At 43.5% G+C, this 72,089-nt stretch overlaps 1 protein-coding gene and 1 non-coding gene across 5 annotated transcripts; both read right to left on the bottom strand.

The window, feature by feature from the left end:
- Positions 1-20,076: 20,076 nt before the first annotated feature.
- On the bottom strand, positions 20,077-62,901 carry RCAN3 (RCAN family member 3). 4 transcript variants are annotated; one of them, XM_032300829.1, is made up of 5 exons: positions 62,202-62,901; positions 49,862-50,116; positions 25,479-25,652; positions 23,893-24,064; positions 20,077-21,971 (listed from the first exon to the last, which is right to left on the bottom strand). In XM_032300829.1, the coding sequence occupies exons 2-5, from the start codon at positions 50,054-50,056 to the stop codon at positions 21,787-21,789; spliced, it is 726 nt and encodes a 241-aa protein (XP_032156720.1). In that variant the 5' UTR covers positions 50,057-50,116; positions 62,202-62,901; the 3' UTR covers positions 20,077-21,786. The 4 variants fall into 4 exon arrangements, with proteins under 4 accessions (XP_032156720.1, XP_032156719.1, XP_032156721.1 ...); XM_032300828.1 differs by lacking the exon at positions 62,202-62,901 and adding an exon at positions 61,524-61,661; XM_032300831.1 differs by lacking the exon at positions 62,202-62,901 and adding an exon at positions 61,491-61,781 and having other exon boundaries at positions 20,079-21,971.
- Positions 53,425-53,588, bottom strand: LOC116566675. The gene has a single exon (XR_004275959.1). It is a non-coding gene; the product is annotated as a U1 spliceosomal RNA (small nuclear RNA).
- Positions 62,902-72,089: the final 9,188 nt, after the last annotated feature.

Raw genomic sequence — 72,089 nt, 5'->3', positions numbered from 1 at the left:
TATGCCATGGAATCTGCAGTAGGGAATAGGGCAATTCTATCAGAAACCAATAACAGCAATGGAGAGGTGACTGTAAGTCAGGGTTGCAGATTGCTTGAGAAACAAAGCAGGCCAGGCATGGTGGCTCATGTCTGTCATCCCAACACTTTGGGAGGCTGAGGCAGGAGGATTGCTTGAGGCCAGGAGTTTGAGACCAGCCTGAGCAACATAGCGAGAGGCCTTCTCTACAAAAAATAAATTAGCTGGCCATGGTGGTGCATGCCTGTGTGGTCCCAGCTACTGAAGAGGCTGAGGTGGGAGGATCACTTGGGCAGGGAGGTCAAGACTGCAGTGAACTGTGATCACAGGGTTGCACTCCAGCCTGGGTGACAGAGCAAAAACCTGTCTCAAAAAAAAAAAAAGGAAAAAAAGAAGAAGAAAAAGATAAAGAAAAACAAAGCAAAACATCCTTTGGAGCTCTTTTAATACAACTGATCGTGGAATGGCATTTTGAAATCAGAAACTCTTCCTAGAAGCAACCTTTGGAAGATTTCTCAAGGTTTTACGTCTCGTCTGTAAAACTTGGTGATTCTTTGTTTAGATTTCAACCAAAGATATCATTTTCCTCATGGGTGCCCTCAATGTTTCTCTATTGTGAGGAAATATAAACCCATCATGGAAAAGCCATTTATTTACTTATTTATCTATTTTTTGAGACAGAGTTTCACTCTTGTTACCCAGGCTGGAGTGCAATGGCGCGATCTCAGCTCACCGCAACCTCCGCCTCCTGGGTTCAAGCAATTCTTCTGCCTCAGCCTCCTGAGTAGCTGGGACTACAGGTGTGGGCCACCATGTCCAGCTAATTTGTGTATTTTTAGTAGAGACGGGGTTTCATCATGTTGACCAAGACGGTCTCGATCTCTTGACCTCGTGATCCACCCGCCTTGGCCTCCCAAAGTGCTGGGATTATAGGCGTGAGCCATCGAGCCAGCCGGAAAAGCCATTTGTTTCCATTTTAAGGGACAGAGAGAGTAATCCTCCCTAAGCAGTACATAAAAATGTTGGTCTGGACCGGTGTGGTGGCTCATGCTGTAATCCCAGGACTTTGGGAGGCTGAGGTGGGTGGATCACCTGAGGTCAGGAATTCAAGACTAGCCTGACAAATATGGTGAAACTCCATCTTTACTAAAAATGCAAAAATTAGCTGGGTGTGGTGGCACATGCCTGTAATACCAGCTACTGGGGAGGCTGAGGCCAGAGAATCACTTGAGCCTGGGAGGCGGAGGTTGTGGTGAGCCAAGATGACGCCACTGCACTCCAGCCTGGGCATGGGCAACAGAGCAAGACTCTGACTCAAAAAAACAAAAACAAAAAATGTTGGTCTGTTTTTTTGCTTCCCACCAAATCAGCCACAAAATATTCATCATAATAATAATGTTATTGTTTATTTAGAGCATATGACTGAACTCTGCTATGTGACTTATAAATGTTATCACTAACCCTTACTGCAAGGTGTTTTATTTCCATTTTACAGATGAAGACGCTGAGGTTCACAGAGGTTAGATTTAGAAATATTGTCCCAAGTCACACAGTGGTGAGTCAGCATCTGACCCTGGGTCTGTCTGACTTCAAAACCTGGGTTCTATCGTCAGAGGCATTTGAACAAGAGTGACTCCATCTTGAATAGGGGCTGGGTAAAATAAGACTGAGATCTGCTGGGCTGCATTCCCAGGAGGTTAGGCATTCTTAGTCACAGGGTGAGAGAGGAGGTTGGCAGGACTGGTATCACAAGATACAGATCATAAAGACCCTACTGATAAAACAGGATGTAATAAAGAAGCCAGCCAAACCCCACCAAAACCAAGATGGTGGTGAAAGTGACCTCTGAACACCCTCACTGCTCATTATACACAAATTATAATTCATTAACATACTAAAAGACACTCCCACCAGCACCATGACAGTTTACAAATACCGTGACAATGCCCAGAAGTTACCTTACATAGTCTGAAAAGGGGAGGAACTCTCAGTTCTGGGAATTCCCCACCCCTTTCCTAGAAAACTCATGAATAATTCACCCCTTGTTTAGCATATAATCAAGAAATCATCATAAAAATAGCCAACCAGCAACTCTTGGGACTGCTCTGTCTATGGAGCAGCCTTTCTTTACTTTCTTAATAAACTTGCTTTTACTTTACTCTATGGACTTGCCTAGAATTCTTTCTTGCTCCAGATCCAAGAACCCTCTCCTGGGATCTGGAACGGGACTCTTTTCCAGTGACACTTTTGACCTCCTGCAGAGCTCTTCACCACCTGCAATCCATGAGAAGTCTGCGACCTGGGCTTCTGGCCTCCCCCTCTCCCTGCTGCAAGGCATCCCACCCACTTCTGCCAGATCAATTGTCCTGAGGCCCCACCTGCTCAATCCACTTTCACTTTCACCCTTCCTGCCAACTACAGGCATTCACAGGATAAAGTCCAAATTCCCCTGCCTTGCCTGTCCTTCATAAACACCCTGTCTCCAGCCTCATTTCCTACTGATTAATTGTGCACACTCTACACTGGGCCAATCCAATGGCTGTTCTTTGCTGCTCCTTGGCTCAGGCTCTTCATCTTCTCTGCAAGCCCTTTCCCCTTTATCTCTGCTTCCCTGCGGCTTACTCTTTCCTTACAGCCCATTTCACTCCTTCTCTTTCATGAGGACCTTCTTGCTGATTTCATCTCTAAGTGATTACTGTACCTTCAGAATATCTATGACATCCATCCATCCATGATCCATCTGTCCATTCGTCTGTCCATCTATCCATTCATCCATCCATCACTGATCTGTCTATCCATCCATCCATGATCTATCTGTCTGTTCATCTTTCCATCCATCCATCATCCACTTGTCTGTTCATCTGTCCATCCATCCATCCATCCATCCATCCATCCATTCATTCATCATCCAGAGCTGATCTTTACCAGGCACAGTGCAGAATCTGGGGATATAGGCAGAGTTCTAATTCCATAATTATGAACAGATAACTTACAATCCAACTCAACAGCCGTGGGCCATTTCAAGAGATGACAGTGTGCCCAGCACCATGGGAATATGGCAATAAACAACAGAAACATGATCACTGGTCTGGGGAGCTCATGGCCTGGTGGGGAAGTGGAGTGCTCCAGTACCTTTGGTGGCAAGGTAGAAGAGGCACAGGGGTAGAGAGTGAAAGAGAACGTGTGAAGTCATGAAGGCTGCACTGGAAGCCCAGGCAGTGACTAGAAAGGAGAGACCAGAGATGGTACAGACATCAGGAGATCTTCATATGGAGTGAGAAGTATGACTGGCTGACTTCTGCATCTTCCAGACTGTCAATGCGTGCCGTTGACTATACTAGGGCTACTGTAACAAAGTCACATGACCTGGGTGGCTCAAACAATAGAAATGTATTGTCTCATAGTTCTGGAGGCCTAAAGTTTGAGACCGAGGTGTTAGCAGAGCTGGATCCTCCAGAGGGCTGAGAGAAAGATCTGTCTCATGCCTCTGATCTGTACCAGCTTCTAGTGGTTTGCTAGCAATCTTTAGTGCTCCTTGGCCTGTAGAAACATCACCTTTATCTCTGTCTTTATCTTTACATGGCATTCTCTCTTCCTCCCTCCCTCTCTCTTTATCGTGTGTGTGTGTGTGTTTGTGTGTGTGTGTGTGTGTGTTGGTGTCCAAAGTTCTCCTTTTGGACACCAGTCATACTATATTGAAGCCCACCCTAATGAGCTCATCTTAACTAATGACATCTCCAGTGACCTTATTTCCAATGACTCTGCATTGGTTGTTGTGGTTGATGCAGGGCAGGCAAGCCGTGGGTTGGGGCTTAGCCCAGGAGGGTTCTTGACTTTGCCTGGGAACGAATTTAAGGGCTAGCCAGTGGCAGAAGAAAGCATATTTACTGAAGTGGGAGTGTCACAGTTCCAGCGGTGTTACAGCTCTTCCTGCAGAACAAGGCTCCCCCACAAGGCAGCCACTGAGAGTAGCAGCTTGGGGCATTCTGCAGTCGTGTTTATACCTACTTTGTTGTTGGTTTTTTTTTTTTTTTTTTTTTTTTTTGAGATGGGGTCTCCCTCTGTCACCCAGGCTGGAGTGCAGTGGTGTGATCTTGGCTCACTCCAACCTCTGCCCCCTGGGTTCAAATGATTCTCCTGCCTCAGCCTCCCGAGTAGCTGAGATTTCAGTGCATGCTACCATGCCCAGCTAATTTTGTATTTTTAGTAGAGATGGAGTTTCACCATGTTGGCCAGACTGGTCTCAAACTCCCGACCTCAGGTGATCCGCCCTCCTCTCGGCCTCCCAAAGTACTGGGATTACAGGCATGAGCCACTGCGCCCACCCATTTACACCTACTTTTAATTGCATGCAGATTAAGGGATGGTATATGCAGAAGTTTCTAGGAAAAGATTAGTAACTTCTGGGTCATTGCCATGGATAGGGGAGGTAACCCTATGTGTTGCGTAAGCTGACATGGAACACTGGTGGGTGTGTCTCAGGGAAAGCTGCTTCTGCCCTGTCCTTATTTTAATGACTCCTCAGTTTGGTCTGGTGTCCAAGCCCCACCTCCAGAGTCTAGTCCCACCTCCTACCTCATGGCCACTGTTAATGATCCAAAAGAATCTCAGTTATGAAAGATAATCATATGTCAAAGTGATGCAAATCCAGTTAACCTCATCCTCTGCTCTGGCCATTTGCCTTAGGAAGTAGATTCCTCATCTCAGTTGATTTCAGGAGAACAACAGGGGCTTTGAGACTAGTTTAAGACAAAAAAAAGAAAAAAGAAAAAAACCACAAGGAGCCAGTGGGCCATCTCTGGCAATTAAAAATCTCTGATCACATGGCCAGGTACAGTGGCTCACACCTGTAATCCCAGCACTTTTGGACACTGACTGGGAGGATCGCTTAATACCAGGAGTTTGAGATCAGCCTGGCCAACATGGTGAAACCCCATCTCTACTAAAAATACAGATTAGCTGGGCATGGTGACATATGCCTGTAATCCAGCTACTTGGGAGGAACCAGGAGACAGAGGTTGCTGTGAGCCGAGTCACACCACTGCATTCCATCCAGCCTGGGTGACAGAGCAAGACCCTGTCTCAAAAAAAAAAAAAAAAAAACCAATCTGATTAGGTTTTTCCAACAAATGATTACAATTCTAAAAAGTAAAACACAATTTCTGTGAAAATATCTGGCATTTGGAAAACCACCATCCTGCTTTTAGAAAGTTCTTCCTGAGCTGTAGGATTGACTTTTATTAAACTTATTCTATGGGGACTGGAAGTTACCTTTTCTCTGGCACATACAGGTGCTCCCTCAGTTAGCCATGTATGAGTTCATTTGAGTAAACACTTCCTGAGAGCTTAAGTGGGCAAGGTGCTGAGCTGGGCTCTGTGAGAGGCACAGAGGCTGCATTCTCTGCTTTTTCTTAGGTGTTTGCTCCCTTACCAGCCCTCTCTCCTCATCCTGTCAGGTTCCACATTCTTCCGTGTGTTTTATCCACTGTGAGATTTCCACTGTATGTTTTCTATTTTCTAAACTATGTGAAAATTACATTTTTAAACACAGAATTCCTTCCACTGATTTTTGTTTGTTTTCTTGAGATGGTTTTGCTCTGTCACCCAAGCTGGAGTGCAATGGCGTGATCTCGACTCACTGCAACGTCTGCTTCCTGAGTTCAAGCAATTCTTATGCCTCAACCATCCAAGTAGCTGGGATTACTAGCACCCGCCACCATGCCTGGCTAATTTTTGTATTTTTAGTAGAGACAATGTTTCGCCATGTTGGCCAGGCTGGTCTCAAACTCCTGGCCTCAAGTGATCGGCGCTCCCTTGGCTTCACAAAGTGCTGGGATTACAGGCATGAACCAGTGTGCCCACTGTGAAAACTCTTTTAGTTTAGATTGGTTTGTATTTTTACTTCTTGATTCTATATTTTCTGTCTTATGGCCAAAATATAATCAGAAAATATATAATGGTAAAAAGCAAGGTTCCAATTGGCGAGCCTGTTGCATGTAGTTGGGATATTTGTCGCTGCCCAAGCCTCATGTTGAATTGCCATCCCAATTATTGGAGGTGGGGCCTGGCAGGAGGTGACTGGGCCTTGGAGGTGGATTTCTCACGAATTGTTTAGCGCCTTCGTCTTGGTGCTGTCCTCCATAGTGAGTGAGTTCTCGAGGTATTTGCTCGTTTGAAGTGTGTGGCAGCCTCCTCATCTCTCTCTTGCTCCTGCTCTCACCGTGTGCAAGATCCTGCTTCACCTTCTTCCATAAGTAAAAGCTCCCTGAGGCTTCCCCAGAAACTGAGCAGATGCCAGCACCGCACTTCCCATAAAGCCTGCAGAACCCTGAGCCAATCAAACCTCTTTTCTTTATAAATTACCCAGTCTTAGGTATTTCTTTCTAGCAAGGCAAGAATGGCCTAAGTATTATAATACGCTGTCTTTTAACCTGCTCGGATCCCATAAACCGCTACATTTCCCACACTTGCACTAAAGAACCTGCAAGCGCGGGAGCACCTGCTGACCAGAGCTGGCTGACACTAAAGTCAGGGTCCCCGCAAGGTGCCTGACAACAAAAGAACAATGGACTATTTCTGTTTGGAAGACATTCTTATCCAGGAAAAATGATATTTTGCATTTTGATTTGGCAATAGTTAAGGTAGTTCCTTAATTTTTTTTTTTATTTTATAATTTGAAATTTTAGGTTAGATTCAGGGGGGACATGTGCAGGTTTGTCACATGGGTATATTGTGTGATGGTGAGGTTTAGGGCATAATTGATACCCTCACCCACGTAATGAGCATTGAACCCAATAGTTAGTTGCCTCTCTCCCTGCCTCCCCCTTCTAGCAGTCCCCAGTGTCTGTTGTAATGCGCATTTACTTACAGGTCAGGCTTTACTACTGGATGGCAAACCTTTTAGAAGACACTAGTGGCCAGGCGTGGTGCCTCACACCTGTAATCCTAGCACTTTGGGAAGCTGAGGCAGGTGGATCACTTGGGGTCAGGAGTTTGAGACCAACCTGGCCAACATGGTGAAACCCCACGTCTACTAAAAATACAGAAAAATTAGCCAATGTAGTGGTGCATACCTGTAATCCCAGCTACTCGGGAGGCTGAGGCACAAGACTTGCTTGAATCCGGAAGGCAGAGGTTGCAGTGAGCTGAGACTGTGCCACTGCCTGCCAACCTGGGTGACAGAGCGAGACTCTGTCTGAAAGAAATACAAGACATGAGAGATTAGAATTCCAGTAATAAAGAGAAAAACACCGAACAGTGCAATAGAAATAGCTTTAAGTGACAAGATTATATGAAGGTATGATTTCATTTTTATAAAAGAAACCAGCCATATTTACACAGAGAGCAAAGATTGGAAGGGCATACATATATTAAGAGGCTCTTAGTAGTTATATATGAATTTGAGAATTATGAATATCTTTATGTTTATTTTGTAGAATAGACATGTAGGTAAATAAGATTGTTAAAGAAACAATAATAAGGGAAACTGGGGGAAAGGGGAAGAGAATATATGAAAACTCCTTACTTTCTGCTGATTTTTTCTATAAACCTAAAACTGCTCTAAAAAGAATGTTTATCAGTTTTTTAAAAGACTATTAAGATAACTATACTTGCTTTAAAGCTTAGCGCGGGCTGGGCGCGGCGGCTCACGCCTGCAATCCCAGCAATTTGGGAAGCCGAGGTGGGAGGATCACCTGAGGTCAGGAGTTTGCGACCAGCCTGATCAACATGGAAAAACACCCTCTCTATAAAAAATACAAAAATTAGCCAGGCATGGCGATGTGTGCCCGGAGTCCCAGCTGCTCGGGAGGCTGAGGCAGGAGAATCGCTGGAACCCAGGAGGAGGAGATAGCAGTGAGCCGAGAGTGTGCCACGGCACTCCAGCCTTCATCTGGAGTGAGTGAGACTTCATCTCAAAACAACAACAAACAAACAAAAAGCTTAGTGGAGATCTTAATGCATTAGTGTTAGTAAAGAGACCTAAAAAAGCGGGGGAGTAACTTAGTCTGAGAATAACAGTGAAACGTCTGTTTGCAGGTCTTGCTTCCTCCACTAGAATTCATGCTCAAGGGCAGAGTCCATGCCAAGGAGAAGGCACATAAGACACTTGTTATACGAATGAACAAATGAATGACAGTAAGACAGGAACAGGGTAAGGCATTTATTGAAAGGAGCTCAGCCACTTGCATCTTCTATCTCTTTGCCCACACCTTCCCTTACAAATTGTATGGCTTTTCCTAATAAATATAATAATGTGTGTTTAAAATCATTCCAAGGATAGGAGGACAAGTGTTTAAAACAATCATAACGAAATATAGGCTGGGACCAGCATGGTGGTTCACGCCTGTAATCCCAGCACTTTGGGAGACGGAGGTAGGTGGATCACCTGAGGTCAGGAGTTTGAGACCAGCCTTGCCAATGTGGCGGAAACCCCGTCTCTTACAAAAATTAGCCAGGCATGGTGGCAAACACCTGTAGTCCCAGGTACTTGGGAGGCTGAAGCAGGAGAATCGTTTGAATGGGAGAGGCGAGATCGGGCACCACTGCATTCCAGCCTGGGTAATGAGAGCGAAACTCTGTATCAAAAAAAAAAAAAAAAAAAGTCTTCTTCTTCCTCTGGCCTCACTATCTCCCTCTCCCGGCCCTTATTAGGAGAGTCAAACACAGAGCCTGTCAAAGCAAAAATGTGATTTTCAAAGCCCCAGCTCCAGTACCACATTGTAGAGAACATGTGGGTGACTTTGGAGCTGAGAGACAATAACTTAATAACCAGCACTGTTGTATTTATAAAGTATTCCAAGAAAGAAGTGAGTTTCACTTCTTTCAAGCGATCCACCTGCCTCAGCTTCCCAAAGTGCTAGGATTACAGGCGTGAGGCACCGCGCCTGGCCACTAATGTCTTTTAAAAGTTTTGCCATCCAGTAGTAAAGCCTGACCTGTAAGTAAGTGAGCATTACAACAGACACTGGGGACTGCTAGAAGGGGGAGGCAGGGAGAGAGGCAACTAACTATTGGGTTCAATGCTCATTACCTGGGTGGGGGGATCAATTGTGCCCCAAACCTCACCGTCACACAATATACCCATGTGACAAACCTGCACATGTCCCCCCTGAATCTAATCTAAAAGTTCAAATTATAAAATAAAAAAAATTTAAGGAACTACCTTGACTTAACTATTACCAATCTGGCCAATGAGAATCCTACTGTAGTATGGAATCATAGAAAGAAGCTCTCCTTCCTGGGCCGGGCGGGGTGGCTCATTCCAGTAATCCCAACATTCTGGGAGGCCGAGGCGGGTGGATCACCTGAGATGGGGAGTTCAAGACCAGCCTGACCAACATAGTGAAACCCTGTCTTTCAAAAAAAAAAAAAAAAAAGCAGCTCTCCTTCCACCTGAGTTGTTGGCTACCATGTCCTCTGCTGTGAGGGGACATCCTCTTTGCATTGAGAAGGAATTTGGTGGACATGCAAAGAGAGGTAGAGACAAAAAGACAACTGAGAGATGAGGAAAGAGTTCTTACCCCATGCCCTTCTGAGCTCTTAATATAGGCATTTAGAGCTATACATTTTCCTTTCTGCTGTAGCGCCTTTTTCTCCTCCCACATTGTACCAGGTTGGTCTATGACAAATACCATGTGACAGAAGTGATGGTATGTCATTTCTGAGATTAGGTTATAAACATACTTCATCTTGGGCTCTCTCTCTTTCTGTCTCTCTGATCACTTGCTCGGGGGAAGCCAGCATCCATGTCCTCTGAGCAGGCTTCTGGAGAGGCCCCTGTGGTGAGGAACTGAAGCCTCCTGCCAACAGCCATGTATGTGAGTGAGCAGGGAAGCAGATTGTCCAACTGAAACAGGAAATTTCCCTTGACCCCTTCGTGGGCCTTGTGACAGGGGTGCCTCACTTACTCAACCTGCAGCTCTCAACCTCTTGTGGGAGGGGGAGCACAGGTGAGCAGGGGCAGGAGCTGGGGTGTGTGATTTCGGGCAGTGGTAGGAGAAAAACTCCTATGGCAGCATCTAGAGGGGAGTACCTGCGATCCCCCAAGAGACTGGAGGTGTGTTACAGTGAACATTCTGTTAGCTTTTGCTATCCACCTACAACTTAAGTGTTAAGCAGTTCAGTGGGCCCTTTGCCTTTTCACGTGAGGTGGTTGCTTTCCACCAGCAAGGGCAGAGGGTCAGTGTGACAACCTTCTGTATCCCAAGCTCTTGTCTGGCATCTAGAAAAATCAAGTTGCATGAATGAATTGAAGGATAGTAAATGTGGGGGATTTTATTGCTGATGGAAGTGGCTCTCAGAGGGAAGGAAAGCTGGAAAGGGGATGGAGTGGGAAAGCGGTCTTCCCCTGAAGTCCGACCATCTCCAACTGGATTTTTCTCCAAAGTCCTACTGTCAAGCTGCCCCTCTGAAGTCAAGTTGCTTCTCTCTGTCATCCAGCTGCTTTTTCTCTTCTCCCCTTCTCTGCTCTCTGCCAAGGGAGCCTGGGGTTTTTATGGGTACAGGATGTGGGGTGGGGTGAGCCAGGGTTGGTTTTGGAAAAGGCAACATTTGAATGGGAAAACGGGGATGCTCTCACTTTGGGCTGTGGTTCCAGGCTTGAGGGTGAGGCTTTGCCAGGGTCCCTGTCCTTTTCTGCCTAGAATTTCTCTGCCTCCTGTCCTGATCACAACCTTGCTAATAACTTGATGGCAACCTCTGAGAGACCCTGAGCCACCACTGTCCAACTTAGCCACTTCCAGATTCCTGACCCTCAGAAACTGTGAGATAATAAATGTTTTGTTGTTTTAGGCTGCTAAATTTTGAAATAAGATAACTAATACACCCCTCAATGGATTTGTATTAAACCTGTGGTTTAATTGTCTCCTTTTTCTCTAGCATGAACAATTAGTAAACTTCTCTCCAGGAAAATACATCTTAAAGAGTTCAACTTATACAATTGGAGACGTCTGGAGACAGGAGCTGAGCTGGAGGACAGCTCTGTGCCCTCTCACAGAAGTCATTAGTATATGGCATCTAGAATGAGCAGGATGCCCAGGGCTGCTTCTCATTTGCAAAGGAGACAAATCTCCATTCCAGACTTTCCAACAGTTGTTAGAGATGTCTAATGGGTTAGAATAAACAGCCTGCCAAGTGACTAAAGTTATCAAGGAAATAAGTCAGAGGAGACGAGTCCATTTGGTCCATAAAAGTCCTTTCATTCACATGGGCTCACTCAAGCAATTTCTGAGAAATCATTTTCTGTTTAATTTCCTCCTTTAGAGGAAGGGGCCTAGTCAAATCTCTCAGGACAGAAGACTGTGTAATTTCCCATTAAAGATCTCAATTATTCAAAAGATATTGAAGAAAGATAGCACTAGGCCATGAATTAATCTCATTACTTGTTTGAACTGAAAGGAAATGGTGAATCTAGCGTCAAACCACATACAACGCTTCTTCATTTGTAGTTCAGAGAAGAATGAATAATACAGTATATTTTTTTCCATCCATATGGGAATACATTTAATATAGAATCTTTATCTATATATTGTAATAAGATAAAAAAGAAAGAATCTATGCAACTTTTTAAACTCTATCAAAAGGTGATATAAAGTCTCATAGGAAATCAGACTGCTCAATTCGTGGCACATTATCCTTGATCTGTGCAAGAAGCCTCTTATGGCTCGAGGTATATGTCTAACGTGTATCTTTTTATTTGTATGTATTCTTGCAAACTGCACTACTATCTTTGTGTGTTACTTTACATAATGCAAATGTTAGGTACATCTTACTCCTTTTGCCACTCAGCTGTTTTCAAGATATATCCATGTGGCTGCGTATATTCCAGTTGCAAACACCAGCTTGTCTCCATAAATTATGGTGCAATGAACATCCTCAGTAGATCTCGCTATGACCCTCTGTGAGAATTCCTTTGGGATATTCTTGGAACATCTCTCTCTCTCTGTCTCATCTATCTCCAGGAGCAGAACTGCAGAGTCAGAGATTTTGTTCTTATTTATATGACCAAGGACTGCCAGTTTGTTGTTCAGGATGACTAAACTAGTCTATACTTCTACCAGTTGTATATCAGATTTTCTCTATTCCTGCCCTCTGGCTATTCTTGGCATTAATTGCTTTTACATTTTCAAGACTCCAATAGGTGTAAATGGCATCTTGTCATTTTAATTTGCACTTTATCTGATTACTGGTTTTTAGTATTTCTTCACGGCCTCATTTTTTCCTTTTCTGTCAATTATTGTTCATATCATTTAGCCTATTTTTCTATTGGTCTGCTTTTCCTTGTCAATGGCAAAATCTCTTTGCATTTTATAGTTATTTACCCTCTATTAGCGTCAAACCAGAATGACTCCATCTTGAATAGGGGCTGGGTAAAATGAGGCTGAGACCTACCAGGCTGCATTCCTAGGAGGTTAGGCGTCCTTAGTCACAGGATATTTACAGTTAAGGGAACAAGTTAATAATGTTAATGTTAGTAATGGGAAATAATAGACCCAGGAAATGTCCTGATGTCCCAATATCTTAAGAAGAAAAGCATTTTTAGTTTAAGAATATGTTTCACTTTAAAGATAATGATATAGATACTTTTGGAAGACAGTAGTTACACAAAGATTAACAATCTTTTGTCACAAACCTTTGTAGTAGAGCACATCTCCGCCACGATTTTTGCTTTATCTTCTATGTAAACAGGCATCGTACCTTAGGCAGGCACGTTCCCCCTTGTGCTTTTGGAAATACCCTACTCTATGGAATATCTATTCTTTGATTCCTTTACTTTCTTTTTTTTTTTTTTTCTTAAAACACAGTTTCACTCTGTTACCCAGGCTGGAGTATAGTGGCACAATCTCGGCTGACCTGCAGCCTCCGCCTCCTGGGTTCATGCAATTCTCCTGCTTCAGCCTCCCGAGTAGCTAAGACCGCAAGTGCACACTACCATGCCTGACTCATTTTTGTATTTTTTAGTAGAGATGAGGTTTCACCGTGTTGGCCAGATTGGTCTCGAACTCTTGACCTCAAATGATCCACCCCATGTAGCCTCCCAAAGTGCTGGAATTACAGGTGTAAGCCACTGTGACCAGCTCATTTTTTTTACTTTCTTAATAAACTTGCTTTCACTCTACTCTGTGGGCTCATCCCAAATTCTTTCTTGCGTGAGATCTAAAAGCACTCTGTAGGGGTCTGAATCAGGGCCCCTTCGTGGTAACATCAGGACTGCAAATATTTCTCCCGTTGTCAACATTTTCATGGCATTCTTCATTGAGCATTAATCATTACTTTTTATGTGACCAATTAGAATTTTTACTTTATAGCTTATGCTTTTAAAGTTTTATGAAGTCTTTCCCTGTCTCTAGGTCACAATAATATTCTCCTACAATTTATTCTATTAGTAATTTTACATTCTAGATTTAGGTCTTTAACTTTTAACATTTCACTTTCCCAAACATTTTGGATCACAAACTTTTCCAAAGTAATGTACTTTGAAATACCTTACTGAAATATCTATCTAATCTACAAATCACTTATAATTTATTCCTTCTATGTCTCAGAAGAACCAGAGAAGCTTGCAAGATGGGATCTTTCCTATGTGTGTAAGAATTTTAATATTTTCTTTTTCCAGATTAGAACCACATTTTAATTTGCTCATTGAGGGCAGGAATATAGTGGTTGCTCGCTCTTGCCTTTTTAACATACTTCTCAGTGATAACAGAACTCGGACACATCTGATACATACATTGCATGCATTTAGCTTTAAGCCAGTCTTTTATGTGAATTACTTAAGTCTTGATTCTCGTATTTTCTATTCTGCATTAAAAATTTTGCTTTTTGGCTGGGCACAGTGGCTCACGCCTGTAATCTCAGCCCTTTGGGAGGCCAAGGTGGGCAGATCATCTGAGGTCAGGAGTTCAAGACCAGCCTGGCAAACATGGTGGCAACCCGTCTCTACTAAAAGTACAAAAATTAGCCGGACATGGTGGCCTGCGCCTGTGGTCCCAGCTACTTGGGAAGCTGAGGCAGGAGAATCGCTTGAACTCGGGAGGCGGAGGCTGCAGTGAGGCAAGATTACTGCACTCCAGCCTGGGCAACAGAGTGAAACTTGGTCTCAAAAAAAATTTTTTTTTTTTTTTTGCCTTAAATTATTTGCGGTGGTTTTCCAATTTTCTGTTTTAACCAAGAAATCCTTAGCTCAATTGAAACCTGATGCTAGGAACTTTAGGTACAGCAAATAATAGGGGAGCTGAAGCAGGAGGGCAAGGACCCGGGAACCTGGATGCATGGCGCCCCCTGGAGGGAACCCTATAGAACACAGCTTGGAAAAGCATTTATTAAAGTGGAAATGTCCCCAGAGACTCCACTTTAGTATTTTAAAAACAAAGAAGACCAGGTGCCCTGGCTCCTGCTGTAATATCAGCACTTTGGGAGGCCTAGGCAGGTAGTTCACCTGAGATCAGGAGTTAACAGACCAGCCTGGGCGACATAGGGAAACCCTGTCTCTACAGAAAATATAAAAACTAGCTGGGTGTGGTGGCGCACACCTGTGGTCCCAGCTACTTCAGAGACTGGGAAGATCACTTGAGCCCGGGAGGTTGGGGCTGCAGTGAGCTGTGTTCACACCACTGTACTCCAGCCTGGGAGATAGAGCAAGACCTTGTCTCAAAAACAGAACAATATCAAGAATCTTTGAAGCCAAATACATTGATCCAGAAAAATTAAAGATTTTGGTGTAACAGTGGTGGAGTGTGGTTGAATGTCAAGAAATGGGTTCTAGTCCCAGGTCCACGACCATCCAGATGTGTGCATTAGGCAATGCCTCTGGGGCCACTTTCTTGTAAAGGTGTTTTGGGGGTGGGATGGGGATGGAGGAGGAAGCGGAGGGAGGCAGGCAGGGGAAATAGAGGGGTGTGTCTGGGTCTGCTCTGCTGAGCTCTCACAGGGTCCCTACTCCTCCCTCAGCCTCTTGAAAAGGAGCAGCTTTGTTTACCTTTATTTTTTGTTATCAGTTTTACATTGGCTTTGTGTCAGATTTCATTTGAACAAAGAGCAGAGTCCCATGACTTAAAAGTAAGTCTTCAAAATCCCACCGCACTTGATAACTTTTATGTCATTTAGTTTCCAATTTTGGAGATATATTCTTTGTTTTTTTAACCAAGACAAAAAGTAAGTCTTTACCAGGAATAAATCATTTTTAACCAAAGAAGAAATCAGGGTAAAAACATTTCTTGGGGAAGAGATGAAACTGCAGGGGTTATTTACAGAGCGGGCAGTGACTCACCACCTTGAACTCTGGCACTGCATGGCATTAATATTCAACAGGACTCTTGTTAAAGGAACAGACATAATAGCACACTTCTCTGTGTTGTCTTATTATCTAAATGTCAATGGTACACATTGAAAACACTACACACAAAAAAACTCAATTCAATGGAGCGATTTAAAAAACTAACTTTATTTGTATTTGTTTTAAAAACAGAACTTGTTATAGGTCATCACGAAGCTTCCAAAAAGAAAAATTACATTCTGCTTTTGTCACCTTGAGAAGACAAGGAATGTTTAAATGTCCTTAAAACACAGGGGAGTTAGAGTTGACAAATAACAAACTACTATGAACTATGGATTCTCACTCCAAACACACTAAAATATGGAATACACGTACACAAATTACTGACCAGTTTTTTGCAATACAAAGAGTATGCACTACAGCTTATAGGACCATAAAGATAACATGCCCCAAATATAACAGATCACAAACACGTTCAGAGAAAATAATAACTTCAACTCTTGGGTTCAATTAAGATTGAAGCGAAATTATTGGGAAAGTTTTCTGAAACTTGAAGGACACATACATTATAGCAGAACTGTCCATGAATACTCATGTGGGGTTGAAAAGCAGTATGAAGAATATGGCACATTTACAGGGATAGCCCCTTTCTCTCTCCTCAGTCCCCAGCCTGAGTTAGGAAAATTGGGAACTCAACAGAAAACAATATTAAAAAAAACACATATTATCTGCATAGATAGAAATCTTCCATTATGATGGGCGTGAACATTCAGTCAGTCAAAGCTATGCAGGAGTGCCAACACTTTGCAGGATATGATTCTGTTTCAAAAGGAAATACAGATTTCCGTCAAAATGACAAACCACATAACGAATTTAGGGAAAGACCTTTAAACTGTTACTGAAGTGTGTAGAGACACTGACTCAGCCCCAGGTTAGTTATTCTTAACCTTGGCTAAAAACTCTACTTCGAACATGATGATTTTTATGATCTTTGTCAGTGAACCCAGCGGCTGTTGCTTTCAGTTGTCTTTTTGATTGTACATTTGGTCATAAGAAAAGTCTCCAAATGATTCACATTTTCCCGATTCACAATTAACAACAGCATTCTGACGAAGATGTTCGGGCTTATCCATACACCGAGGGAAGTTTAAAAGACAAAGAAGTATTTAGTGAACTGTAGGACGACATTCATCAATCTTATTCTTAAAATTTTTTTAACTTTTTAAATAGTGGGTTTCTGTAACATGGACTTAATGTCCCAGCTAGGAAGCAACTATTTCCCCTTTTTTTTTTTTCTTTTTTTTTTTTTTGAGATGGAGTCTCGCTCTATCACCCAGGCTGGAGTGCAATGGCATGATCTCAGCTCACTACCACCTCTGCCTCCCAGGTTCGAGTGATTCTCCTGCTTCAGCCTCCTGAGTAGCTGGGATTCTAGGCATGTGCCATCATGCCCGGCTAATTTTTGTATTTTTTTTAGTAGGACAGGGTTTCCCCACATTAGTTAGGCTGGTCTCGAACTCCTGACTTCATAATCCACCCACCTCAGCCTTCTAAAGTGCTGGGATTACAGGTGTGAGCCACGGCACGCAGCCTATTTCCCCATCTTTTGTTCCTTTATGTTGTTATCCCAATTATAAATAATTTGCGTCTTTTAGTACAGGAAGATATAAATGCAAATGTACAAAAAAGGAAGAAGGAAAGATGGACCAAGTTCACCCATAAGGTACGTACAAGGTCCACAGCTCTGTAGGAAGGGGAGACACCCAGTAGGCAGAGGACCTGAGGCACCATAGGACTGAGTACATTTTCCATTGCTTAATTATGTCTGAGATACTCCCTCTTAAAATAAATCTATGTTCTGTGAAATAGTCCGTATAAAAACATGAAGCCTTGGATAGGTCAGTCATAGCAGGTCAGTCTTGAATGCAACTCAATTTGACAAGCACCGAGTGAGAATATAATTCCACTGCAAACTCTTTTATTTCCACATCATATCAGATCTCATTCTACTTCAGTAGAGTTACATCTTAAGTATGTAATTAATAATAATTATTAATAATAATTTTTATTATTAATAATAATTTCATTAATGTGAAAATCTAGGAAAGCTCACATAAAATGCCAACGTAATTGCTGGCTATCAAGTTATTTAGGCAGATTCCAACCCCAATGTTTCAATGATAACAAAACCTCAAAATATGAAACATCAAATTCATTAACTAATATTACTAAGTCACCTCTTCCATCACATGAGATCTGTTTTAGTCATTGTTTCCTATTGGGGAAAAAAGAATCCTCCCACTTCATGCCTCTTTTCCCCCCTGATGACAGGAATGAGTATTCACTGCCTCTTTAAGAAGCCAATGCAAAAAAAAAAAAAGGTAGAAAAAGCACTAGCCCGGGAGCTAGGATCACCAGTTCTAGTCCCTGAGTTGCCTTCCTAGGGTGCCTAAGTCAGTACCATAACCTCAGTTTTTCTAATCTGCGTAACACAGGAATAGAGTATATGATTTCCAAAGGCACTTTCACCTCTGTGACTGAGCCTCTAAGAAAGGCAAACCTTTTCACTTTGTAATTATGACTTTTTTTTTTTTTTTTTTTGAGAGAGTCTCACTCTGTTGCCCAGGCTGGAGTGCAGTGGCACAATCTTGGCTCACTGCAACCTCCCCCTCCTGGGTTTAAGCAATTCTCCTGCCTCCACCTCCTGAGTAGCTGGGACTACAGGTATACGCCACCAGAATTAGCCAGCTAATTTCTTTTGTATTTTAGCAGAGATGAGGTTTCACCGTGTTACTCAGGCTGGTCTCGAACTCCTGAGCTCAGGCAATCTGCCCGCCTTGGCCTCCCAAAGTGTTAGGCTTACAGGCATGAGCCACCGCAAGATGGAATTAATAACATGAATGGGAAACAATTTTTTTTTTTAAAGCCAGGGACTTGCTATGTTGCCCCAGCTGGTCTTGAACTTCTGAACTCAAGTGATCCTCTCATCTCAGCCTCCCAAATAGCTGAGATGACAGGCACACACCACCGCACCTGGCTAAAGACTATAATTCTTAAAGAATAAAAATACTGCACTTCACCTCTATCTCCTGGTATCTCTTCAATTCAAACATTCCATAATGACTACAGTGTTTTATTTAAACCCTTACGTTGAACTTCTTGAAGGCTTGCTTTGGTTCTTCCTTATTGATATGTTTTTGAGCATAACATTTTGAAGAAGCAAAATGTGAAAAGATTAATTTGCTTTCCAGATGATTTTTAGTTCTCGAAGGCAATGCAACTGTTCTTATCCATTTCTGCCTCATAGTACCTTAAACTTCAGAGATGCTCACTAGTACAGTTTTTACATGGATTTATCTTAGGTTTCATCAGGTGGATGTACTAAAAAAAATCAGAACGTAAGAGCCAATGCAGTGCAGGTTCTTTGACTATCCTTAAGTTTTAACGGTTTTCTCATCCTTCACAAATGTTTTTTCCCAACATAAAACACCATTATCTTTCCTCACAATTTTCTACATAGTTTGATTCCCATGAAGAGGTTATACTTTCTAAAGGAAACATGGCTACTATACTATCAGAGTAAATCTTTTTTTTTTTTTGAGACAGTGTTTCACTCTTGTTGCCCAGGCTGGAGTGCAATGGCATGATCTTGGCTCACTGTAACCTCTGTCTCCTGGGTTCAAATAATTCTCTGCCTCAGACTCCCAAGTAGGTGAGATTACAGGCATGCGTCACCACGCCTGGCTAATTTTGTATTTTTTTAGTAGAGACAGGGTTTCTTCTTGTTGATCGCTGGCCTCAAACTCCTGACCTCAGGTGATCCACCTGCCTCGGCCTCCCAAAGTGCTGGGATTATGGTGTGAGCCACCACGCCTGGCCTATCAGGGCTAAATAAATAACTCAATTAAAAATGTAGAAAAGCTTATTAAAAGAACAACAAAAACGTGAGATTTATCTCTTGTAAACTAGTTACATGAATTAGATATTAAACAGCCAAAAAACCAGAGATGATAGTACCTGTTAAGATCCTGGTTCATTTCACAATATGAAAAAGTTGATGGGTACTTAGTAGCTTTTTTTTTTAGAATTCACTTTATTACATTATACTAGAAAAATGAAAGTATTAATGTTTTCCATTCAGAAAAGTTTAAATGACTCTCTCTCTCTAATTTTGGTTTAAAGTTTTATTCAGTTTATTCAATGCCCTCAAAAACAGAAAAATAGAAAAGCACTGAGTAATTTGCACTGCTTGAGTGTAAAGTCTTATGTGTCAGAAATAGAATATTCTTTTTTTTTTTTTTTGAGACCAAGTCTCACTTTGTCACCCAGGCTGAAATGCAGTGGCATGATCCTGGCTCACTGCAACCTCCGCCTCCCAGGTTCAAAGGATGCTTCTGCCTTAGCCTCCTAAGTAGCTGGGATTACAGGCGTGTGCCACCACACCCAGCTGATTTTGTATATTTAGTAGAGACAGGGTTTCACCATGTTAGCCAGGCTGACCTCAAACTTCTGACCTCTGGTGATCCGCCCTCCTCGACCTCCCACAGTGCTGGGATTACAGGCTTGAACCACCATGCCCGGCCAGGAATAGAATATTGCTTAATTGGCAGGCAGAGAATGAAAGCCCAGTCAAATAAGAAAACATCATGGAGTTTGATCACTTAGAAAATTACAGTGAATAGCTATTACCTAAAAGGAAACTTTTTAAATTCTCAGTTGTTGACAATACATGTCTCCTGACATATACGGTCCACCTTACAACAAAAAATGGGCACAAAGCTCAGTCCAGAACTGCAAAGTACATTTATTAAAATGACAAATGATGATCTGCATTTAATACATTAATTGCTGATAGAATTGCAAATTTCAACTGAATTTACACGGAGGCTTAGCAATGGTAGTTTGGTACAAATGGAAAGGTTTATCACTTCAGAGTATTTGAGGGCAAGGAAAATACAGAAACAAAAATTTGGGTGTATGTAACACAGTGTAAGTGCTCAGAAATAAATTTTACCATAGTGAGAACTGAACCGCAATGACATGTTACCACACGGTGAGGACATCATCATTGAATACCTGCGTTCTGCTCCTTCGTAGTGGCAGCTACCTTGGTTCACTAGTTCTCACGTTTGCAGCTCCTTCACATGCCAGGGAGCTTCCCACGTGTGCCACACAAAGGAAACAGCACAGTGAGGAGAGGCTAGCAGACCCACCCAGCCCAAGGCAAAGCCTTCTCAGTTACAAGACTTTTCTACAAAAGAGACTTCAAAGTTGAAACACACCGGAAAAAGTTAAAAAGATCCTGCTGCTTCTTAGGGAGCTTCAAATATACATTCTGACACAAAAGTGAGAAACAATTTGGTTTTAGGAAAAGCGCCAACTGCAATCCAGAGTAAAAAGTTTCAACAAAAAGAAAAGTAAAACTGAACGATCTCCCTCTCATTGCCTAATTAATAGAAAAATAGTAGGTGTGAATATTTTTCATAGCAAGCTGAAAAAAGGTTAAGTGGACAATTTACAAATGGTCTTCAGAAAACCTTATCATTACCTTTTCTAGTTGAAAGTCTATGAATGACATACATAAGTATACACATCATAGCAAAAAACTCGAGAACTAGTGGTTAACACGATAGACATTGGCAAAGGTGAAGGATAAAACTGGTGAATGAAGGTAGCTGGGTGGTCTACAGGCTAGAACACGGTCATGAACAGCACAATGCAGTAGCCACCTGCAATCCTAATCATTGAGGCTCACTGGTGATACGTCCCACTTCCAAAGTGGCCATCCTTCCCCGGCAGCCATGTCTGGTGGGCGCCGCATCAGGAATGGGGGCCTGTCCATTGCTTTGTCCCAAATTCCAGGTAAGGGCAACACGTGGGTGGATCTGTGTCGTACGACTGATCCTCAAAGTGGATTTGGCATTTCTTACCCAAAGCTAATGAAACAAATACTTGAGAACCATGATTTCTACAAATTATTCTGTATTTCAGGTTTCTTTTCCTGCAAAAAATTTCATGTATACAGAATAACAACCTTTGATCGATTTATTAATTAGAAGCTATTTATACCAGTACAAAAATACCCACAAACGATGATTAAAATTGTAAGACTATTTTTAAATTCATAAAAATGGTACTGTACTGGGTGTGACTAGAGTTCCAGTTTGTGGTACCCCATGGGATACAGAAGCAGGAGGAATTACCCGGCTGGAGGGGTAGGAAGCTGTTTTCCTAATTTGTCACTATTTAAAAATGGTTCAGGGTGGCCACATCTTAGGGGCTTTTCCTTTAATGTAAAGTGCCATTTGGAATACCACTTACAATCTGGGATGGGTCAAATCAGCTGCTACCCTACACCAGGCGTGGTGAGAAGACCTAAACCTCACTCTGTAAAGTCTCACCGACGCTGTTCACAGCAACACATCGGCCTCGGGGCAGAGATCACCATGGCCGGAGCCCACCAAGGCAGCCGCCTCACACCACAAGCAAGGGCCTCACAGTGCACAATCGAAGGTGTGGGGCTCATTCAGTGCTGCGGTTGGAGGGTCGGGGCGCCTCGTCTGGGTAATTTTCTGTTTGGGGTTTTTGGTTTCTTCTTCCTCTTCAGTTTCACTTTCACAGACATGAACCACCACGCTGGGTGTCGACTCAGTTCCCGCGTGAAGTTCGTACTTCTCTCCTGTGGAGGCAAACCAAGTGAGAACCATGACAAAAGCATCACTTCCAGCAAGAAGAACTCTTTTGTTTCTTGCAATATTTTGTTCTACTCCTATTTTAATGGATGATTCTTGCTTTTTAAATCTTTAAATCCTATGTCGGAGTATTTTATCTTGTTTTGTTGTTAGAGATTTGATACTTTAAGGCTCTTATGTTATTTCAGTACTGAGGTCTTGGGAGCTAAAATGCAAATGCTAATTATTGTTTTATGAATAATATGAGTAAATCTGTTTATTCTTTTTATTTGTTTACTTATTTGAGATGGAGTCTCACTCTGTTGCCCAGGCTAGAGTACAGTGGTACGATCTCAACTCATTGCAACCTCTTCCCAGGTTCAAGGGATTCTCCTGCCTCAGCCTCCCCTAGTAGTTTGGACTACAGGTGTGTGCCACTACGCCCAGCTAAGTTTTGTATTTTTAGTCGAGATGGGGTTTTATCATGTTGCCCAGGCTGGTCTCGAACTCCTGACCCCAGGTGATCTGCCTGCCTTGGCCTCCCAAAGTGGAGGTGTGAGCCACCACGCCTGGCCAAGTAAATCTGTTTAACTTCATAATAGTTTCAGTTTTCCTTTGGGAGATAATTGTAAGGCTCCAGGCAGCACAGGCAATCCCTTGATTATAGGACCTTGGATATCCAAGATATAGCTCCAACATTTAAAAGCAGTACTGAGTCACTTCTTCCTCAAAATGCCTCTTTTATTCCCCTATAAGACATATAGCTCTGTCTTGGATAGACAGCTGTCTGAACCAGCATCACACCAGTTTCTTATATGGTTTTAAAAGGATCAGAGAGGTAGAAAAAGTAAACAGAGGGAATAGAGGAAATAAAAAGAAATGACAAAAATATTGAAGGAATGAGATGACATCACCACCAATTCCTTGAAATATATTCAAAGTAGTTGTTGCCTATCTGATACTCGGTGGCACCTGACAGTCACTAACTGCCTATCAAGTACTCGCAAAATTTGTAGTAGTAAAAATGCAGTTACATTTATTATTATATATACGTCATTTACTACTGATTTTTTATTTTATTTATTTATTTTTGAGATGAAGTCTCGCTCTGTCTCCAGGCTGGAGTTCAATGGTACAACCACAGCTCACTGCAACCTCTCTCTCCTGGGTCCAAGCAATTTTCCTGCCTCAGCCTCCCGAGTAGCTGGGACTACAGGCATATGCCACCATGCCCAGCTAATTTTTGTATTTTTAGTAGAGACAGGGTTTCACCATGTTGGCAAGGATGGTCTCAATCTCCTGACCTCGTAATCTGCCTACTAGGCCTCCGAAAGCATTGGAATTACAGGCGTGGGCCACTGTGCCCAGCCTTTTATTTTTATTTTTTTGGAGATGGAGTCTCACTCCATCACCCAGTGCAGTGGCATGATTTCAGCTCACCACAACCTCTCTGCCTCCTGGGTTCAAGCAATTCTCCTGCCTCAGCCTCTGGAATAGCTGGGACTACAGGCACATGCCACCATTCCTAACTGGTTTTTTATATTTTAGTAGAGATGGGGTTTCGTCATGTTGGCCAGGCTGGTCTCGAACTCCTGATCTCAAGCAATCTGGCCGCTGTAGCCTCCCAAAGTGCTAGGATTACAGGCATGAGCCACCACACCCGGCCCTCATTTAATACTTATAACCACACTGAATGGTGGATATGATTCTCCCCACTTTACAGACAGAAAAGCAGAGGCTCAGAAAATGGAGGCTAAGTAACTTGCTCAAGATCACAGAGCAAGCAGATGCCACAGCTGGAACCTGAACCCGGGTGTGTGTGACTTCATCCTCTGCTCTAACCATACTGCCACAACGCACACTGCTGAATATGATCTTCAATACAAAAGTTTCTTGGGGAAGAAAAGAGGAAAAAGAGAAGTGTATTACCTGGTCCCAGTTTGGAAACAGCACAGAGTAAATCATAATTTATAACAGGCATTGCGTCTTCACTCTGCTTCCACCCCACCGGGGGAGAGGCTGGAGGCGAGATGAGGAACTGCTTGACCGGCTGGGGCGGCAGGAGATACGACTTGTCCCGCACTTCGCCAGATGTCTGCACCTGCAGGGAGCGAGACGCTCAAAGCCCGTTTGCAAACTGGGCTGTTTTCTTCATTTTTCACCTTTATGTTTACTGTTCCATCTTTTTGTAGAAAATTAAAAATTTCTCTTAAATAGTCTATAATCTCCAAGAGGGTAGGACAGGGTCTCTTTGGCTCACCACTGGCCACTCAGTGCACAGCAGATGGCCACACATGGTAGGTGCTTCATAAATATTAACTGAATAAAAAAAAAATGGATGGGCTGGGTGCAGTGGCTCACGCCTGTACTCCTAGCACTTTGGGAGGCCTAGGAGAGTGGATCACCTGAGGTCAGGAGTTCGAGACCAGCCTGGCCAACAAACATGGTAAAACTCTGTCTCTACTGAAAATACAAAAATTAGCCAGATGTGGTGGCGTGTGCCTGTAGTCCCAGCTACTAGTGAGGCTGAGACAGGAGAATCACTTGAACCTGGGAGGCAGGAGTTGTGGTGAGCTAAGATTGTACCACTGCACTCCAGTCTGGGTGACAGAGCGAGACTCCATCTCAAATAAATAAATAAATAAATGAAATAATTTTTAAAAAAGAAAGAAAATAAATAAATAAATGGACAAACAGAGAAATGAATGACATTTCTCTGGAATTCAGTAATCACTAAATTCCAGCCTTAGAAGAGATTAGGTTTTAATGACTTATTTTGTACCCCATCTCAAGAGACTCTACCAAGAAACGCCAAAACATCTCTTTCATTTAGGTTTTTACTTGCAATACAAGGCAACAAATCTTTTTTTAAAATTTGAAAGTGAGACTGAAAAAATTACTTTTTTGAAAATAAAACAGTGTACTTAATACACAAGTAATCCCTTTATTTTGCCAATTCTTCTCAGAAGAAATCGGTTTCCCAGAGAGTCACACCAATGCAGGATTAGAATCTACTCAGCACAGCCAACTTTTGGTTCCCTACAGGATCCTCAGCAACTTCAAAGACAGCCTTTTTGTACAGTTCTATGTCACCTCTCTGGTTCCTCATATGAATTCAGAACACAGAAAACAATTTAAGAAACCATTTTCTCAATTTTCCCAAGGATTTCATGTCCTATTTCCTGTGTGCCATTCTAGATGCACAGGAGAGAAGTTAGTTCCCTAACACTAGGGGGTGTACCCACACAGAATCCCAGCTGAGCAAAGCTGCCAGAAAAATAAACTCCGTTAACTACTATTCTCAGCAAAATAGAGTCAGGAAGACAAAGGTGCTTAATAAATAAATAAAATTATGTATCTATAAAATGAAGGGAAAATATTTTTATATTATTTCCTGATTGAGATGGTTCATTCCACACACCTCTGCTACAATAATATAGAAAATGGTGAACTAAAAATATTTTTGGATGGAGAAAGACAAGTTTAGAGAACAGTGTTCTTTCACTGAGAAGTACCTGTGCAAAATACAGCTTTAGCTTCTTCCCATTGAAGTCTGTTTCGTGGAGTTCTATTCGCGCCCTTGCTGCTGCTTCAGGTTTGCTGAAATTTATTCTGACTCTTCTAAAGCTTTTAAACAGCTGAAAAGTAACTTGGTCATCATAGATGGTGAAGAGTGCTTCAAATCTTTCCTGCAATTAAGGAGCAGCAAGGTAAAGAGAATGGGGGTGGGGGAAGAAACACCTTTATAGAAGAGAAAATTTAAATCATGAAACCTAAGTAATTAAGAACTCATTATAATTAACCTTTTCTCCAAAAAATTAATACTTTTCTTGCACATATACAGGAACAGGTATCCTGTAATTTAGCAATTGCACTTTTTTTTATATATTTTTTTGAGACGGAGTCTCACTCTGTCATCCGGGCTGGAGTGCAGTGGCGTGGTCTCAGCTCACTGCAACCTCCACCTCCCGGGTTCAAGTGATTATCCTGCCTCAGCCTCCAAGGTAGCTGGGATTATAGCCACTCACCACCAAGCCCAGCTAATTTTTATATTTTTAGTAGAGATGGGTTTTCACCATGTTGGCCAGGATTGTATTGAACTCCCGACCTCAAGCGATTCGTCCACCTCAGCCTCCCCAAGTGCTAGGATTACAGGCAGGAGCCACCACGCTGTGTTGTGCACTTATTTTAAATGTAATTAACTTTATTAAATATTGTCCACATTCAAAGGTTATGAGATGAATGCAAGATATAAGAGAATGATACAAATCTGCCCAGTTCTAGAACACTGTATCCTCTGATGTCCTCAGTGCAACGGGGTTGGTTTTTCCCTCTGTCACATTCCCTTCCTCCTTCAAAGTTGTCATTTCTGGAGTTTTATCATTCCCTTATTTTTCTTTTCTTTCTTGTTTGAGATGAAGTCTCACTCTGTCACCCAGGCTGGAGTGGAGCGCAATGGCTCAATCTCAGCTCACTGCAACTTCTGTCTCCCAGGTTCAAGCTTCTCGATTCTTCTGCCTCAGCCTCCTGAGTAGCTGGGACTACAGCGGCATGCCACCACACCTGGCTAATTTTTGTATTTTTAGTAGAGACAGGGCTTCACCATATTGGCCAGGCTGGTCTCAAACTCCTGACCTCGTGATCCGCCCCCTGCTTTGGCCTCCCAAAGTTTTGGGATTATAGGTGTGAGCTACCTCGCGCAGCCCCTTGTTTTTCTTTATAGTTTACAACATTTATTTATATCTCTAAAAATGGTATCATGTTCTATGTATTCTTTCACACCTTGCTTTTTTTGCTTAGATCTTGCTCCTGAGATTCTCCCTTGCAGCTGTGTCTTTTTTTTTTTTTTTTTTTGAGACAGAGTCTCACTCTGTCGCCCAGAATGGAGTGCAGTAGTGCAATCTTGGCTCACTGCAGCCTCAACTTCTAGGGTTCAGGCAATCCTCCTGCCTTGGCCTCTTGGGTAGCTGGGACTAAAGGCACATGCCACCACATCCAGATAATGTTTTGTATTTTTTGTAGACACGGGGTTTTACCACATTGCCCAAGCTGGTCTCAAACTCTTTGGGCTCAGGTGATCCACCCGCCTTGACCTCCTGAAGTGCTGGGATTACAAGTATGAGCCACTGCACCCAGCAAGACATCCATTTCTAAGTATTGTTTCAGTGGTTTCCCACCAGTTTGTTTAATTTTGTTTTGTTTTGTTTTGTTTTTTTGAGATGCAGTCTTGCTGTATTTCCCAAGTTAGGCTCAAGTGATTCTCCTACCCAAGTAGCTGGGACTACAGGCATCTGCCACCACACCCAGCACCTGAACAGTTTTGACATGTTTTATTATTTTTATTTATTTTTTAAAATAGAGGGCTGGGCACAGTGGGTCACGCCTATAATTCCAGCACTTTGGGAGACTGCAGTAGGTGAATCCCTTGAGGTCAGAAGTTTGAGACCAGCATGGCCAACATGGTGAAACCCCGTCTCTACTAAAAATATAAAAAATAGCTGGGCATGGTGGTGGGCACCTGTAATCCTACCTACTCGGGAGGCTGAGGCAGGAGAATCACTTGAATGTGGGAGGTGGAAGTTGCAGTGAGCCAAGGTGGCGCTACTTCACTCTAGCCTGAGCAACAGAGCAAGGCTCTGTCTTTAAAAACAAAAACAAAGGGCCGGGTGCGGTGGCTCATGCCTGTAATCCCAGCACTTTGGGAGGCCGAGGCGGGTGGATCACGAGGTCAAGAGATCGAGACCATCCTGGCCAACATGGTGAAACCCCGTCTCTACTAAAAATACAAAAAATCAGCTGGGCATGGTGGCGCGTGCCTGTAATCCCAGCTACTCAGGAGGCTGAGGCAGGAGAATTGCCTGAACCCAGGAGGCGGAGGTTGCGGTGAGCCGAGATCGCGCCATTACACTCCAGCCTGGGTAACATGAGTGAAACTCCATCTCAAAAACAAACAAAAACAAAAACAAAAACAAACAAACAAAAAAAAGACAGTCTGTCACCCAGGCTGGAGTGCAGTGGCGCTATCATAGCTCACTGTAGCCTCAAACTCCTGGGCTCAAGCCACCCTCCTACTTCAGCCTCCTGAGTAGCATGCACCACCACACCTGGCTTTTTTTTTTTTTTTAATGCGATGAGATCTTGCTATGTTCTGCAGGCTGGTTGGTCTCAAATTCCTGAGCTCAAGTAATCCTCTTACCTTGGCCTCCCAACATGCTGGGATTACAGGCATGAGGCACCATGCCTGGCCACACTTGGCTATCTTTATTTTATTTTTGTACAGAGTTTCACTATCTTGCCCAGGCTGGTCTGGAACTCCTCGTTTCAAGCAGTCCTTCAGCCTGAGCCTCCCAAAGCGCTGGGATTAAAGATGTGAGTTACTGCCAGTTGATTCTAAATACTTTCTAATTGCCATCTGATCTCTTTCTTGCCTCATGAATTGTTTAGATGTATGTTTCTTAAATTGCAAACAGATGGGAGGTTTTTTTTTTTTAATGTCTAACTCATTTTCACTCTGATCGGAGTAGGCTGTCCATAGTGACAGTAATTCTTTGACAGTTTGAGACTTGCTTTTGGTTCAATGTCATCAAATTTCATAAATCTACTACGTGTGCTTGAAAAGAATGTGTTTGTGCAGCTGTTTGGTACAGTATTATAAACATGTTCAGTATATCCAGCTCCTGTTCTTTACAAGTTCTAGATCCTGATTTTTTGGGGGTCTGTTTTAACTTTTTTAAAGATTTTATTTTGTTTCACTCTTGTTTATTTCACGCTTGTTGCCCAGGCTGGAGTGTAATGGTGCGATCTCGGCTCACCACAACCTCCGCCTCCCCAGTTCAAGCGATTCTCCTGCCTCGATCTCTAGAGTAGCTGGGATTACAGGCATGTGCCACCATGCCTGGCTAATTTTGCATTTTTAGTAGAGACAGGGTTTCACCATGTTGCTCAGCCTGCTCTTGAACTTCCAACCTCAGGTGATCCGCCTGCCTCAGCCTCCCAAAGAGCTGGGATTACAGGCATGAGCCACTGTGCATGGCCTGTTTCACCTATTATCAGGAGAGATCTATTAGATTCTCCCACTATTAGGTGGATGTGTTATTTTTCTGTATAATTTGGTCACTTTCGCTTCCTACATTTTAAGGCTAAGTTGTTATGTGTGTACAAGCTTATAAATTTTTTTCTCTTCCTGGTGAATGGAACTTTTAATAACTAGGTAGTGACCCTCTCAATCTCCCAGATAGAGGAATGCCCTTTGCCTTAAAGCCTATTTTGTCTGGTATTAATACCGCTGGTGTAGCTTTCTTTTGATTATGTGCTGCATGGAAATCAATTTTCAGCCTTCTAACCTTTATGTATCCTTACGTTTTAGATATGTCTCATAAAAAGAATATGTGTGTGTGGCTGGGTACAGTAGCTCATGCTTGCAAACAAGCACTTCAGGAGGCCAAGGCAGGTGGATCACGAGGTCAAGAGATTGAGACCATCCTGCCCAACATGGTGAAACCCTGTCTCTACTAAAAATACAAAAATTAGATGGGTGTGGTGGCACGTGCCCAGCTACTTGAGAGGCTGAGGCAGGAGAACTGCTTGAACCCGGGAGGTGGAGGTTGCAGTGAACAGAGATTGTGCCACTGTACTCCAGCGTGGCGACAGAGAGAGACTCCGTCTCAAAAAAAAGAGTATGTGTGTGTATAATGCATGTATGTGCCTGTATGTAAATAAATGCAGTTTGACACTCAGTGTCTTTTAACTGGAGGAGCTAGTCCATTGTTGGTTACTGATATTTGGGGATGTCTGCTACCTTATTTTATCTGTTTGTTTCAGATTCTCTCTGTTCATTTTCTTTTTTTTTTCCTTTCTTTCCAACTATTTTTTCTCTTTCTCTATTTTCCTCCCCTGAACAAAATTCCTATGAAAGATGCTAATGTATGTTTGGCAACTGTTTTAAAGATGCCTAACTCCCCATAGCCACAGTTTCTCTTTCACAAAGGCAAAACAATCAAATCTCTTTCTCAACATTCTTATTGGAACTATGTAATTCCACAAAAATAGCATTTTGGGGTAAAGAGCATTGGAAGAATATCTGAACACAAATTATTTAATATAATTTGTAATATGTGTGTATCTCCTAAGTATTTTGAGATGGACGAGAGAAAAAGAACAATATATGAGTCATTCATGAGGCTGAGAAAAAAAATTGTTATTTTCCTACTTATTAATGAATTGGGATAATGAAAAGCCTAATTTCAGTCACCAGAAGAAAAGCAATATTAAATCTTCTTTACAGAAAACATATTTAGGCAATGGTTTAATAAGTGAAATGTAATAAAACAGATCTAAGAAACTTCTCAGTACCTTTAGAAATATTCCTTAGGCCTGGCAATGGTAGCACAATAAAAGGAACCTACAACTTAGCTTTGTTCTTGCTTGGCCTACATAAAGATCTTCCAATTATCTCTTGACAATGAAGTACAAATTATACACTCCCTCATTTATTAACTTCTCTCAATTTGAACATTTACTTGCCACTTTGTAATATTTCTCCAATTGGATAAAATACAAAATAATTTGTGCTGTGATATTTATTCTTTCAGTGTTTAAATAACCCTCATTATTGAGGAAACGTCATTTATCCTAAAAACTATTCGTGCTAATGTCAGGTTATCAGGGGCAGCCTCAGGAAGCTACGTGTAGATGTCTGTGGACTCACAGAAGAGCAAAGCTACAAGCTGAGGGCTCACAACGTTTTTTAAATTTTTTGTTGATTTATTTAAAATATATATATCATCCCAGACCTTGTACTCAAGTCTGGCTTTTCAGTGAACTGCAAGCTTCTTCCAGCAGGAGGCAGTTTTAAGATCAATCCTGCCGGGCGCGGTGGCTCACGCCTATAATCCCAGCACTTTGGGAGGCTGAGGCGGGTGGATCACGAGGTCAAGAGATCGAGACCATCCTGGTCAACATGGTGAAACCCCGTCTCTACTAAAAATACAAAAAATTAGCTGGGCATGGTGGTGTGTGCCTGTAATCCCAGCTACTCAGGAGGCTGAGGCAGGAGAATTGCCTGAACCCAGGAGGCGGAGGTTGCGGTGAGCCGAGATCGCGCCATTGCACTCCAGCCTGGGTAACAAGAGCGAAACTCCGTCTCAAAAAAAAAAAAAAAAAAAAAAAAAAGATCAATCCTATTCTCATTTACTAATTTCCATATAATAAAGTAATATAGAAAGCCAGGCACGGTAGCTCATGCCTGGGAGGCTAGAGTGGGAGGACTGACTTGAGGCAAAGAGTCTAACACCAGCCTGGCCAATGTGGTGAAACCCCGTCTCTACTAAAAATACAAAATTACATACCTGTCGTCCCAGTTATTCGAGAGGCTGAGACATGAGAATTGCTTAAGCCTGGGAGGCAGAGGCTGCAGCGAGCCAAAATTGTGCTGCTGCACTCCATTCTGAGCAACAGAGCAAGACTCTGTCTCAAAACGATGAAAGTAATATGGATAAGTAACAAAATATTATACAGATGCAGTAAGGATTTTAAAATAACATATCAGTTCTTAAAAGGGAGGGTGAATATGTAAATATATTAAATGCTGTTAATTATTATTGCTTCTAGATGCATTTCAAAGTTTTTTCAGCATCCATTTCAAAGCTGGCTAGCTTTGTCACTTTTAAAGAGAATTAGAAGTGAGATTTTGCAAAATCACATCCCATTTAGTTCTTGGTATTAGCTTATTTTAAAAGTATTTTAAACACTAAGAAAATATTAAAATTCCTATATGAGACAGTTAAGAAATATCAACATCGAACCATTTATGGAAATTAAGGAAGAACGAAGAATAGCTTATAAAATAATTCTGTGCAGGTTGGGCACAGTGGCTCACACCTATAATCCCAGCACTTTGGGAGGCCAAGGCGGATGTCTGTGAGGTCAGAAGTCCAAGACCAGCCTGTCCAAGATGGTGAAACCCGTCTCTACTAAAAATACAAAAATTAGCAGGGCATGGTGGCACACGCCTGTAATCCAGCTACTCAGGAGGCTGAGGCAGAGAACTGCTTAAACCGGAGACGTGGAGGTTACAGTGAGCTGAGATCTTGCCACTGCACTCCAGCCTGGGCAACAGAGAGAGACTCCATCTCAATAATAATAATAATAATAATAATTCTGTACATTAAACATTTTCCTTGCCCAAGGTAAAAGGACCATGTATTATCCCTAGCCCCCCACAACGATTTTCTCCTTGTACCAATATATTGTATGACAGAAGCTATCTTGCAAACAGTTACTTGATAATCACATCCTTCTTCCTATTTCCCTTCAAGATAATTTTTTTTTTCAAATTCCAGAAATACATTGTAACTGAATGTAACAGCAGATGACAGCAATGGGTCGTATGGCTCTCTTTATCTCTCTCTCTCTCTCTCTCTTCTAAACTCCAATACCTGTGATAAGAATTATAAAGAAATGGCCAGGCACAGTAGCTCATTCTTGTAATCCCAGCAATTTGGGAGGCCAGGAACTTGAGACCAGCCTGGGCAACACTGCAAGACCCCATCTCTAAAAACAAATTAAATAATTAGCCAGGCATGGCGGCACACACTTGTAGTCTTATCTACTCGTCTGGCTAAGGTGAGAAGATTGCTTGAAACCAAGAGTTCGAGGCTGCAGTAAGCCACTATCGTACCACTGTACTCCAGCCTGGGCAACAGGGTGAGACCTTGTCTCTCTCTCTCTAAAAAAAAGAATTACACAAAGATGAAGCCATTCAAGAGCTGATTAGTAAGCTTTTTCTGAGTTTTGAGTTCCTTCTCTCTCCTTCACACCCCCTTTCCCCTTGAAGTAGTATAAATACGGTTACGAAATTTGTGGATTCTAGCCAGGATGTGCTTTAGAAGCATGACGAAGAATTAACTTGGAGGCAAAACCATCAGTTTCCTGTTTGAGAAAAAAGGTTATGAGCCCTCAGCTGGTAGCTTTGCCCTTCTGTGAGTCCACAGACATCCGCATGTAGATTCCTGAGGCTGCCCCTGATAGCCCGACATTAGCGTGAAAGGGATTTAGAAGATTGCAGACAGCAGGGGAAGGACATAATCTATGAAAATGACTTGTTTGATAAACATGAAGGATGTGCAGCTGTTCATCCAAAAACCAAATTACTATTTTTCTCCTTAGAATTGTTTCCGAAATAGCTTACTTTTACAAATTTCTGAATTCTCTAATGACATAAAATTAACATCATCCTGTTGGGTGATTGCTGCATATTTATTTCAGATCAGATAATGGGGATTCCATTAAAATAAAAAATCATCATTAACCACTTTACTTTTTCTGTAGTCACTTAGCATCCCCCTCTGCCAGTACAACGTCTAAAGGCATAACACAAATAATGGAACGTCTAAAGGCATAACACAAATAATGCAGCCTAAAAGCCAACGCCTGAGGCTTTTTCCTATTACGTAAGTAGGTTTTCCACAAAACAGACCAGAAGCTGCCTTCCTATGCTAAAATCACCTGTGCAATTACTTAGCTATGACAATGGCAACACACACCTTGTAGCTAAAACAGCCAAGAACAACATGCAACCAACGACTTTCTTGGGAACAGAAGGAAGTGTGCTTGGTAGCTGGATAACAGGCATCAGTAAAGGAGAAAAGTGGAAAAGCCATCCAGGAAGGTCAGTTTCAAGGAGCAACAGATGAGGATGGCAGCCAAGTGTGTATTTCCCAACCTTTCTGGATCTACCATGGCTCCATTCCGTTGCCCCATCCCAACTCACAGAAGGCAAGGTTTCGCTGTTTCCCTGAAGAACAAACTAGGAACATGATTTTGCCACAACCCTTTGCTTTGGACTGAAAAAAAAACGAGCCCACCACTTGTGAACATTCAACAGTAGGAGGACGGGAGGCTGAGGCACAAGGATTGCTTGAACCTGGGAGGCAGAGGTTGCAGAGAGCCGTGATTGTGCCACTGCACTCCAGCCTGGGTGACAGAGCAACACCCCGAAAACAAAGAAAACAAAAAACAAAACAAAAGAATAGGAGGAACGATTTCACTCTTGAGAAGTAATGGCTTGATCCACTCAGCAGTGAAATTATCTTTGGCATCCTAAGGCAAAAGATTTCTGTTTACATCTTGCTGTAAATCTAATATGGAAAATTCCACTTCTCCAGTGCCCAGAGCCTGCAGGTCCACTCACAGCAAAGGCAAGGCCTCCGTTTCTGCCTGGGCAAAGTGCTCTTGGTTCTCAATCACTGCTGACTAAAAGAGCCAGAGAGATGGACTTTACTGACCAGAAAAAAAAGCACACATATAGCTAGGCATGGTGAATTTAAAAACTTGACTCTGATAATCTGAGTACTTGTAAAATTCTGTAACCTAAAGTCAGAAGTGCTAGAGGGGAGCAGAATATATAAAAAAAATGCAAAGACCTTTGATAACCTTTATTATTTATGTTGCCATCATTACTTTTTCAGATCAGAAAGAATTATGTAACTGAATTAAAATTCAAGAAAATATAGAATGCTAGCTATTCAAGACTGTTTTTTATGTTTTAATGGCTAATGTATTTATAAACACATATTCTGACTTATTGCAACATAAATTCTTTTTTGTTTTTTGTTTTTTTTGTGATGGAGTCTCACTCTGTTGCCTAGGCTGGAGTGCAGTGGTGCAATTTCAGCTCACTGAAACCTCTGCCTCCCAGGTTCACGTAATTCTCCTGCATCCTGAGTAGCTGCAATTACAGGCACACACCACCATGCCCAGCTAATTTTTGTATTTTTAGTAAAGATGAGGTTTCACCATGTTGGCCAGGCTAGTCTTGAATTTCTGACCTCAAATGATCTGCCTGCCTCAGCCTCCCAAAGTGCTGGGACTACAGGTGTGAGCCACACTGTGTCCAACTCTGTGACATAAATTCTTAAAGGGCTATGATTTTTTTTTTCAAATCTATAATATTCCTTAAACCATGTATAAGAAAAGTGGTCAGCATGATGATTAATCATTTTTTATCTGAACAAACTATGGATTGGCATAAGGATGGGATCATTACAATATTTTGATTGCCGTGTTAGTTACAAGGGTAGATACTGTCAAAACTCACCAAACTGTACACTTGGAAGATCTGTATATTTCACTATGAGTTTTACCAAAATTAAAAATAAAAATGTATAAGGGGAAACAAGATAAAAGAATAGGGTGAAGTGGCTATAGCAGCTGGCTGCCAGGGCAGAGGTAGCTCCTGGGTCTCACCATCACTGAGCACAGGTGTTGGAGGCGAGAGCCCTACTTCATGAGTGTCTGCCATGGATCTGGCTGTGGGCCCAGAAAGCCTGGTTTTGGCCAGCAGCTATTTTTCATCTTTAATTAGAGCAACACATCCTTAGTTGTTAATAGTAATTCTGGTTATAAAAACTTCTCCAGCTGGGCGCAGTGGCTTATGCCTGTAATCTCAACACTATGGGAGGCTGATGCAGAAGGATCATTTGAGGCCAGGAGTCTGAGACCAGCTTGAGTAACATAACAAGACCTTGTCTCTACAAAAAACAAATAGCCATTTGTGGTGGTGTGTGCCTGTAGTCCCAGCTACTCAGGAGGCTGAGGTGGGAGGACTGCTTGAGCCCAGGAAGCTGAAGCTGCAGTGAGCCAAGATCGTTCAGTGCACTCCAGCCTGGGTGACAGAGGGAGACCCTACCTTAAAACACAAAAACATAAAAAAAAAAAAAATACAAATTTCTCTCTTCTGTAGTTAAGTTGGAAAAGATTGTAATTGTGCTTATACTGAAGATGTCTGCACAACGTAGAAATCATTTTCAAGCAGTTTGGTGGCCAATTGCTAGCCTCAAAACATCTAGAAAAATGCAGGTTGCCACCTAAGGAGAGGAACAGATGCATAGCCACAGCTGCCACCCAATTACAACAACATTAACAGTTAAGCTGATTAGGCAGCTGTCAGGGTTTCTACGGGAACAGTCTGCGCACACACACACACAGACATACACACACACACACACACACAGACACAGACACACACACACACACACACAGACACACACACATGCTTTCAAGATATGAAGGTATTCCACTCAATCAATGACACTCAAACCCTGTAGCCCATCAGTAAAGAAAAGTACTTTTATTTCGCTTTTTCGGGGAACATCTATTGGAGAAGTGCGATCTTCAAAACCACAAATGGGAGAACTTCTGACGGGATCCCAGCTTGTGACAGTAGTGTCGTTACCCTTAAGCCTACAGGTTGTCTGGTTATTTACTGAATAAAGAAGACAGAGGAGCAGATTATTAGACCCCCTGAAGGAAACAGCAAATTGACCAAAACTAGGGAGAGAGCACACAAATTGTGAAACGCAGAGATTTCAGTCCTTTGCAACCCACTGAGCTATTCTGCTGTTGATGAGCATCTCAAAGAGGCAGTCAAATTTCAAGCAGGTGATTACCTAAACCAAAGCCTGAAAATAGCCCACAAAACTCTTCAGGTTTGCGAACCTATCCAGGGACTTGGGCTCAAACATGCAGTTTTGATCTAAGACATCATAGTCGAGAAAAACCACGGTGAGTTCTTCCCCTGCAAACCATGCAAATTTTCCCAGGAACAAGGGAAAGTGTTTCAGTTGCCCAGGCTGCTGTTCAAGCACTTCAGGTTCCATTTTCAAGGTCAGTATATTAGCAGGTCCATGCCAGCTGCTGGAGAAAACTGATGGCTGCTCTCTGGGACGTCCACTGGAATCTTCCCTCCCTCTTTCGTGTCCTCCCAATCCACGAGGTAGGAAAGATTTGGAAAGTCCAAGTTCAGCTTGAATTCCACATCTGGCCTTGGGCTCCATTACAGCCAGAAGCAGAATGGCATGGGCCAGGTGCAGACACTCCAACGGCCCCATCAGAGACAATGTCTATCGGGTGATCTCTTCTGTGACTTCTGTGAGCGAGCACTGGCTGTGATGAAAAAGCAACAAACGCCGCTCTGCCCCTGAGAAGGGGAACATGGATGTTTTCTATTCCAGGAGGACCAGAGGCCCCATTCATAGGCCTTTAGCATTCATGAAATGCTCTTATTTGCACCCAGTAACAGAGGCTGTTCACCTCTTCACATGAGACCACAAAAGAGACCTGAGAGGGATCCACAACCTGCGCAGGTAGCTTCAGGAAGGCCTGACGGCTTCTACCAGCTATTTATCTTCTCAAGTAACAGAACTCTGGAGGTGGGTGTGACTCCTGCCTCTATTATATAACTGTGTGACCCGGGGCAAGTGACTTACCACTGCTGTGACCATTGTTACCTTACCTGTTAGAGGAGGGTAATACATGGACCCACTTCTTTGGGCTGCTGTGAGGATAAAGAGTGAATATGGCTGGGCACAGTGGCTCACGCCTGTAATCCCAGCACTTTGGGAGGCCAAGGTAGGTGGATCACCTGAGGTCAGGAGTTCGAGACCACCCTGACCAACATGGAGAAACCCCGTCTCTACTAAAAATACAAAATTAGCCAGGCATGGTGGTGCATGCCTATAATCCCAGCTACTCGGGAGTCTGAGGCAGGGGAATTGCTTTAACCCAGGAGGTGGGGGTTGTGGTGAGCTGAGATCATGCCATTGCACTCTAGCCTAGGCAGCAAGAGCGAAACCTGTCTCCAAAAGAAAAAAAAAAAGAGTGAATATTTAATGCTCCTAGGACAGCTGTAATACAGAGAGCTAACACAAACAGGGGAGAGCTTTTGCAAGCGTCCACTCTACTCTGTGGGCATGACAGTAGTTGCTCTCCTGTAAAATGTGAAATCCCCAGAAAGGAGGGGAATGCATGGCGATGACACAATATTCACTACACAGCAGGTTCTACAGAGGGCGCTGGTGAAAAGTTAGCACCTGCCCCTCCCAACAGCCTGGCTGCTAGGGTGGTCCCTTAGGAGACACGCCCTCCAGGACACTCGGGGATGGGGAGTGAGAATGAAATGGAATCAATGACGCAGCGTTCCTCAGAACCTGGCCTATGACCCACAACAGCTGGAGAAGAGAACACTACTTCTTGGTTGACACTGGGGACTCAGTCTGCTATGGACTCTTACTTGAACTGAGGGAGAGAACAGGGATTTTTTTTTTCAACTGTAGCTGCAGTCAAATCCTACCACGTGTGTCTGCGTGCACGCGTGTGTGCGCGCGCACACACACACACACACACACACACACACAGCTTTCACTTTTTTTTTTTTTGAGACACAGTCTCCATCTGTCGCCAGGCTGGAGTGCAGTGACATGATCTCAGCTCACTGCAACCTCCGCCTCCTGGGTTCAAGTGAGTCTCCTTCCTCAGCCTCTCGAGTAGCTGGGACTACAGGTGTGCGCCACCACACCCGGCTAATTTTTGCATTTTTAGTAGAGATGGGGTTTTACCATGTTGGCCAGGATGGTCTCAATCTCTTGACCTCGTGATTTGCTCGCCTCGGCCTCCCAAAGTGCTAGGATTACAGATGTGAGCCACCGCGCCCGGCAGCTTTCACTTCACTTTTAATCTTGCTTATTAACTTTTTTTGTTTTGTTTCCTACTTGTTAAAATCAACTGTTGGTGACGGCCTTCAATGCTTTGCTATGCAAGTTATCGATGGTGCCAAGTTAGCACGGGAGAATGAAGAGCCACCTAAAACGAAGGGAAGGGGCTGACAGGAAGTCATCAAAGTATGTAAGGGAAAAGTGGGGCAGCAAGACAGGATTCTTCATGAAGGTCAGTTATACACAAAGATTAAACAAAAAAAAAGCAAGCTTCATGCTTGGACTTGCCCATGTGCCTAGTGACTGACATTGACTTGGAGGACTGTTTCTCTGGTCTCCATCTAGAGGACCGTGTGTACCTTGTTCAAGCCTTTCTGAATGTCCCTCCACTCACTCACTCATGAAGCCCAGGTACCATCCTAGGTGCTGATTAACCAAGGGCTCACGGCAAAGAACAAATCCAAATTGCACTGCCAGACAGGGCTTATTCCAGACTAAAAGTCTGTTTTCCTCCTGGTGGTGCCTTCTTCATGGACATTAGAGGGTGGAAGAGATTTTTATGTGCTGGCCGTCTTTCTGCAGGCACATAAACCTGAATGTACATAGAGACAACCATGGTAAGGAACTGAAGCGTATTATGTTGTTGTTTTGAAGAATAAGGCATCCTGGCCAGGCATGGTGGCTCACGCCTGTAATCCCAACACTCTGGGATTACAGTGCAGGCAGATGACTTGAGCTCAAAAGTTTGAACCAGCCTGGGCAAGATGGCAAAACCCTGTCGCTACAGAAATGTACAAAAACTGCCTGGGTGTGGTGGCGTGTGCCTGTAGTCCCAGGTGCTCAGAAGGCTGAGGTGGGAGGGTCATTTGAGCCCAGGAGGCAGAGGCTGCAATGAGCCAAGATTGCTCTACTGCACTCCAGCCTGGGCAACAGAGCCGGACCTTGTCTCAAAAATAATAATAATAGTAATGAATAAGGCATCCTTTCTATTCCTGAACATTGAGTCCAGAAGCTGTTGGATGGAGCCATGTATGTAGCTGTGCACACAGCTGGGCAGTGGGGGCTCCGCAGCGGCCCGGAGCCAGGTGTGGGGTCCAGGTAGGGCAGGGCAGGGCAGGGCAGGTGGTCACTTGGAGTGACGTAGGATGGGGTGTTGAAGCCCAGCAGGGATGAGGACAGTGTGCCCAATGAGGGGCTGCCCAACATAGGCTAAGGGGAAGGGTATTCCAGATTCAGAGCAGGCGGACTGGGGGCTGGAGCCCAGGCAGGGTGGGAAGGTGAGGGGGTGTTGTGTGGGAACTCAGCAGGGGGCAGTGGAGCCCTGTGGGGTGAGGGGGTGTCTGTATAGGGGCAGCCCAGCACACACAGGAAAAAGGTGGTGCCAGTCACAGACAGGGGAAGTGAGAAAACTCTTTAGTACTGGACTAGAGCTGGATGTATTAAGTGTAAATACATGCATGTGCATGCATGCAGATACATGTATGCGTGTGCATGTATGTAGACACATGTATGCATCTGCATATTTCCTAGCCCTGTCCACTGAAGGGCCTAGGAACAGGGACACTCCGAGAGCAAAGGACACGGCCAACTCTCATATCCTGGTTTCTGTACACTCTTCCCCACTGAAAGCAATCAGGGCTCCTTGGAACAAGGCTGACTCCTAGATCGAAACTGTATGTTGGGGCCCAAGTGCTAGGGCTGAGGCAGTGAAAGTACCAAATAATTCTGGAATATCCTGTGCTAGAAAGTAAGGAAGTACTCAAAGAATGGTGGGCACATGTCAAAAAGATACAGAAGCCACCCTGAAGGGACAACCAGTGGCCAAATCTGGACACACTGAGGCATCAAAATAATCACAGGAACAGATTATAACAAATGAATAAAATAGGAAACCATGAACCTTACTGTATCAATAAGCTGAATACACTGAAAGTTGGATGAGGAAACAGGACATCTGCAGTTTCAAAGTACCTCCCACAAATTATTAATTAATTACAAGGAGAAAAAGAGCAACTTGACCGCAGAGGAGTCTGGCAGACACCACCTTAATCAAGGGCTCTGAGCAGAAAGGGGCAAATTGAAAGCGAACCATCCAACAGGACCTGAAGGGAGGAGAACAGCGTCACTTCTGCAACGTTCTGGCCAAAGATGCACTGAATCAAATCCCGAGGAAACCTCACACAAACCCAAAGTGAGAGCCACGCTACAGAATAACTGGGCTGTATCTTCAAGAGTGTGGGGATGCTATGAACAGTGAGGGGAGACGGACTTCCTTCAGATTGAAAGGGACTCAAGACATCTGATGACTAAATGCAATGTGTGATAAACAACTGCATATTTTCACTATAAAGGACGTTACTGGGACCACTGGCAAATCCTGAATGGGATCTGAGGATTAGGAGGCAGAAATGTAACAACATTAATTTCCTGGTGTTTGGTGTTTTCTCCCAGGAAAACGCATATTGTATTAAGTACTGAGGAGTGACCACCATCATTGCTGGCAACTCAGGCTTTAAAATGGTTCAGGAAAAGCAGAGTGCTCTGTTCACCTAACCACTAAAAGAATCTTGTTTTTCTTTCTTGAGATGGGATCTCATTTTGTTGCCCAGACTGGGATTTAGTGGTGATATCATAGCTTACTGCTGCCTCAAATTCCTTGGCTCAAGAAATCCTCAGCCTCCCAAAGTGCTAGGATGACAGGTATGAGCCACCATGCCTGACTTATTTACTTATTTATCCTCACATATAAATATATTATGAACATGTTGTACTGTCCTAAATATGACATAAAACTTACAAAAATAAAAATGTAAATCGGGTAAGGAAATAAAAAAATAGAAAAGACATGGTTATTGAAACTAATTTATGAGGGTTCAACGCAAATGTTGGGGCACGTAGATTAGTTTTCCAGTTGTTTCTCTAGCACCTATTTAATGAACAGCAAGGCTCATAAGCCAGGCTCTGTGGCAGGCAGTGCAGAGATGACACACATGCCTATTCTGAGCTCCCACACTCCTGAATCACCCCGTCCCCACCCATGGGAACACTCTGCTTTGGAAAGGTTAGGAACATATACATATGGGTAACCTAGCTTTTTTTTTTTTTTTTTTTAAACGGAATCTTGCTCTGTCACCAGGCTGGAGAGCAGTGGCACGATCTCGGCTCACTGCCACCTCCGCCTCCCAGGTTCAAGCAATTCTCCTGCCTCTGCCTCCCGAGTAGCTGGGATTACAAGTGTGCGTGCCACCATGCCTGTTTTTATACTAAGAGTGGCGCAGGGAAGGAGGACAAGCTCGTTCTCTGTCCTTCCAGGTCACATTTTCAAGCTGGTCACTTCTATGGACAACTGGGGCTTGATCTGCTGAGGAGGCAATAAGAACCCACCTGAGAACTGCTGGCTTCGGTGTCAGAACACAGAGGAGCTTATTCACTGGGTTTAGTTCCCCACTGGTTTGAGGGCTACCATATGGAACTTTAACTCCCTCAAGCTTCCGGGTCTGTACATGCATCAATATGGCTGAGCAACCTTGTACAGGCAGCACAGAAATGCTGGGACCGGAAGACAGGGCAGCTCAGGCCAGGTACGAGGTCACACCTGCACACAGCTGGCTGCTCCAGCAACAACTGGGTGAAAAGAGGATTAAAGTGGGGCAAAAGAGGTGTCCAATATACACATGCCACACACACAGATGTGTATGAATATATGTATGCATGTATTTAAATACATAAAAACATATTGCCAAGGACACTAAACTCAAGAAAAATAGTTTTGTTTTTGTTTTGGCATGATTTTTACTGTGGTCAAATATACAAAACACAAAATATATCATTTTAACCATTTTTAGATGTACAAGTCAATGGTATTAAGTATAGTCATACTGTGTGACCATCATCACCATCCATCTCCCCAATTTTTCCATCATCCCAAACAAGCTCTCGATACATTAAACCATAAATCTTTTTCCCCACCCCCTGAAAAACCAATATTCTATTTTTTTTTTTTGAATAGTCTCACTTTGTCACCCAGGGTGGAGTGCAATGGCACGATCTCGGCTCACTGCAACCTCCACTTCCTGGGTTCAAGCGATTCTCCTGCCTCAGCCTCCTGAGTAGCTGGGACTACAGGCGTACGCCACCACGCCCAGCTAATTTTTGTATTTTTAGTAGTGATCGGGTTTCATCCTGTTGGCCAGGCTGGGCTCGAACTCCTCACCTCAACTGATCCACCCGCCTCGGCCTCCCAAAGTGCTGGGATTACAGGTGTGAGCCACTGTCCATGGCCTGTTCTATTTTCTATCTCTATGAATTTGACAATTCTATGTATCCCATATAAAGTGGAATCACACAGTATTTGTCCTCTTGTGTCTGGCTTAGTATAATGTCTTCGAGATTCATCCATGCTGTAGCAGCACGTGTCATAATTTACTCCTTTTGAAAGCTGAATGATATTCCACTGTATGTATATAACACATTTTATCCATCCATTCAACAACTGCAGAATATCTGGTCTGTTTCCATCTTTGGCTATTGTGAATTATGCGGCTATGAACACAGCTGTACAAATACCTGTTCAAACCCCTGATTTCAATTGCTTTGTACCCTGAAGCAGAATTGGTGGATCATATTGTAATTCTACATTTAATTTTTTGAGGAACTGTCACACTGTTTTCCACAGCAGCAGTGTCATTTCACATTTTCACCGCAATGCATATGGGCTCTATTTTCTCCACTCCCTGCCAACACTTGTTTCTGTTTTTATGCTAAAAGCCATCCTAATTGATGTGAAGTAGTATCTCATTGTGATTTTGATTTGCATTTCCCTAATTATTACTGATGTTGAGCTGACTGGCCATTTATATATCTATTTTGAAGAAATATCTATTCAAGTCCTTAACCCATTTTTCAATTGGGCTGTTTGAGTTTTTTTGTTGTTGTTATTTAGGAGTTCTTTATATATTCTGGATATATTTTTTGTTGTTGTTGTTGAGGTAGAATCTCACTCTGTCGCCCAGGCTGGAGCACAGTGGCACAATCTCGGCTCACTGCAGCTGTCGCCTCCTGGGTTCAAGTGATTCTCCTGCTTCAGCCTCCCGAGTAGCTGGGATTACAGGTGCACACCACCACGCCCAGCTAATGTTTTGTATTTTTAGTAGAGACGGGGTTTTGCCATGTTGGCCAGGCTGGTCTCAAACTCCTGACCTCAGGTGATCCACTCACCCTGGCCTCCCAAAGTGCTGGGATTATAGGCATGAGCCACCATGCCCAGCCTCTTCTAAGAGTTTTATAGTTTTAATTATAACATTTAGGTCTTTGGTCTTTTTTTTTTTTTTTTTTTTTTTTTAAGGAGATGGGGTCTCATTACGGTTGTCTAGGTTGGCCTCAAATTCCTGGGCTCAAGCAACCTCAGCTTCCTGAGTAGCTTGATCTATTTTGAGTTAATTTTTTACCTGATATAAAATAAGGATGCAGTTTCATTCTTCTGCATGTGGATTTCCAGTTTTCCCAGCAACTTTTGTTAAAAAGAAACTGTCCTTTCCCCTATAGAATAGTCTAGGTAACTTCGTTGAAAATCATTTGATCCTATATACAAAGATTCATTTCTGGGATCTCTATTCAATTCCATTGATCTCTATGTTTGTCTTTATGCCAAAACCACACTGTTTTGACTACCATTAGGAAGTGTGAGTCCAACTTTGTTCTTTGTTTTCAAGATTGTTTTGGCTATCTGGGATTCTTGAGGTTCCATATGAATTTCAAGGTAGCTTTTCTATTTCTGGAAAAAACATCACTGGGATTTTGGTAGGGACTGAGCTGAATCTGTAGAGCACTTTGGGTACTACTGACATCTTAATGTTATTAAGTTTTCCAGTCCGCAGACACAAATGTCTTCCCCTTTATTTGTGTCTTCTTTAAATTTCTTTCAACAATGTTTAGTAACAATGTCTATAATTCTAAATCTCTATAAAATTATACAGATTATACTGTATAAGATTTAGAGACTTGACTAGGTTGTTTTTTGTTGTTTTTCTTTTTTTTTTCCGAGATGAAGTTTCACTGTCACCAGGCTGGAGTACAGTAGTGCAATCTCGGCTCACTGCAACCTTCACCTCCCAGGCTCAAGCGACTCTCCTGCCTCAGCCTCCTAAGTAGCCAGGACCACAGGTGTGCGCCACCATGCCCAGCCAATTGCTGCATATTTAGTAGAGACGGGGTTTCACCATGTTTGCCAGGATGGTTTCTATCTCCTGACCTCGTGATCCACCCACCTCAGCCTCCCAAAGTGCTGGAACTACAGGTGTGAGCCGCTGCTCCTGGCCCAGGATTTCTTAATTCTAAACTTCTATGATTCTCTAGTATTTAATTGAGCCTTGCAACTAACTAAATTACTAATTCTTGACCAGAACAGCAATATAAAACCAATTAAACATTTACTGAAACCTTATGATGTTTCATGCTCTGCTAAACACAGTTCACTATAACAGAGATATTCTTCCTTCGAATCCTCTTTTTTAATTCCCAAAGTTAAAACATCACTTTCCTCAAAGGATTCTACTTTTTCTGGGTTGAAGGCTATGCTAGAATACACAAGCAATTGATTTAGTCTAAAAATCATAAGATCACTCAGCTTCCAAATATCATTTACTTTTCTTAAATAATATTTTTGATTCTTCTTTAAATCGAAGGTGCAGAATCAATGCTTGAAAGATTTAAATTGCGCATAATCTCAGATGAAATCTCCTATGTACTATTTTACCTCACTCAGCTCACAGTTCTGTTTCTTGATCATAGTACTGTATCACTAATCCTCAACAACCATCTTACAGAATCCATTTATTCAATAAGCACTTAACAGGTGCTGCTCTGGACTGGGAACTCAATGAGATGCTCAGTGTCACCCATCAAAGAGCAGGACAGCAAAGCAAGTAGTGATGTCTTAATATCCCCGAACCACCATAATCAGAAACATAGAGCAAATGTCCTATGGTGAGGAGGTCAGACGGTTTTTTTTTTTTTTTTTTTTTTTTTTTTTTTTTTTTTTTTTTTTTTTGAGACAGAGTCTTACTCTGTCACTCAGGCTGAGTGCAGTAGCGCAATCTTGGCTCACTGCAACCTCCACCTCCTGGATTCAAGCAATTCTCCTGCCTCAGCCTCCCCAGTAGCTAAGACTACAGGCATGCATCACCATGCCTGGCCAATTTTTTTTTATATTTTTAGTAGAGGTGGGGTTTCACTGTGTTAACCAGGATGGTCTTGACCTCCTGACCTCCTGATCCCCCTGCCTCGGCCTCCCAGAGTGCTGGGACTGCAGGCTGAGCCACTGCAACCTGCCAAAAACAGTTTCATATGCAAAGGGCAGTACTTTGCAAGGGCGTACATTCTAAAAGCCATACTGCATTTCTTTGTATGGGAAGTCCTGTTGAGAAGACTGCTGGCACTAACATCTACCAAGTCCCCTCAGAAACCAAAACCTAAGGAAGAAAAAACAGCCCCATTTCTCATGTTACAAAAATCTAACCTATATTTTGAAAACTGCTCATGTTCAAAAGCAAGATTAATTTGCTTCTGGAGGGGCCAGGCATGGTGGATCACACCTATAATCCCAGCACTTTTGGAAGCAGAGGTAGGAGGATCGCTTGATCCCGGGAGTTTGAGACCAGTCTGGATAATATAGCAAGACCTTGCCTCTTAAACAAACAAACAAACAAACAAACAAACAACAGTCCAGGCACAGTGGCTCACACCTGTAATCCCAGCACTTTGGGAGGCCAAGGCGGGCGGATCACCTGAGGTCGGAAGTTGGAGACTAGCCTGGCCAACATGGCGAAACCCTATCTCTACTAGAAGTACAAAAATTAGCTGGGTGTGGTGGCATGCACCTGTAGTCCCAGCATTTTGGGAGGTCAAAGCAGGTAGACCATCTGAGGTCAGGAGTTCAAAACCAGCCTGGCCAACATGGTGAAACCCTGTCTCTACTAAAAATACAAAAAAATGAGCCAGGCATGGTGGTGCACACCTGTAATCCTAGCTACTTGGGAGGCTGAGGTGGGAGGATCACTTGAACCCAGGAGGCAGAGATTGCAGTGAGCTGAGACTGCACCACTGCACTCAAGCCTGGGTGACAAAGACTCCATCTCAAAAAAAAAAAAAAAAAAAAAAAATTAGCCAGGTGTGTTGGTGCATGCCTGCAGTCCCAGCTACTTGAGAGGATGAGGTAGGGGGATTGCTTGAGCCCAGGAGGTCAAGGTTACAGTGACCTACGATCGTGCCACCACAATCCAACCTAAATGACAGAGCAAAACCCTGTCGCTTTTAAAAGAGAGAGGAAAAACTAGGGTTAAAAACAACAAACAAGCAAACACAATCACATTGGGACACATCCAAATCTGTCAAAGAAAAATGAAGCGCTGCCTGTCGCACTCCTGATGGAGCTACTGATTAGCAGAGCACATGCATAAAATTAACAACCCTACAGCTGAGGAACATACATTGAAAGATAAGTCTATTTCTCCATTTATTTTTCTTATAGTGTATCTTCCTATGATTTATTATCCCCCCCAACACTATTCTTAAGAAATATTGATGAAAACACAGAGCCAAAATCCAATGATCTAAAGCAAAGATTTGACTTTACATGATAATTGCACCTGTGTTATTTATTCTACTGTTCAGAAGAATGTAAACACTTACTCCAATAGTTAGAAACTTATAAAGACAAAAACTTTTTCAAGTGAGAAAAAAAATTGTTTTAATAGAGATGGGGTCTTACTATGTTGGCCAGGCTGGTCTGGAACTCCTGGGTTGAAGCGATCCACCTGCCTCAGCCTCCCAAAGTGCTGGGACTACAGGTGTGAGCCACTGTGCCCAGCCAGAAATTATTTTCTGAAATTAATGTGTTTAATTGCAAACAGGATTATTCTGTCTATAATCCAACAGAAGCAACTGTTTTTTGCACAGAGATGACCTGAACAAACAGGTGATTTCAGGAAAAAATTAAAACAAAATAAGACATTGATAGGAAAAAAATGTAAAGGGAACATTTGATTCTGCCCATATTTTAAAAAAATATTTCTTTAATAGAAATAGGGTCTCACTATGTTGCCCAGGCTGGCCTCAAACTCCTGGCTTTAAACGATCCTCTCGCCTTGGCCTCCCAAAGTGCTGGGATTACAAGCATGAGCCATCATGCCTGGCCTTGATCCTGTCCACATTTTATATCCAATTGATAATCTATAGATAACTATAATACAAACATTTTATATCTTGTCATTTCAGTTAGGCATATTAAATAAAATTTACTAGGAAGTCTGCTGACCTGCTCTTACTAGAATTTCTGCTGGGATGATTTCAGGTATAAATTTAGGTTAGACATAACCCCCAAATGGTTTGAAAAATGAAAACCAACAAGAACCTAACTATCCTTTTCGCAGGTTAAAAATTTCCCAAGCTACAGTTAAAAAGAAAAGGTTGAAATAGAAAAGACTGTGAGATTTCTAAGAGCATTCCTACATATACAGTGTTTTTTAGTTGTTTGTTTGTCTGTTTTTGAAATGGAGTTTCGCTCTTGTTGCCCAGGCTGGAGTGCAATGGTGCGATCTCGGCTCACCGCAACCTCCGCCGCCGGGGTTTAAGCAACTCTCCTGCCTCAGCCTCCCGAGTAGCTGGGACTACAGGCACATGCCACCATGCCCAGCTACTTTTTGTACTTTTGGTAGAGACGGGGTTTCACCATGTTGACCGGGATGGTCTTGATCTCTTGACCTTGTGATCCGCCCACTTCTGCCTCCCAAAGTGGTGGGATTACAGCTGTGAGCTACTGCGCCCAGCTGGTATATAGTTTTAAGATAAACTGGCAATACATGTGGTTTTTACAACAAATAAACAAGGTTAACTTATTTATAACATAAAAACTTAGAGCTCTTAGTATGAGAAAAAAAGGATGACTTCAAAATGTCTAAATTATGACTGAACTTGGGAAAGCAAATAGCATTTGTAAATGAGAACAACCCTGAAAGACACAAAGCCGGTGGCCGCAGCCCCCTTCCCTGTTCTGCTTCGGGGTGGGTCATCTCCAGGCCGGAGTGCTCTGAGAGCTCCCTCTCTGCTCTGCCCTCTGCTCCCATCGCTCCGTCGTCCAAGTGCTGCGGGCTGAACTTCCTGACATGATGGCCACTCTGCTCAGAAGCCCTCTAGACCATTTCCCACAAAAGGACAAGCTCCTGAGCTGGACATTCATGGGGTTTTGCTGGGCGGTCCCATACTGGCCCTTCGAGCCGGATTTCTCCTGACTCTGGCCACATATCAGCTATGTGTGAAGCACACAGAATGGCCTGCCACTCCTGAAATTGCCGACACTCTCCCGATGCAGCTCTTTTCTCATTCTGTTTCCTCTGCCCAAAAGTCCCTTTCCCTGCCCTGCTAGAATCCTACCCGGCTCTCAACAGCCCTTCTCCAATGCCACCTCCCTGTGAGATCTTTTATTCCACTGGCTGTGATCCTTCCTCCTTTCTTACCTCAATGCACTTTTAAATTTATTATTATTTTTTTATTTTATGGAGATGAGGGTCTTACTATGTTGTCCAGGCTGGTCTCGAACCCTTGGGCTCAAGTGATCTGCCCACCTCAGCCTCCCAAAGTGCTGGGATTATAGGCACGAGCCACATGAACAATTTTATTACAACAAAATCATAAATAGCCCTAATAGGTTTTATATAAATTAGCCCCAGGAAAAATTCCTTCTTTTGTGAATGCACTCCCAAGTAATAGGAACCCCGGCTAAAGAACCCAAGGTGTTCTTTAATTACAGTCTCCGAAAATGAATAAATGAATAAGTAAGTGAATGGATTAAATAAGACTTGACTCAGAGTTTACTTAATGCCAGTGCCTCTCAAAGAATCCATGGAGAAGGACTGGTTCTGAAACATTTCCTATCTGTTGCAGACTCATACTCAGCTGCAAATACAACAAAAACTCGGTGGCAACATCTAAAAGTGGGCATAAACTTTTTTTTTTTTTTTTTTTTTTTTGAGACAGAGTCTCACTCAGTGTAGTGGCGAGGTCTGGGCTCACTGCAACCTCTGCCTCCCAGGTTCAAGTGATTCTCCTGCCTCAGCCCCGTCAGTAGCTGGGATTATAGGCACGTACCACCACGCCCAGCTAATTTTTGTATTTTTAGTAGAGACAGCTTTCTCCATGTTGCCCAGGCTGGTCTCGAACTCCTGACCTCAGGTGATCTGCCTGCCTCGGCCTCCCCAAGGGCTGGGATTACAGGCATAAGGCACTGAGCCTGGCCTAAAAGGGGACATGCACTTTCTGCACTTATTTGTCAGGGACCAGTCAAGCTCTGTTTCTCCAAATCCACACACATTCAACATGATACAGATGCAGGGAAAGAGAGGACAGATGCCTACCTTCTGCTCTTGTGCCTCAAACACTGCTTCATGGACGCTGCAAGCAAAAAGTGAGGTAGGCAGATCACTTAAATCCATCATCTCATCCAAATCATCTTCATTTTCACCAAAAATCATCTCTTCTTCCTCTTCTTGGTCAGTGCTACACAGATCTGACTGGCTATCATTCCAGGATTTCATAGTGTCCCTCAGCATTGTTTTGCAAAAGCCAGTCTTTTCCGTCTGAATAATCCTAGGATGTCTATCAGGTACCCACTGTTAAAAAAAAAAAAAAAAAAAAAAAAAAAGAGAAGAAAATGCAGAGATAAAACTCTGAAAGCCAAATAATGTTCCAATCAATCAGTGTCTCCAGGCAACAATTCATCAAATGAAGCAATTTTATTTAGAAAGATAAATCAGTATTTAAAACAACGCATTACAGTCCTCATAAGTAAATTCTAGATATGCTCATTTGATTTGCTTAGCATATTTTATGTAACATATTTCACTGGCAATGATTTATTAAGAAAAAAAGGCAAAATGTTTTCTAGTGAACTTAGTGGGGAAAAGGATAATATAAAATGAGATCTCATCAATATGTGCTCCGGTTTACAAGCAGTAGAAAGAAAAATGTGAACCAGAAGAGTCTCCACATATTTGTTTGGGGTTTTCCATCTACAACATTGTAACTGGCACAGCAGGATACAACCCACGCTAATTCCCTCACCATCTGCACCCTGAAATATGGTCTGTGATGAGCTGACTCTACCTCTCCTAACCAATTTGTTCTTTTTGAATATACTCTGAAAGAATTAAGTGACACAGAATCAAAAGTTGTTTATAAATCCAGTCTTTGTTAATATTAGAAATATTTGCAGTAGGCAAAATTTAACACAGAAAATCAAAAAGAGGGCCAGGTACAGTGTGGCTCAAACCTATAATCACAGAAATTTTGTGGGGCCTTTTTTTTTTTTTTGAGATGGAGTCTTATCACCCAGGCTGGAGTGCAGTGGCGCAGTCTTGGCTCACTGCAACCTCCGCCTCCCTGGCTCAAGTGATTTTCATGCCTCAGCCTCCACTACAGGCGTGCACCACGATGTCCAGCTAATTTTTTGTATTTTTTGGTAGAGATGGGATTTCTCCATGTTGGCCAGGCTGGCCTCAAACTCCTGACCTCAGATGATCTTCCCACCTCAGCCTCCCAAAGTGCTGGTCACAAATACATTGCTTACATACAGTACAGTACAGGATAGTAATTCTGGAATAAAAATAGTGAGGTTTTTTGGTATTCTACAGTATCAGTCAAGACTACTTCTAAGAAGTAAAATCTTAACACATTTGTATAAACATTTTCTGAGGGCCTATTGCTTGGTGCTGGGGAGTGAAGAAGACGTGGTTTCTGCCCTCAAGGCAACTCCTAGCAGAGCCAGACTTTCTCTTCTTCAACAATGCTAAGCACCCATTCTCCTAAAGAACCCCATTCCACCAGCTGTCAGCTATACTTTTTCTTTTTTTCCTTTTTAAGATGGAATTTCGCTCTGTCACCAAGGCTAGAGTGCAGTATCGCAATGTTGGCTCACTGCAACCTCCTGGGTTCAAGTGATTCTCCTGCCTCAGCCTCCCAAGTAGCTAGGACTACCGGCATGTGCCACCGTGCCTGGCTAATTTTTGTATTTTTAGTAGAGACAGGATTTCAGCGTGTTAGCCAGGCTGGTTTCGAACTCCTGACCTTAAGTTATTCACCCGCCTTGACCTCCCAAAGTGTCAGCTATACTTTCAATTTCTCCTTCTCCACTTGTTCCTCTCTCTCAGCAAACATATGTGTTCCCGGGAGCCCTACGATCTGGATTCTACCCTCCCCTCACCCTGCCCCCGATTCTCCTTCACCTTCCTACCAGCTCCTCGGAAATGTGATGTCCTCTTGCTGGGCTCCCTCTGCTCTAGTCACTCCTGAATTCAGTGCAGTTGGGCCTCCGCACTACCTTTCGGCTGCAGCTGCCCTCCTCATGAACAGTAATGGCTTCCTAACGGCACCTCACACTTTATCGTGCGTCACTGTCTTATAACTGCACTGCATTTTTTCCGAAGTGAAGGTCTGTGGCAACCCTGATTGAGCAAGTCTATCGGTGCCATTTTCCAACAGCATGTGTTCACTTCGTGTGGGTCACATTCTGGTAATTCTCACAGTATTTCAAATGTTTTCATTATTATTTTATCTGTTACAGTGATCTGTGATCAGTGATCTTTGGTGTTACCATTGTAATTGTTTTGGGGCACCACGAGCTACACTTGTATAAGATGGTGGACTTAATCAATACATGTTATGGGTGTTCTTTTTTTTTTCAGACAGAGTTTCGCTCTTGTTGCCCAGGCTGGAGTGCAGTGGTATGATCTCAGCTCACTGAACCTCCTGGGTTCAAGCGATTCTCCTGCCTGAGCCTCCTGAGTAGCTGCAGTTACAGGTTATGTACCACCATGTCCAGCTAATTTTGTATTTTTAGTAGAGACAGGGTTTCTCCATGTTGGTCAGGTTGATCTTGAACTCCTGACCTCAGGTGATCCTCCTGCCTTGTCCTCCCAAAGTGCTGGGATTATAGGCGTGAGCCACTGTGTCTAGCCTATGTGAACACTCACAATACCTGTTGTGAGTGTTCTTAATCAATGAATACATGTTGTGGGTGTTCTTAATCAATATGTGTTATAGGTGTCCTTAATCAATACCTGTTGTGGGTGTTCTAACTCCTCCACTGACTGGGGTCATTCCCCTGACTCTTTCCCTCTCCTTGGGCCACCCTATTCCCTGAGACACGACAATATTGAAATTAGGCCAATTAATAACCCTACAATGGCCTCTAAGTGTTCAAGTGAAAGGAAGCATCATGAATCTCTCACTTTAAATCAAAGGCCAGCAATGATTAAGCCTAGTGAGGAAGGTATGCCCTGAGAGGCCGAAAGCTAAGTCTCTTGCACCAATCAGTCACAGTGTGAAGGCAAACAAAGAGTTCCCAAAGGAAATCAAAAGTGCTACTCCAGTAAACACACAAATGTTAAAAAAGGCCAAAATAGCCTTATTTCTGATATGGGAAGTTTGAGTGGTCTAGATATAAGATAAAACCAGCCACAACATTCCCTTAAACCAAATCTAGTCCAGAGCAAAGCCCTGACTCTCTTCACCTCTATGAAAGATGAGAGAGGTTAGGAAGCTGCAGAAGAAAAGTCTGAAGCTAGCAGAGGCTGGTTTATGAGACTGAAGGAAAGGAACTGTCTCTGTAACATAGAAGCGCACGATGAAGCAGCAAGCGCTGATGTGGAAGCTGCAGCAAGTTATCCAGACGATCTACCTAAGTCATTGGTGACAGTGGCTACCCTCAACAACAGATTTTCAATATAGATGAAACAGCCTTCTATTAGGAGAAGATGCCATCTACGACTGTCATAGCTAGAAGTCAATGCCTGGCTTCAACGCTTCGAAGGACAGGATGGCTCTTTTGTTAGAGGCAAACAGAGCTGGTGACTTTCAGCTGAAGCCAACACTCATTCACCATTCTAAAAATCCTATGGCTTTTTTTTTTTTTTTTTTTTGCCAGGGGAAAACGGGAACACAGTCCCCCACTACCACAAATTATGCAGTCAAGTTTCCCACATTTGGGGAAATCGCAGGGGTCAGCACATCCAGAGTGCTATGGATAGGCCTCGCCCTGGGAAAACCACCTTCGGGATCATGGTATCTCCCCTGCCAGGTAAGTATAAAAAATCCTATGGCTCTTAAGAATTGTACTCAATCTACTCTGCGTCTGCTCTGTGAATGGAACAATAAAGCCTGGCTGACAGCACATCTGTTAATGGCATGGTTTGCTGTATGTTTTAAGCCCATTCTTGAGACCTACTGCTAAGAAAAAAGACAAGATTCTTTTCAAAATATTACTACTGCTCACTGACAATGCACTTGGTCACCTAGGAGCTCTGACAGAAATATATACAGAGAGATGAATGTTTTTTTCATGGCTGCCAACACAATATCCATTCTGTGGCCCATGATCAAGGAGTTACTTTGACTTTCAAGTCTTACTATTTTAAGAAACACATTTCCTAAGTATACAGCTGCCAGAGATAGCAACTCCTCAGATGGATCTGGGCAAAGTAAATGGAAGACTATCTGGAAAGAAGTCGCCATTCTAGATGCCATTCCGAACACTCATGATTCATGGGAAGAGGTCAAAATCACAACAGCAACAAGAGTTGGGAAGAAGTTGATTCCAACCCTCCTGGATGACTCTGAGGTAGTCAAGACATCAGTGGAGGAAGTAACTGCAGATGTGGTAGAAACAGCAAGAGAATTAGAATTAGAAGAGCCTAAAGATGTAACTGAATTCCTGCAATCCCAAACAAAACTCGAATGGATGGAGTTGGCTGCCTGTAAATGAGCAAAGAAGGTGGTCTCTTGAGATAAAATCTACTTCTGGGGAAGATGCTGTATACATTGTTGAAATGACAACAAAGGATTTAGAATATTCCATAAACGTAGTTGATAAAGCAATGGCAGGTTTAGAGGGTTGGCTGCAATTTTGAAAGAACTTCTATTGTAGATAAAATGCTATCAAACAGCATCACATGCTACAGAGAATCTTTTGTGAAATGCTGTTCTTATTTTAATAATTGCCACAGCCACCCCAAACTACAGCACCAGTACCACCCTGATCAGCCAGCAGCCATCAACCTCAAGGCAAGAACTTCCACCAACAAAAAGATTACGACTCAATTGTTGGTATTATTTTTTGAGATGGGAGTCTCACTCTGTCGCCCAGACTCTAGTACAGTGCCGTGATCATGGCCCGCTGTAGTCTTGACTTTCCCAGGCTCAGGTGATCCTCCCACCTCAGCCTTCCAAGTATCTGGGACTACAAGTGCACACCACCACGCCTGGTTAATTTTTGTAATTTTTGTAGAGACAGGGTTTCGCCATGTTGCCCAGGCTGGTCTTAAACTCGTGGGCTCAAGTGATCCACTCGCCTCATCCTCCTGAAGTGCTGGGACTACAGGTGTGAACCACCACACCAGCCGATCATTAGTATTTTTTTAGCAACAAAGTATTTTTAAAATTAAGGTATAGGGCCGGGCGCGGTGGCTCAAGCCTGTAATCCCAGCACTTTGGGAGGCCGAGGCGGGTGGATCACGAGGTCAAGAGATCGAGACCATCCTGGTCAACATGGTGAAACCCCGTCTCTACTAAAAATACAAAAAATTAGCTGGGCATGGTGGCGCGTGCCTGTAATCCCAGCAACTCAGGAGGCTGGGGCAGGAGAATTGCCTGAACCCAGGAGGCGGAGGTTGCGGTGAGCCGAGATCGTGCCATTGAACTCCAGCCTGGGTAACAAGAGCAAAACCCCGTCCAAAAAAAAAAAAAAAAATTAAGGTATATACATTGTTTTACGACACAAGCTATTGTACACTTAATAAACTATAGAATAGTATAAACAAGACTTTTATGTGCACTGGGAAATCAAACTTTGTGTGACCGGTTTTACTACAGTGGTCTGTAACCAAATCTATGACATCCCCAAAGAAGCCTGTAGCTGATACCCAGTTTCAGGTCTCAGCCTATCTCTGGAGCACATGACTGGGCTGCCCGTTCCATCCATTCTTGGACCTCCCTGTGTCCCTGCCTTCTGGGTCTTGGCTCTTCCTGGCCCTTCTTCCTCAACAACGCTGTCTTTTTCACTGCCTCTTTTTTCTCCACATCCTCATACTCTTTTCCTCATCTTCCCTCCTGGATGATTTTATCGACACTGGAATATTTAGCTCTGTAACCACCAGAGGTTCTCAACTAAGTTCCTGCCTCCCTGTGGGTCACACACACCTGTGTCAATACTGGTTCTCCTTTCATGCAATGACTTTGAGACAGGATGAATGTCACCAATGTTGGGAGGGAAGCCAGAGCAGAACCTTGGGCAGTAAGGAGGATGGGCAGTTTGGAAAGTACCATGTCCCCAAGAGACTGCGATCAGCCTGCTGGTCTTTCCTACCTACACCCTTAAAAATCACTGATTTATATGGCTACATTCAAATTTATATACCAAGATTCATTCTCTCTCCCGAGTTCTAGTCACTCTCTCTCCCGAGTTCTAGTTTTTTTTTTTTTTTTTTTTTTTTTTTGAGACAGAGTTTCACTCTTGTTGCCCAGGCTAAAGTGCAGTGGCACAATCTCAGCTCACTGCAACCTCCGCCTCCTGGGTGCAGGTGATTCTCCTGCCTCAGCCTCCTAAGTAGCTGAGACTATAGGCACACACTACCACACCCAACTAATTTTCTGTATTTTTTTCTAAGTCGCCACTGTAATTTTTTTTCCTAAGTCACCACTGTCTGTAAATTATTTTTTGTATTTTTAGCAGAGATGGGGTTTCATCATGTTGGTCAGGCTGGTCTCGAACTCCTGACCTCAGGTGATCCACCCGCCTCGGCCTCCCAAAGTGCTGGGATTACAGGCCACTGTGTCTGGCCATATTTTTCACTTTCTATTGAATATATCTATCTAGGTGGCCCACAGGTACAACAACTGTTTTTAACTTATTCATTTATTGTGCCAGAAATCTTCAATCTGAAACCGGGCCCTGGGGGTGTGAGGCAGGGAGTGATACTGTACCTCACTGTGGCTTTCATTACAGTCTTTTTCAAGACAAAGTTGTTGGGTGGACTTTGTAGCTCTTACAGTGCCTGATTCATTTTTCTGTCATACACTTGTATTGTGATAATTTATTGGCAAATCACTTCTAGCTACCAGTGTGTATCTGTGAAGTCCCAGGTACTGGCAGTTTCCCGCTCACAGTGTATGCTTAATAAAGGTGGCTAAATAAAAGCAGGTAACATTGTGGTTTCGCTACTGATATATCAGCACAGACAAATATACACTGAATTCTGCATAGGACTGGAGACAGCTTCCCAAAGGAGGTGATGAGACTTCAAGGATGAACAGAATTTCAGCAGGAAAAGAATGGGGAACATTCCACACAAAGCCAGCAGGACATGAACAAAGGCAGGAAGACAGTAGGACCAGCATGCACAAAGTTCACATTATCTGGCCTCGCTGGGGTGCAAGGTGTTTGGTGGGGGTCGCATGAGACAGTCAGAAAGGCAGGTATGGGCCAGGTTGCAAAGAAAGAAGGGGTACAGAGTGTTGCCATAAAAACCATGTCAATGGCATGTCAATATCAGCATGCCATTGTGGGTTTTTAGGCAGGGAAATGATAAAACCAAATGCATTTTAACTTTTGGTATCTCTAAAAGTGGGCTGTCTTTATATCTTATCTCTTAGAGGCACTAATGTTTTTATCCCTATTCCTAACCCATTAAAAAGAGGTAAAGAAAACACTGTGCCCACTTTTTTGGTGGCTGGCAAGTTGGGGAGCTCTGACTGACTAGATTTTGAAATTTGAGAAAGTCAACTTACTCTGGGTAAGATTTTTTTCTTTGTTTCAAGTTCCCTCCTCTAACCCATAAAAAGATTTTAAAAAACAGAGCACAGGAAATAATCCTTCACCTGACTTAAAAAAAAAATTCTTAGAATGTTACACCTTCATTTCCTGTTTTCTACCTTCAATTTTGAGTGCCGTTTATATATAACTTCAAACAGAAGCTATAAGAATAGCACAAGGAACTCGGGTACACTGTATCCTTTACCCAGAGTCACCGATTCCTTCGGTTTTGCCCATCTGCTTTATCTTTCTCTATTTTTATAGATGTGTATTTTCTTGAGCCATTGAAAGATGGAGCATACTCCCTTTACTTCCAAATACTTCAGTGTATAAGAACAAGATCATTTTCTTACATAACCCACAGAATAATTACCATAAACAGAAAATTTAACATCGATATAATACTATTATCTAATGCATAATTTATCAAATGCATAATCTGGATTCAAATTTTGTCAGTTACCCTAATAATGTCTTAGTTATTTTCCTTCTTTTTTTTTTGGAGACAGGGTATTACTCTGTCACCCAGGCTGGAGTGCAGTGGAGCAATCTCGGCTCACTACAACCTCTACCTCCCAGATTCAAGCAATTCTCTGCCTCGGCCTCCCGAGGAGCTGAGGGTGCCCACCACCATGCCTGGCTAATTTTTTTTTTTGTATTTTAGTACAGATGGGGTTTCACCATCTTGGCCAGGCTGGTCTTGAACTCCTGACCTCATGATCTACCTGCCTTGGCCCTCCAAAGTGCTGGGATTACAGGCGTGAGCCACTGCGCCCAGTCCTTCAACTTTTTTTTATTGTAAATTATTTGTCTTTTGTCCCAAGATATCTATATTTGTTTCTTTCTTTTCTCTATTTTAGAGACAGGGTCTCTGTCACCCAGGCTAGAATGCAGTGATATGGTCATAGCTCACTGCAACCTCAAACTCTTGGGTTTAAGTGATCTTCCTGCCTCAGCCTTCCAAGTAGGTAAGACAATGGGTACACGTTGTCATGCCTGGCTAATTTTTTGTAGAGATGGGATTTCACTATATTCCCCAGGCTGATCTCAAATTCTTGGCCTCAAGCCTTCTTCCCTATGTTGCCCAGGCTGGTCTTGAACTCCTAGCCTCAAATGATCCTCCTGCCTCAGCTTCACAAATCACTGGGAGTAGTGGTGTAAATCACCATGCCTGACCCAAGATATTTTAATAATCTTTATAGTATTGCTACATTTTCTTCACTTATATATCACTGTATATTTGATAAGCTTAAAAAGGATGGATTGCTGAAACACCACGGTAACTGTAAATGCATCTGAACAGTCCTTACATATACCCTAGAAAGATTTAAGCTCCATAATCAGACTTTATATCTGAACTCTGGTTCCTCCAGTACTTTATGTAAATTATGTTGCCTCTTTGCTTCTGTTTCCTCAACTGTAAAATAGGGCTAATAATAATCCTTACCCAATAAGGATATTAGGAGGATTAAATTAGGAAATCCATGCTAAGAGCTCAGAAGAATGCTTTGCATATAGTTAGTGCTCAATAACTATTTTTACATAGGCACGATCTATGTCAATGCATTGTTGAGATGAAAGGACCCCAACGGTATCAGAACCATTGGTGGAACTGATACTAAAACAATAAAATGAGAAAAACTCATTCCCAAAGGATCTAGTTCCAAGCCGCAAAAAGGCAACAAAAATAAAACACTTTGTATCATTTCATGAAAACTATTCAGTAGCAGATGAGTCAATAAACACCTGTGAAAAGGGAAAAGAAAATAAATAATTTTTAAAAAGTGAGCTACAGAACAACCACTGGAGGCAGTAATATGGCTCCAGAATAAAAGCGTGTCCAGATGTAAAAAGGCTGTGGTGCCTTTTTATAAACCTTACAGAATGTTATGCTGTCATGCAAAGCATACAGTAGCAAAGACATTTTCATTCTGAGGATGGTTCTCTTGCTAAAGACAAGCCATGAGGGTTTTTTAATAGAGTTTGAATTAACATTGTCAACCATTTTATAATTTTCTTTTTAAAAGAAGCTGTTAATAAGTGCAGTTAAATCTGAACAGAAAGATATAGGTAAGGAGATTTTATAAAGTAGCTCAGCTTGTACTTAAAAGGTAAACTCAGTTTCACTACAGCAAAGAAAAAAATTACACAAGTACATTCGTTCTACGTGGTGTAACTGGAGGTGTTGCTAACTTTGTGCCGCTCCAACTGTCACAAGACTGTTCCTCAGTTTGCCAGTCCAGGGAAATCTTGACTGGCCCAGCAGAAAGGGCCGAACCAAAATCCTCCAGCTCCTGTAAACAAAGGTCTATGCTAATCCAGGTTTCTCATCATCTCCAGTACAACTGTAACTGCAGCTGGCTTCTGGCAAATTGTTTCTTCATGGAAATATCAAATAAGTGGAAAAACTCCAGGGAACATGGCCATCTGCTCTGCCACAACAAGCCTGTGACAAAAGTCATCTATCAAGGCAAAATGTCAAGCACATGGAATTGATCTTGCATTTTTTGTTCTGATCGGGAAAAGGTAAATTATTTCTCCTCCAGGATTAAAATAATAATACTTTTTTCAAATTAATAGGCTTCCCAGCTTGGTGAAACATTTCAATATCTTAGCTAGATGCACTTTTTACTTTTTTTATGTGTTCAAAATGCTACCGGACAAACTGGAAGTAAGTAAGTGCTCCGTTTTCAGCTCTACAAGTACCCTGCTGAATAACCTTGGGAAAAATAACTTGGCTTTTTTGTATTTATAAAATAAACAAAATAAAATGCATAAAATATAGAAAATAAACACTCACAGGTGCTTTGGGCAACTAAGTTCCTTTTTTAAACCTCTAAATTATAAATTTCAACTAAGTTAAAAAAACAAAGAACACCTGGACGGGTGCGGTGGCTCATGCCTGTCATCCCAGCACTTTGGGAGGCGGAGGCAGGCAGACTGCCAGAGCTCCAGAGTTTGAGGCCAGGCTGGGCAACATGGCGAAACCCCCTCCACAAAAAAATACATGGTAATACATGGTGCACTCCTGTAGTCCCAGCTACTCGGGAGGCAGAGAGGTCGGAGGATCGCTTGATTCTGGGAAGTTGAGACTGCAGTGAGCTGTGTTTGCACCACAGCACTCCAGCCTGGGTGACAGAGTGAGACCTTGTCTCAAAAAGAAGAAAAGAAAAAAGAGAAGAAGAAAAGGCAAGGCTTTCCAATGCAGTAAAATGTAAAGCTGATGACCTGGCTAAAGAAAAGACTGTTTTCAGGCTTTTCACAGTCTTTCTGCATGGAAAGCCCATTTCTAGATCAATTTTAATCCCCACCAAAAAGAACACATTTGTGTGATGCACATCTAGCTCCTGTATTATGTGTTTACAGAATTTAAGATATTGAACCAAAGCCAATGAAATATTCTTAAATTACATAATATGTAATCACAGCTACAGATAAGTCAATTGCTTCTTTTGCCAAATAGTACATCAGAGACTTCTATGAAAAGTTAAAATAAATGTGGCGTTACTCGGTGGCTTCCAACAAGTGGAAGCGAGTATGTCTGGCTTTCAGCACTACAGGAAAACATCACTTTAAATAATCCTTGTTTGTATCTGAAACACGGATCTGGATTGCTTCCTACACTGAAATCCTAATCTCTACAGGAGATGATCAGACTTTGCACGGAAGCCGGACGAATCAACCTGGCACAGATCACTGCTGCCCTATCTGTCCAGGGGACGGACAGAAGCAGACAGACAAGTTTCAAGAAGTTAGGGAGTCACTAAAGCGATGGTGACCTAGGCACCGTGGGGGAAGCGGGGAAGAGGGGGAAAGACAGGGGGGCTTCCACCTTCCAGGCGCCCCTGCACCGCTCCTGCCTTCAGGGACAGGCTGGGCCTGTCGCCTTTTCAAAAAGTCAAACATTTGCTGAGAGAAAATCGTTGGTGGAGAAGAGAAAACATTTTTGTTTTGTTTTCCAGGACACCACCCCCGAGGCTGCCAGACTAGACTCCGAGCGCGAGACGGGTGCGGCGGGAGGTGAGATCGCGCGCGGCAGCATCTCCAGGTCCCGCGGCTCTGGGCGCCCTCCCTCCCGGGCTTCTCTAGGCGGCTTCTTCCTTTTTTTTTTTTTTTTTTTTAACTTTTCACGCCCCTGCTCCCGCCCCGCGCCCCACCCCCGCCCGGCGCTGGGTGCAAACCTGCCGGAGAGGCCGGGCGCCCAGGGCCCTCACCTGCACGCCCCGGCGCCGCAAGACCGGAGCGGGGAGGGCGACAGACGGGCCCGGGCGGCTCGACGGGGCTGCGGGGAGCCAGGCGCGGCGAGCTGCGGGGCCTCCGGGAGCCTGGTGGGCGGCGGGCTGGGCAGAGGGCAGAGCCAGGAGCGACCGGCTGCAACAGTCTCGCCGCCACGCCCTCGACGCCGGCGGGAGCGGCCGCCTAGGCGGGGACGAGGGCGGTGTCCGGGCCCAGGGAGGCTGCCGGTGCCGCGCCTGCTCCCGGCCCCGCGCGCCCCGCCTCGCACCCTCCTGCTCTGTTAGGGCGCGCGCACGGCGGCGCAGGCGCCCGAGACCGGGACGAGGCGGGGGCCGGGACGGGGGCGCGCGGGGGCCGGGGCGGGGGTGGTGGGGGTGACTCGCCGCGCGCACGCGCGCGCGCGCCTTCCTCCAGCTTCTCCGGTCCCTCGTCACTGGCCTTGCGGGGGGCCTGGGCTGTGGCTGGGGCGGGGGCTTTAGTTTCCCCGAAAGCAGGACGTGTGGCGACCTTCTCGTTTTCCACAGGCAGCAGAGAGAGCCGATCTCCTTTTCCTGCTAGCCAGTAGGACAGTCCCCAGAGCAGCTCGTGAGAATATGACGAACGTTTACTCAGGGCCAGTTACTATGTACACTGTGTCCCGCGCGCGGCGAGTTTACCTCGGTTCACCTCCCGGCAACCGGCAGCCCGGATATTCTCAGATGCGGGGTTGCGGGGGGCATCCCAGCGCCTCGTTGCCCTGGGAGAGGCGGCCGCGAGTAACTGAGCTGCCGCGAGCACTAGGTGTGGGATGGCCCAGGCTGGGTCCAGCCCTGGCGGGTACAACCCTCTTTCCCTCTCGACTCCTTCCCCTCCCCTCTCCTCCCTCCTCCCTCCTGCCGCTCTCCCTCCTCCTCTCACTCCTGGTCACCCCATGCCCTGTCTACCGTTGTCATACAAGTCACACGTTTAATGCTTTCTTTTTCGTGGAAAAACCCTTGCATGCAGTCTTGCTTGTCTCTGACGCCCTAGGAGACCACGGGACATGATTACGCCTATTTCTCAAAGGGAAGAGCCGGAGTCTAAGCTGTTCAGCGAGTTTCAGTGGTAGGACTGGGGCTTACATTGGCAGTTATTATTGTTACCAGTAATTATGATGACAAAGCTCAATAGCCCAACTTGGAAGGCAGCAGGCATCTCTTCCCTTAGCCGGCAGAGACGGAAGCAGGGTCACAGAGCAGGGAAAATAACTTGGCTCAGCTCCCACTTGCAAGGACGCGCAGCCGCCTGGTGGTGCGCACCTGTATTCCCAGCTTCTCAGGAGGCTGAGGCGGGAGGATCGGTTGAGGTCAGGAGTCTGAGACCAGCCTGGACAACATAGCAAGAAAAAAAAAAAAAAAAGAATGTGCAGTTATAAGAAAATCAGCTCTGGCTGGGCACGGTGGCTCATGCCTGTAATCCCAGCACTTTCGGAGGCCAAGATGGGCGGATCACCTGAGGGCGGGAGCTCCAGACCAGTCTGACCAACATGGAGAAACCCCATCTCTGCTAAAAATACAGAATGAGCCGGGTGTGGTGGCGCATGCCTGTAATCCCAGCTACTCGGGAAGCTGAGGCAGGAGAATCACTTGAACCCAGGAGGCAGAGGTTGCAGTGAGCCAAGATCATGCCACTGCACTCCAGCCTGGGCAACAAGAGCTCAAAAAGAAAGAAAAAGAAAAAAAAAAAAAACAGAAGAAGAAAATCAGCTCTGATCACGCACTCAAGGCCTTTCAGAGGCAACCTTAGCACAGTGAAGGTTAACATCAAAGGTACTCAGTGCCTGCATCATGGGGCAGGAAGATGGACTAAAATGTGTACAGCACATCTAATCCCTGTTAGATGTAAACTGAGGAATCGGGATTGGAACATGACCCCAAGGGCTCTCCAGCAGTTGAGCCCAGCACCGGCACAGAGGAACGTCCAGCAGGTCACCCCTCCTGCTTGCTGCTTGATGCTTCTGTTGTTCTTGCTGCCTCCAACCCTGCTGCTCCTGCTCGTGACTTAACTAAGTTCTTCACTTTCATTAATTTAATAAATATTGATTGCAAGCTGCTGCTTTTGCCAAGGTTACCCTAAGAACTGCAGTAATTTATTTTTCTCTAAACTCATCTAACACAGCAACTTTTGCAAAAATTGAGTGTTTTTGGTTGTTTTTTTTTTTTTTTTTTGTGTGTGTGTGTGTGTGTGTGTGTGTTTGTTTGTTTTGAGATGGGATCTACTCTGTTGCCTAGGCTAGAATGCATCAGCACAATCATAGCCCACTACAGCCTCAGCCACCCAGGCTCAAGCAATCCTCCCATCTCAGCCTCCTGAGTAGCTGGGACTACAGGCCCATGCCACCATGCCTGGCTAAGTTTTCTGTTTTTGTAGAGACAAGGTCTCACTATGTTGCTCAGGCTGGTCTCTACTCCTGAATTCGAGCAATCCTCCTGCCTTGGCCTCCCAGAGTGCTGGGGTTATAGGCGTGAGCCACTGCACCTGGCCAAAAAATTGAGTTTCACATCAGATGAGTTTGGAAATGGCCGCATTCCATAGCCCTGCTTGAAGATGTGTGATGCACGTTCGCACAAAAATGGTCCTGAGAGATCCTAAGTCAAAAATAACCAGGTTAGCTTGTTTAACTTAGTTATTAGGCCCTGTGCGGGTGTTGGGCTTGCAAAGATAAGGCCCACACAGCTCTGCCACCTGAGGAGCTCACAGATGGGGGAGACAGTGATTGTGATACAATTATAGATGTGCACTGATTGAGACATTTGCGAAGTGCTGACAAAGGAGAAGAAGTGAGCAATCCTACATGCAAGGGTCAGGGAAGCCTTTGCAGTTAAGAGGATATTTAAGTAAGAGTTTTTTAGGGGGAGAAGATGAAAAAGAGCTTTCCATACAAGTAACAGCATATTTAGAGACATATAGCTGTATCTTTGGGTTGGTCTTTGGGGTAAGCATTATCAAGTATTATCCAAGATTATCTTTATTTTTTCATGGAATACATCAATCAGACTGGGTTAAGCAGCAAATGGAACACGCTGACTCACATAACAGAAAAGTTTGGGGCTTCAGGCATGTCTGGATCCAGGGGCTTAACCTACGACATCAGGATTAAGTCTTTTCTCTCCATTTCTTGACTCTGTGTCCTGTTGACTTTTCATTCTTAGCCTTCCTTTTCGCCATGAGATGGCAGAATGGCTGCTTACAACTTTCAGTCACACCCTTACCAGCAGAAAGAGTTTCTTTTCCCTGACGCTGTCAACAAAAATCCCAGGACTACATCTCATTGGTCTAGCTCGTGTTATTTGTGCATCACTAAACCACTTTCTTGAGAAGGGGCATGGAACATTCTGACATTTCCTCTCAAATCGCATGGACTGAAGCTCGGGGAGAGGTGGCTTCCTGTCCTAGGTAATTTCTGTTGGCCTTTCCTGACCTCCACCCTTTTCCTTCCTAATTTGAGCCTCAAGAGGCCAGCCTGCATGGTACCGCTTCCACAGGTCCCTTGTCCTCTAACTTACAGTTGAATTCACCAAGTAGAAGGCACGAGAAAAGAGACCAGAGGGTTGGAGGAGGAGGAAGGTAAGGGTATTGTTCCTCTGGCCCCCGCCTTTCTAGATTGCTGTAGGTTGGTTGCATGCATTTACTGAAGCTTCTGTCAACTGGCCTTCTTCACACAGGTATTTTCTCCTAGTTCTAGTAAATTCTCCCTTCTCTCACCCTCGAGGTGATAATGGCTCCCCTCTGTTGCTTGCCACAGCGTATCACATCATCAGTCCTGCTTTCTCCCTCAACCCTGCCCACACATCCGTATGTAACCTTTACTAAACCCTCCTTAGATTAATCATCTGCTGGGATGCCGATAGTTACGTTCACCAAAGGAGATTCAAGTCGCTATTACCAAAAGAAAGGAGAATGAATAAAGAGTAGGCAACAGCACTGAGGCAGTGATACTGATTTGGAAGAAGTATTGCCATAGTGCAGACCAGAGATGACTGTGGCTTGGACGGGGTTGTGAAGGTGGAAGCAATGAGAAATGGCAGGATTCTGGCTGTATCTCAGAGGCAACGTTAACACAAGTTATTGAGGAATTGTGTGTAAGTTGCAAGCGGTAAAGAGGAGTGGAGGATGGAAGCAGTTGGAAAACATGCACCTGGAGCCTAGGAGTGAGCTCAGACCAGCTGTAGTGATTTGGGAGGGAGGCGCGGTGGTTAGCTGAAATGACCCAGTGAGCAAACGTAGAACGGAACACAAAAAGGACAAAGAGCAGAATCTAGAACAAACACCAGCCTTTCCATGGTGAACAGAGGAAGAGTTGCCATCTTGTATCTATGGTCTAGATCGTGAACGACTTGATAACTTGAGAACAGGAGTGGACTCTTCCACATCCTTCCTCTTTACCATCCTGTCTAGCGAGGCGATGGCCACACAGGGGGTAATAGATGCTTGTTATGAATGAACTTGACACAGTTTCACATTTCTAACACTCCCTCCCTCTCCTTCTCACATAAGGTTTGAGTTACAGGCCGAGAAAAAGAAATCAATCCCCGTGGCTCAATCCATTGAAACCTATGCCAAGGTTGCTAAGCGTTTCACTGTCCTGGAAAACTTAAGTAGAACCTCTCCGACGATGCTGCATATCCTGAGTAGTACAGCTCTTGCCTTTCAGGAGAATTTCCAGACCTGCGATTTCATTTCAGATTTTCTTATTCTTATTTGAGTAGATTTAACAGTAAATACCCTAACAAATCCTTATTAGGTTTGTGTTGGGTCTGTGCTATGAAAATAATACAAATGGCAAAAGATCTCCATCTCACACTCATACACTGCTAGTGGAATGTAAAAGGATGCAGCTGTTTTTGGAAACTGCCAGTTTATCAAGTTAAACATACACCTACCCTATGACCCAGAAATTCTACTCCTTGATGTAGACTCAAGAGAAATGTAGGAAAATGTCTACCAAAAGGAGCTGGTACAAGAATGCTCTTAACATCTTGGCCGGGCATGGTGGCTCACACCTATAATCGCAGCACTGGGACACCAAGGTGGGTGGATCAGTTGAGGTCAGGAGTTTGAGACCAGCCTGGGCAACATGATGAAACCTGTCTCTACTAAAAATACAATAACTAGCTGGGCGTGGTGACAGGCACCTGTAATCCCCGCTACTTGAGAGGCTGAGGTGGGAGAATGGCTTGAACTCAAGAGGCAAAGATTGCGGTGAGCCAAGATCATGCCACTGCATTCAAGCCTGGACAACACAGTGAGATTCCATCTCAAACAAAACCAAACAAAACCAAAAATTTTTACTCATACTATTCTCCAGTTATAAATATCCCAAAGGCCCATAAAAGGAATGGATAAGAAAATCACGGTATATTCAAACAATGTAATACTACACAGCAATAAAAAATCATGAAATACTGATACACATAAAAACGGATAAATCTCAAAAACAATTGTTGAGCAAAAGAACTTGGCTGGGTGCGGTGGCTCACATCTGCAATCCCAGCACTTTGGGAGGCCGAGGCAGGTGGATCACGAGGTCAGGAGTTCAAGACCAGCCTGACCAACATGGTGAAACCCTGTCTCTACTAAAAATACAAAAATTAGCTGGACATGGTGGTGTACGCCTGTAGTCCCAGCTACTCTGGAGGCTGAGGCAGGAGAACCGCTTGAACCCAGGAGGTGGAGGTTGCAGTGAGCTGAGATGGCGCCACTGCACTCTAGCCTGGTGACAGAGTGAGACTCTGTCTCAAAAAAAAAAAGAAGTCAAAGAGCATAGATGTATGATTTCATTTATAGGAACGTCAAGAGGAGGTAAAACTAGTGTATGGTAAGAAGCATCAGAATAGTGGTTGCTTCTGAGGGTAGGGATTAATTGGAAAGGAACACAAAGGAACATTCAGAGGTTACGGAAATGTTCTCTCCATGCCAGTATGTTTGTCAGACACGGTTCTAGATGCTGGGAATATAGCAGTGAACAAAACAGACCAAGTCCCTGCTTTTTTACAAATCCATCTCAGTTTTTAATTGGTTGCATTGTTTAATGCATTTTTAAATAGGAAAAAAGTGGCCTTTCTTTAAATATAGTCGATGAAAAATCTGAGGAACGCTCTCGCTTCATTTTTAGCTGCTGATGGGAAGGCAGAAACGTACGATGAGAAGAGAATGCCCTCCAGGGAGTCAGCTCCACCACTGACTGGTTGTGTGACTTTTGGACAAGTGCTTTAACCCTATGAAGCCTTGCTTTTCTCATCCGTTAAATAGAATTTTATTATTATTATTTTTATAATTTACAAGCAAGATCTCACTTTGTTGCCCCAGGCTGGTCTCAAACTGCCGGGCTCAAGCGATCCTCCCATCTCAGCCTCCCCAAGTTAAATAGAATCGATGATAGCTGCCTTGCAAGGTTGTTTTGTAAAGTGCCAGACACGTTGCAGATGCTCGGGAAACATTAGCTGGTTTATAATCAGTTTACAAGTAAAATTTTACTTTTGTCCAGTGAAATATGTGCAGAGGGAGGCTGACTTGGCTGGCAGAGGTACCCTTGGCCTTTTGCTGTTCTTTCTTCTAGCCTGCAATGTAAACATGAAGGCTGGAGCTCTAGCAGCCATTCTGGACTAGGAGGTAACCTTGAAGATGGAAGCCACATGTCAGAATTGTGAATCCAAAAGATGAAAAGCCTGTATCCTTCTGACACCAGAGCCGCCATACCAGCCCTGGGTTCCACCACCTATAATGCCTTCATATAGTAAAGAAATATTCTTGTATCTTGTTAGGTGTCTGTTGCAGCCAAATATAGTCCCAACTGATATTCACTGTAAATGAGTCCATGGCTCCCTGTAGTACTTTTTCAAAGCGTCTATCATAATTGTAATTAATAATTATGCAATTCCCGGTTTACTGCCTAAGCGAATGCCCAAGTAGAATATCAGTTCCATGGGGGCAGGGATTAGTCTGTTCACAGATGTATTCCCAGCTCCTATAACAACATCTAGTTCTGGTGGGTAGTAAGTGCACAATAAATGTAGCGGAGTGAAAGGGAGAGAGGAAACGGAGATGCTTCTGATAAGGAGAGACATCACCGGATAAGAGAGCATGCAGTGAGAAAGAAAGAAGGGAAGCTGGAAGCCTGCTTGCTTTAACTCTAGTAATTGATTGATCTCTCCTGTCGCAGGCTCATTAATATGCATCTGGGTGTGCTGGCTATTTCAATTCATGTTCTGCCACACACTCTACATCTCCTATGGGATTTGCATCGCAGATGGTACCTTTTCCTGAAGAGCCTTAAATTAACCTGCCTCCCTGGTAACACCCTCATTTGTCTCCCATTCCTGGCAAGTCAGCCGTTCCCCCAAGAAGAGAGTTGCAACACGATCCAGTAGTTTGCTGGAGGAGTGAAACTTCTTATCAGCACCACATCCAAGATTGGTTGGGAGATGAGTCATGTCGATTTTTGACGTTTTAAAATTTCTCATTATAAAAATTGGATTTGCCCTTTATAGAAAATTTGAAAACAAAAAGATAAATAAAAAAAAATTTTAATCACATCCAATCCCAGGATCCAGAGATAGTCATGTGCAAGGAAAATACCTTGAGTCCCCCAAATCATTAAGCTAAAGGGAAACGTAAAGCTGGGAACTGCTCAGGACAAACCTGCTCCCCATTCTACCCAAAGTCACTCCTCTGCTCACGGAGATAAATACATATCTGATTGCCTGCTTTGGAGAGGCTAATCAGAAACTTAAAAGAATGCAACCATTTGTCTCTTATCTCCCTATGACCTGGAAGCCCCCTCCCTGCTTCAAGTTGTCCCGCCTTTCCAGACAAACCAAAGATCATCTTACATATGTTGATTGATGTCTCATATCTCCCTAAAATGTATAAAACCAAACTGTTGTCTGACTGCCTTGGGTACATGTTGTCAAGACCCCCTGGGGCTGTGTCTTGGGCATGCAGCTTCAACCTTGGCAAAATAAACTTCCTAAATTAACTGAGACCTATCTTAGATTTTCGGAGTTTACAGTCACTATTCAACATTTTAGTATACAGTATTTCTCTCCAATTTTTTGGATAAGATTAGTATACCATTAGAATCAGCCAATTTGGATCTCCTATCTATTTTACTTAACATTATCTTGTACTTTAAAATACTATTTAAAAAAAATTTAATGACTACATAATATTGCATTGTGTGTTCTGTTACTTATCATTTACTTGCTGAAATCAAAGTTTCATTCCAATTTTCTCTTACATAATTAACCATATAATGAATACCTTTATATGTAAAATATGCTGTTGCATTTATGATTATTTCCTCAGCACAGATTCCCAGAAGTGGTTACTAGGCAAAGGGGCATAAACATTTTTAAAAACTCTTATTGGAAAATGACAAAATACATTTCAAAAAGGTTGTTACTACATTTAATTATAAATGCCTTTCCTGTTTTGTAGGCAAAAAAAAAAAACCTCCCCACATGTGACATCTTGATTTTTCACATGTGCTTCATTTGAGATCTGCCTCTGCCCCTTCTTCCACTGAGCTATTAGCATTGTTTAATTGTTTATAAGAACGTTTTATACATGGTGGATAGTAACCCTGTGATTATATTTGTTGAAAAACTTCTCTTCATAATTTCCCTTTTGAAGATTTTCTTTTTTTGATATAAAGATGTTTTTATAATTTTATTTGGCCAGGTGTGGTGGCTCACGCCTGTAATCCCAACAATTTGGGGGCCCCAGGCAAGAGGACTGCTTGGGCCCAGGAGTTCAAGATCAGCCTGGGTAAACAGAGTGAAATCTTGTTCCTGCAAAAAATACAAAAATTACCTGGGTGTGGTGGCATGCACGCTTGTTCCCAGCTGCTCAGGAGGCTGAGGTGGGAACATCGCTTGAGCCCAGGAGATAAAGGCTGCCGTGAGCCATGATTGTACCACTGTACTCGAGCCTGGGTGACAGAGTGAGACCTTGTCTCAAAACAAACAAACAAAAACCCCCATGTAATCCTAGCACTTTAGGAGGTCCAGGAGGGAGGATCACTTGAGCCCAGGGGTTCAAGACCAGTCTGGGCAACATGGCAACACCTCATCTCTACAAAAAAAAAAAATTAACCTGGGTATAGCGGCAGCCATCTGCGGTCCCAGGTACTCAAGAGGCTGAGCTAGGAGGATCACTTGAGCCCAAGGAGGTTGAGCTGTGGTCAGACACCTGCATTCCAGCCTGGGTGACAGGGCGAGACCCTGCCTCAAAAAAAAAGTTATTTGTATGCAGTTTATTGATCTTGTGCTTTATGATCTCTTAGCCTGCTGAAGTCTAATTAATCGTGACTTTTGCTTTCTTTTTTGGGGGACAGGGTTTATCAAGATGTAACACCAACATAAGTCGAGGTAAGCCTCAAACTTAACTACTATTTCCAGTGGTTCTAACATTTATAATTAAAGAACCCACTGCTTCATATGTATACAGTTTAGTACAGAAGCTCCTTTGTTTATGATGGGTTATGTCCTGATAAAGCCATTGTAAGTTGAAAATATCGTTAAGTCATAAATTTGTTTGTTTGTTTGTTTTGAGACAGAGTCTTGCTCTGTTGCCCAGGCTGGAGTGCAGTGGCACGATCTCGGCTCACTGCAACCTCCGCCTCCCGAGTTCAAGTGATTCTCCTGACTCAGCCTCCTGAATAGCTGGGACTACAGATGCATACCATCACACCTGGCTAATTTTTGTATTTTTGGTAGAGATGGGGTTTCACCATGTTGGCCAAGCTGGCCTTGAACTCCTGACCTCAAGCGATCCACCCACCTCAGTCTCCCAAAGTGCTGGGATTGCAGGTGTGAGCCACCGCACCCAGCCCATAAGTGTATTTAATACCGTATATGTAACCTACTGAACATCATAGCATAGCATAGCCGACCCCAAAGCATGCTCACAGCACTTACGTTAGCCTACAGTTGGGCAAAATCATCTAACACAAAGCTTATTTTATAAGCGTTGGATACCTCATGGAATTTATTGGTGACAGTACTGAAAGTAAAAGCAGAATGTTTGTGTGGGTACTCAAAGTACAGCTTCTACTGAATGTGTGTCGCTTTCACATCATCGCAAAGTGGAAAATTGTCAGGTTGAACTATCAAAAATTAGGGACCTGCACAGGGCATGGTGGCTCCCACCTGTAATCCCAGCAATTTGGGAGGCCGAGGCAGGCAGATTGCTTGAGTCCAGGAGTTTGAGACCAGCTTGGGCAACATGGTGAAACCCCATCTCTACTAAAAATACACACACACAAAACTAGTCAGGTGGGGTAGCATGTCCCAGCTACTTAGTAGGCTGAGGTGGGAGGATGACTGGGGAGGCAAGGGTTGCAGTGAGCCGCTATCGTGCCACTGCACTCCAGCCTGGGTGACGGAGTGAGACCCTGTCTCAATTTAAAAAAAAGAAAATTGAGGACTGTCTGAATATATAAGAATATACTATATATATATTTCCAGGTGATTTCTTCCGTTGCGTTGATCAAGCTGTTAATAGAAACCGTTTTGATCATTTTA

The sequence above is a fragment of the Sapajus apella genome, unplaced genomic scaffold (assembly GCF_009761245.1).
Source record: "Sapajus apella isolate SASKATOON/1434 unplaced genomic scaffold, GSC_monkey_1.0 scaffold43, whole genome shotgun sequence".
Lineage (NCBI taxonomy): Eukaryota > Metazoa > Chordata > Mammalia > Primates > Cebidae > Sapajus > Sapajus apella.
This window is presented reverse-complemented; position numbering and strand designations above follow the sequence as displayed.

Excerpts from the sequence above, each read along its gene's own strand:
- RCAN3 (XM_032300829.1), bottom strand. The coding sequence starts at position 50,056 with ATGCTGAGGGACACTATGAAATCCTGGAATGATAGCCAGTCAGATCTG. Across the intron at positions 25,653-49,861 it reads TTGAGGCACAAGAGCAGAAG|GAAAGATTTGAAGCACTCTT; the intron begins GTAGGCATCTGT and ends CCTTAATTGCAG. Across the intron at positions 24,065-25,478 it reads TAAAGCTGTATTTTGCACAG|GTGCAGACATCTGGCGAAGT; the intron begins GTACTTCTCAGT and ends CGCTCCCTGCAG.